At 34.8% G+C, this 72,089-nt stretch overlaps 1 protein-coding gene and 1 long non-coding RNA gene across 5 annotated transcripts, besides 5 other annotated features; one reads left to right on the top strand and one right to left on the bottom strand.

Moving 5' to 3' along the window:
- On the bottom strand, window positions 35,617–38,877 carry LOC124902546 (uncharacterized). Its single transcript, XR_007062372.1, has 2 exons — window positions 38,480–38,877; window positions 35,617–36,311 (listed from the first exon to the last, which is right to left on the bottom strand). It is a non-coding gene; the product is annotated as an uncharacterized LOC124902546 (long non-coding RNA).
- Window positions 38,628–39,367: an enhancer, noted in NCBI's record as "H3K27ac hESC enhancer chr10:58120730-58121469 (GRCh37/hg19 assembly coordinates)". NCBI's record gives its function as "activates a minimal SCP1, AML or CMV promoter by ChIP-STARR-seq in primed H9 embryonic stem cells {active_cell/tissue: H9 hESC(primed)}" and the evidence as "EXISTENCE:reporter gene assay evidence [ECO:0000049][PMID:30033119]".
- Window positions 38,810–39,019: a silencer, noted in NCBI's record as "silent region_2374". NCBI's record gives its function as "represses an Ori minimal core promoter by ATAC-STARR-seq in GM12878 lymphoblastoid cells {active_cell/tissue: GM12878}" and the evidence as "EXISTENCE:reporter gene assay evidence [ECO:0000049][PMID:35858748]".
- Window positions 39,063–43,109, top strand: ZWINT (ZW10 interacting kinetochore protein). Of its 4 annotated transcripts, none has more exons than XR_428692.4 (9): window positions 39,063–39,140; window positions 39,953–40,043; window positions 40,195–40,318; window positions 40,483–40,649; window positions 40,804–40,860; window positions 41,389–41,531; window positions 41,649–41,780; window positions 41,877–41,959; window positions 42,151–43,109. XR_428692.4 is itself a non-coding variant. In NM_001005413.1 (9 exons), exons 1-8 carry the CDS (start codon window positions 39,100–39,102, stop codon window positions 41,916–41,918), a joined length of 693 nt encoding a protein of 230 aa, NP_001005413.1. In that variant the 5' UTR covers window positions 39,063–39,099; the 3' UTR covers window positions 41,919–41,959; window positions 42,151–42,898. The 4 variants fall into 4 exon arrangements, 3 of the variants coding, with proteins under 3 accessions (NP_001005413.1, NP_008988.2, NP_127490.1); NM_001005413.1 differs by having other exon boundaries at window positions 41,389–41,427; window positions 42,151–42,898; NM_007057.4 differs by having other exon boundaries at window positions 39,077–39,140; window positions 41,612–41,780.
- Window positions 39,110–39,279: an enhancer, noted in NCBI's record as "active region_3381". NCBI's record gives its function as "activates an Ori minimal core promoter by ATAC-STARR-seq in GM12878 lymphoblastoid cells {active_cell/tissue: GM12878}" and the evidence as "EXISTENCE:reporter gene assay evidence [ECO:0000049][PMID:35858748]".
- Window positions 39,993–41,192: an enhancer, noted in NCBI's record as "CDK7 strongly-dependent group 2 enhancer chr10:58118905-58120104 (GRCh37/hg19 assembly coordinates)". NCBI's record gives its function as "activates an origin of replication core promoter dependent on BRD2, BRD4, P300/CBP, MED14 and CDK7 cofactors, with strong dependence on CDK7, by STARR-seq in HCT116 cells {active_cell/tissue: HCT116}" and the evidence as "EXISTENCE:reporter gene assay evidence [ECO:0000049][PMID:35650434]".
- Window positions 40,107–40,847: an enhancer, noted in NCBI's record as "H3K4me1 hESC enhancer chr10:58119250-58119990 (GRCh37/hg19 assembly coordinates)". NCBI's record gives its function as "activates a minimal SCP1, AML or CMV promoter by ChIP-STARR-seq in primed H9 embryonic stem cells {active_cell/tissue: H9 hESC(primed)}" and the evidence as "EXISTENCE:reporter gene assay evidence [ECO:0000049][PMID:30033119]".

Genomic DNA, 72,089 nt, shown 5'->3' with positions numbered 1-72,089 from the left:
GGTTGCAACTTCTCTGAGACACAGTTCCCTCCAAGAAAGCAAATGAACTCATGGCCACCCCCATGCTTGAAATTATAGAAAAACTAGAAGAGAACAGTGTGAGGAGAAAGTAAAATTATATTAAATCAATTAAAGAAAACCACTGGATGGCCTAAAAATTAATAGGAAAGCAATACCTAGACATTAAAACTGCACTACTACAGTTTGGATTTAATAACCTGGTAGACGAAATCATATTTGAAAAATCTCCAGTATCTATATGGAGTTTAGAGGTTTAAATATACTTTTTTTATGCATTTCTAAAGTTGATCCCCACATAAGCTTGCTAAATACACACCCAAAAAATACAATTTACTTTTTCTACAGGTGAGGAAATGAAACTATATTTCACATTTTTCATTTAGTTCATTTATTTATATATTTATGTAATAAGCACAAATTTATTTGGCACCTTTTATGTTCCAGGCAATGTGCTGGATGTTAGGTATTTAGCAGTAAGCAAAAGAGCCAAGACATTTGCCTTCACTGGATTTATTTTACATTCTAAAAAGAGACATCGACAAAACAAATGTATGCAGACAAATAAATGTGTAGTCATAATTTGCAAAAAGTGTTATGAATGAAAAAACTAAGTTATATTACTCAGGGTTCTCCATATATATATATATATATATATATATATATACACACACACACACACACACACATACACACACATATATATATACACACAGAGACAATATATATACACACACATATAAACACACACATATATACACAGAAACAATATATGTATATATACACATATATATGTATGTATACACACATATGTGCACATACACACATTCACTGGGAGAGAAAGAGAGAGATTATCAAGAATTGGCTCATGTAGTAATGAAGGCTGAGAAGTCTCACAATCTGCCCTCTATAAGCTGTAGACCCAGGAGAGCAAGCCGGTAGCACAGTTCCTGTCCAAGTACAAGTGAGGATGATGTCTCAACTCATAAACAATCAGGCAGAGAGAATGAATTCTCCCTTATCTCATCTTTTGTTCCATTTAGGCCTGCAACAGATTGGATAAGTAAAGCCCACTCACATTGGAGAAGACAATCTGCTTCATTCAGTCTACTGATTCAAATGTTAATCTCATCCAGAATCACCCTCACAATCACACCCAGAATAATGTTTAACCAAATATTTGGGCATCATGTAGCCCATTCAGGTTGACATATAAAATGAACCATCCTATAGATGCTATAAAAATGGCTAGAAAGGCCCTTTTTTGAAGGTCTTGAGACTGGAAAGATAAAAAGGAACAAGTGAGAAATGAGAAGAGTGTTCCTGGCAGGGGAAACATGTTTGAACCTCCTATTTGCTAGCATAGCTCAGCACTATTAGTGGCATTGCATGGCTGTGTTTGTGCAGGGAGGGTATGTTGGGGAGTCTTTCAGGTCTCCATCACAGATCTCACTTCCTCAGAGCATGATCTTCTAGCTAATCTTTACTGTGAAGCTTTACATAAGACCATAAAGTAGGAGACTGAGAGGGCGAAAAGAGAAACGGTTATGTTTAATACTTTTGAGTACATGCAGAGGCTCTCAAGTACAGGAAACTTACTGTCCAGTCTTAATGCTCTGTACATGGATTTTTTGGGGCCAAATTACCTAAGGTGAAGAGACAGGGGTCACATCAGTAAGATGTTCCATATAAGATGGCTCAATTTTATCTTGCAATGTGACACTCAGTAAGTTATCTTATATCAAGGCAAGAAGGTGATACCTCTGTGGGGTTTCCTGGGATGCAGAATTTCCTCTCTCTCTCTCATTTTATTCAGTTATCTATTTTATTTTTATTTGTTTCTTCAAATTGTATTCTGCATCAAGAAAACCTATTAGACTATTCGTAAAATCACTGAAAACATGTATAAATTCTTTGAAGTTTCAAAGCCTGTCTCATTTATTGCATAACAGTTTTCCTCCCACGAGGAAAGATTAAAGTATTTTGGGTGAAAATGAGAGAAATAGAAAAATGAAGCACTCAAAAAAAATCTGCCATTCTTATGTCATTCAAGTAATCAACATTTCCACAAGTGTTTGATTTCAAAGGAAATTGTCTAAGGAAGCAAAGATAAATTTACTAAATTGATTATGTACTTCTACTAGGCCTCATTTCCAATTGTAGCTAAATGTATGATGGTGAAATTATAAGCACAGCAGCATTTTATATATTACTGAGTGCAATTTTAGGACTTGAAACTCCACTGTGGCAAATCTAAGGAGATTAATTTTATGGTGATAGAAGATGGAACACATGCCTCATATTCACTGCATATGAAGTTAGTTTTGCTTACAGACTCTCAAGCCTGGTGACTGAAAAATGGATATGGATAATTCCAGAATAAGAGCCTAGCCCACAATGTAATGAGAAGTGTTACTGTCATTAACAAGTAGTTCTAACACAAACCTAGAAGTTAAAAGGATCTATGCTTTCATGCTTATCCCTTTCCTTATAAATTTCTGCCTTTCAGTATAGGCTTGAGCCCAGGAGTTTGAGACTAGCCTGGGAAACATGGCAAAACCCTATCTCTACAAAAAATACAAAACTTAGCTGGATGTGGTGGCACACACCTGTAGTCCCAGCTACTCAAGAGGCTGAGACAGGAGGATCCCTTGAGCCAAGGAGGTGGAGGTTGCACTGAGCCAAGATTGTGTCACTGCACCAAAAAAAGAAAAACAAAAACAAAAAGAATCAGCTTTAGCATCACCCATGTTTCACCTCTGAAAACATTCCATGCAAGTATTTGAACAAAGGATCTATGATAGTTAATTTTAGGTGTCAATTCGGAGGGTGTATTTGGATGAGATAAACATTTATTTATTTATTTATTTTTATATTTATTTTTTCAATTTGAACTATTATTTTAGATACACAGGGTACACATGCAGGTTTGTTATATAGGTATATTGCACCCAGATGGTGCATATAGTAAAATAGGTAGTTTTTCAACCCACATCTCCCTCCTTCCTTCATCCCACTGGTAGTTAGGAGTGTCTATTGTTCCCATGTTTATGTCCATAAATGTTCAATGTTTAACTCTCATTTATAAATAAAAACATGTACTGTTTAGTTTTCTTTTCCTGTGTTAATTCTCTTAGGATTATGGCCTCCAGCTCTATTCATTTAATGCAAAGGACATGATTTCATTCTTTTTAAGGCTGAATAGTATTCCATGGTATATATGTACCACATTTTCTTTATCCAGTACACCCATTGATGGGCACTTAGTTTAATTCCACGTCTTTGCTACCACAAATAGGGCAGTGATAAACATATGAGTGTATGTATCTTATTGGTATAATGATTTAGTTTTCTTTGGGTTTATAGCCAGTAATGGGATTGCTAAGTCGAATGGTAGTTCTAGTTTAAGTTCTTTGAGAAATCTTCACACTGCTTTCCCAATGGCTGAACTAACTTATATTTAAACCAACAGTGTATGAGCATGCCATTTTCTCCCCAGCCTCACCAGCATCTGTTGTCTTTTTACTTTTAGTAATAGTCATTCTGACTGGTGTGAGATGGTAGAGATTAACATTTAAATTGGTGATCTTTGAGTAAGCAGACTGGCCTCCATAATTTGGATGGGCCTCATCCAATCAGCTGAAGGCTTAAATAGAACACAAAGACCAGCCTCTCACACTGCCTTCAGGCTTCATCTGCACATCAGCTTTCCTGGATTTCTGCTTGCAAGTTTTCAGATGAAACTGAAACATCAGATCTTCTGGGTCTCAAGCCTGATGGTTCAGGTCACACTTCAGATTTTGGACTTTCCAGCCTCCATAATTATGTGATCTAGTTTCTTATAATGAATCTCTTTATATATATATAGTGTTCTGTTCCTCAGGAGAACACTAATATAGGACCTGATATATATTTTTCTAGAAAATAAACACAAATATTAAAATACGTAACTTTATTACTATAACTGCATTGCTTTTACAATACATTTCCATTCTGTCAAACATAAAAAAACAAAAAACAAAAAACCTTGCCAGTTTGGATTAATCCCATTTATTTGTAAATTTCTGTAGCCAACTCAAGATTTTTCTATAACTCTTTACACTCTAGACAGATTCTAAGTCCCAGGGGCTTTTCACAGTGAAAGAGTGATAGCACAGGAGAGACAACAATGACTCGGACATTTTCCTGAACATCGTCTATTTATTTATCCAAATTTACCATTCAACTATCTTTTGTTAAGATCCATATTTTAAGAAATTTCTTCTCTTGTAATTTGCTTTCTCATTTCTGTGGGATGTATTTTCCGGTAGCTTCCTAAAAACTGAAGCATTAGAAAAAAATATTTGAGAAAACCGGCTAGCCATATGTAGAAAGCTGAAACTGGATCCCTTCCTTACACCTTATACAAAACTTAATTCAAGATGGATTAAAGACTTAAACATTAGACCTAAAACCATAAAAACCCTAGAAGAAAACCTAGGCATTACCATTCAGGACATAGGCATGGGCAAGGACTTCATGTCTAAAACACCAAAAGCAATGGCAACAAAAGCCAAAATTGACAAATGGGATCTAATTAAACTCAAGAGCTTCTGCACAGCAAAAGAAACTACCATCAGAGTGAACAGGCAACCTACAAAATGGGAGAAAATTTTCACAACCTACTTATCTGACAAAGGGCTAATATCCAGAATCTACAATGAACTCAAACAAATTTACAAGAAAAAAACAACCCCATCAAAAAGTGGGCGAAGGACATGAACAGACACTTCTCAAAAGAAGACATTTATGCAGCCAAAAAACACATGAAAAAATGCTCACCATCACTGGCCATCAGAGAAATGCAAATCAAAACCACAATGAGATACCATCTCACACCAGTTAGAATGGCAATCATTAAAAAGTCAGGAAACAACAGGTGCTGGAGAGGATGTGGAGAAATAGGAACACTTTTATACTGTTGGTGGGATTGTAAACTAGTTCAACCATTGTGGAAGTCAGTGTGGCGATTCCTCAGGGATCTAGAACTAGAAATACCATTTGACCCAGCCATCCCATTACTGGGTATATACCCAAAGGACTATAAATCATGCTGCTATAAAAACACATGCACACGTATGTTTATTGCGGCACTATTCACAATAGCAAAGACTTGGAACCAATCCACATGTCCAACAATGATAGACTGGATTAAGAAAATGTGGCACATATACACCATGGAATACTATGCAGCCATAAAAAATGGTGAGTTCATGTCCTTTGTAGGGACATGGATGAAATTGGAAATCATCATTCTCAGTAAACTATCTCAAGAACAAAAAACCAAACACCGCATGTTCTCACTCATAGGTGGGAATTGAACAATGAGAACACATGGACACAGGAAGGGGAACATCGCACTCTGGGGACTGTTCTGGGGTGGGGGAGGGGGGAGGGATAGCATTAGGAGATATACCTAATGCTAAATGACGAGTTAATGAGTGCAGCACACCAGCATGGCACATGTATACATATGTAACTAACCTGCACGTTGTGCACATGAACCCTAAAACTTAAAAGTATAATAATAATAAAAAAAAATATTTGAAACTTTGCAAATTTTTCTACTTTTGCATTTCATGCTAGTTTGGGCATTAAATCACATGTTGAAAGTAATTTACCTCAAGTAAATGTAAATTTCAAAAATAAAATATTTTTCACTTATCAAAATGGAAAAATTTTTAAACTGTGGATATTACTATGGTAGTAATTAGTATACTATAATGGAAATTATAACGTTTCTAAAAAATTATTTTACTACAGTATTTACAGTCATTTTACTTCATTTTGTTTCTTTAAGAAAATATTACAAATGAAAAACCTGAGAATGTTGGCAAAGATGTTTTGTATAAAATATTTTTAATTTAATCTACATAATTTCCAAATTATTTCCAGCCCAAATCTCTCTTTAACATATAAACTGTAACATTTAGAATATTAACTTTACCTCTAATTTTTTTCAAGCTCTCATCCTATATACATTTTAAGCCAACAGTTACCTCCTTCATAGATATATACTAAAGACTAATGAGGTACATTTTAAAAGTTATCTTTTCATTATAATTTTGCCACATTTTGGGCAGTTGGACTTGTCTCTAGAGAAGCTATAGCTATTAGCTTTGTAAAGTAGAAATAATATCCTATTTAGAAAAAGGAAGGATTTTGTGCATTTGGGAATTTTTTTTTTACTAATTAATGACTGACCATGTCACTTAGATTTGGTAAAAACGTACCATCTTTATTTTTCTGAGAAAGAATGGAACACACAGTTGAAAAATAATGTGATTAATATAAACTTGCATAAGTGTTTATTCAGTACATAACTATTCCCCAAAGCTCACAAATAGCGTTACCACATATAAATACAGTATAAAGTGGGAAAAACCACTCACTGAATAAGCAGCAACATGGATAAAGAAAACAGGCATTCTAAATCCTAAGTGATGACTTGTTAGCTGTATTACCATATCTAAGTCACTTGACAGCTCTGCTTCTTGCCTCTGAAATGGAAATTACAAATTTTCATCAGACTAAAGGCAGCTGATTATACTTAATGCTCTTTTCAGGCCTCAGGTAATTCTGGAAGGCATTATTCTCATATTAAGGTGATTCAATCTATCAAAGTGAAGTGATCTGGATGTTTGTGATCTCTCAAAATTTGTGTATTATATACAAACCCCCAAGGTAGTAGAAGGTAGGGCCTTTGGGAGATCATTAGGTCATGAGAGCTGAGCCTCATGAATGGAACTAGTGCCTTTATAAAAGAGAACTAAAGGAGCTCATTCCCAATTTCCAACATGTGAAGACAGGGGCAAAAAGATCACTGCCCAAGAACCAGTAAGCAGGCACTCACCAGATACCTAATGTACTGCATCTTCATCTTGGACTTGTCAACCTCTTGCAATGTGAGAAGTAAGTTGTTTATAAACTACCCAGTTTATAGTGATTTGTTATAGCAACCAAAAACTAAGTGTTATGGTTTTTCAGATTTGTGTCACATTGTTTGAGCTCCACTTACTTTCACTAGTGATACAGAGAACATTCCTTGGATTACAAATCCAGTCATTCAGCAATGGTTAGTTACACAATGAACTTCTGTGTGTAAGTTTTTAGGAAAGAGACATGCTCACATACATTTCTTATTCTCCCTTTTTATTCACTCTGCAATTATTATATTCATTTTTCATGAGAAACATAGCATAGTTTCGTAACTGTTAAATATGCCATTATATATTTTTAAAATTTAAAAATGTTCTATTTCTTTAAATTTTTTTTGTTTAATAACTACCCCACATGCAGAAACACATATTCAAATGCTTTTCCTTCCCTCAATAGAGTAATTTAATGTGTGTATATGTATTTATTTTATAATGAAAAGAGGCACTGATTAATAGAGTGAAGTTATTAATGCAATTTATGGCCTTCATTCTTAAAACACAAAGTATTATTTGCCAAAATTATTGTTTAATGTTAATGTCCCTCCATGATTCATTTTTCTAGACAGGGAAATGAGATAAAATCATTGCAGTATTTATAATAGGAAACAAACTTTCATTCCCAACGAACAAATACAGCATGATACAAAAATGGTTGTAGGAAGAGTAAAAGTGATCTAATCAATTATTAAATAAAGGAATGTGACTTCCAGTACAATGATTAGATAATTTTGGATGGTTCAAAGTTATGGAATCATATTGTATTTCCAACTGATGATAAGATGTGTGTATTAATCTGCTTGGACTGCCATAAAAAATGCCGCAGACTTGGGTGGCTTAAGCAAAAGAAATTTATTTTCCCACTCTTCTGAAGCCTGGATGTCCAAGATCAAGGTGCTGGCAGGGTTGTTTTCTGCTAGGATCACTCTTCTAGGCTTGCAGACTGCCACCTTCTTGCTGTGTCTTCACACGGTCTTTTCTCTGTGTGCATGTATTCCTAGTTTTTCTTATTATCGTAAGGACAGTAGTCTTACTGGATTAGGGACCAATTTAACCTTAATTACCTCCTTAAAGTCCCTATTTCCAAATACACTCATATTGAGATTAAGGACTTTAACATATGAATTTTGGGGGGACATAAGTCAGTCCAAAACAGTATGGACTTAAAAAATTATTATAAAATACTGTATATAATAGCAGTGACTACAACTCTAATTTAGGGTCAGTACTTTTGGACTACCCATATGAATGTCCATCTCAGCCACTTCTTTTTACCTAATAGATTTCAGGTTTGTTGAAAAATGTATATAGGGAGATTGCTTAAGTTATATTTCATTTAGTCCATATTTTGTTTATTTATGTCCTGCCTCCTTCCTAAAAAGGATTGGAGGCTGCTCATTTATTCTCTGTATCTGATGTGAGATAACATTTTTTAATCAGTATAAATTGTTTTTTTATTATTATTATGCTTTAAGTTCTGAGATACATGTGCAGAACGTGCAGTTTTGTTACATAGGTATACATGTGTCATGGTGGTTTGCTGCACCCATCAACCCATCACCTACATTAGGTATTTCTCCTAATGCTATATCTCCCCTAAGCACCCCCCAGGGTGTGATGTCCCTCTCCCTGGGTCCATGTGTTCTCATTGTTCAACTTCCACTTATGAGTGAGAACATGCAGTATTTGGTTTTCCGTTCTTGCGTTAGTTTGCTGAGAATGATGGTTTCCAGCTTCATCCATGTCCATGCAAAGGACATGAACTCATCCTTTTTTATGGCTGCATAGTATTCCATGGTGTATACCACATTTTCTGTATCCAGTCTATCATGGATGGATATTTGGGCTGGTTCCAAGTCTTTGCTATTGAGAATAGTGCCACAATAAACATATGTGTGCATGTATCATTATAGTAGAATGATTTATAATCCTTTGGGTATATACCCAGTAATGGGATTGCTGGGTCAAATGGTATTTCTAGTTCTAGATCCTTGAGGAATAGCCACACTGTCTTCCACAATGGTTGAACTAATTTACACTCCCATCAAACAGTGTAAAAGCATTCCTATTTCTCTATATCCTCTCCAGCATCTGTTGTTTCCTTACTTTTTAATGATCGCCATTCTGACTGGCGTGAGATGGTATTTCACAGTGGTTTTGATTTGCAGTTCTCTAATGACCTGCGATGATGAACATTTTTTCATATGTTTGTTGGTTGCATAAATGTCTTCTTTTTAGAAGTGTCTGTTCATATCCTTTGCCCTAGCCATTTTAATGGATGATGTTAATACATTTCTGCCCAAAATTATGACATTTTGAGTAACATGAAGAGTATAATGTAAATAAATCTGAACTGTTCTTATTGTATAATTTATACACAGATAATAACATTAGTAACTTATATTAAGAACTCACTATGTGCGAGTGTATTGGTTCATTCTCACACTTCTATAAAGACATACCTGAGACAGGGTTATAAATTAAGAAGTTTAATTAACTCACTATTCTGTGGGTTGCACAGGCTTCTGCTTCTGGAAAGACTTCAAGAAACTTAAAATCATGGCAGAAGGCAAAGGGGTAAACAAGGCATGTCTTACATGGCAGCAGGAGAGAGAGAGAGAGTGAAGAAAGCCACATACTTTTATACCATCAGATCTCATGAGAACTCACTCACTATCATGAGACTAGCATGGGGGAAACTGCCTCCATGATCCAATCACTTCCCACCAGGTCCCTCCCTTGACATATGGGGATTACAATTTGAGATGAGATCTCGATGGGGACACAGAGCCAAATTATATCACTTGTATAGCTGTAAGAGGTTTTCCAAACCCTAAAACTTTGCCAAAGTCTATGACCCCCATTTAATTGATCAAGATCCAGTGCTGAATTCTACAGAATTAGCAATTCATAAGCAAGTTAATTTTTAATGGGAAGACATGAGAGAAAGAGGCATAGTCAGATCTTCCTGTTGTTTCTACCAAATTCATTAATTAGATTGATAACCCCAACTTCTCTGGAGTGAATAAGGAGAGGAGGCAAAAAGGAAGCAGGAGTGCTCACATGAAAGAGAAAATCAAGTGTAAATGATAGGCATTTTCTCCCCTAAATCCTGCCTCAGTTGTAAAAATTATTTGCATAAATTTGTGCATGTAAATTACTAAAATTTAATTTGACTAAAATTACAATATGACTATATTATGTGAGTGTGAGTGTGAGTGTGTGTGTGTGTGTGTGTGTGTGTGTGTGTGTGGACAGTGGCGTAATAAAAGAAATTTGGATCCTTATCTGCCATACATGGATACAGAATATTCTTTATATCTGAAAAATAGGTTTAATCATATTTTACATGTATGAAGGGAAATATCAGGAGAAATAGCTGTAAAAGTTCAAAGTAGTTGTTTCAAAGAGCATAACTCAGGAGTGCGATAAAGTGGTGGCCAGAAAAATATCTCACTTCTTTTTTAAACTTTGTAGTATTATTTGATCTAAATAAATGCATACTATTTATTTGATATAATTTTTAAATGCCATGGAATAATAACATTAACAATAAAATTGAGTCATTATCTGTTTTATGGATGCATACATACAGCCAAGAAAATGTCCAAAATAAAAAAAAAAGAATAAAGAAAACAAAACCAAGCAAAACAAACAAAAAAAAAACTGGGTCTGGTAGCAGGCAGAAACTTATTGTCAAGTCAACACAATGATATGGCATGACTGTAGGTTCCTTCTCACAATGAGAAAAGAGAAAATGTTATAGCATAAATATTTTCAAAATACATTTTTAGAGACATAATAGCTCTCAAGTTTTTTAGAGTTGCACTGTCCAGCATGGTAATGATTAGCCACACGCGCTTATTTAAAATTCAGTTTTCAAAAAACTAAATTTAAGTTAAATTTAAAATTCTATCAGTCACACTAGCCACATTTCAAGTGCTCACAAGCCACATATGGCTTCTGGCAATCTTTTTGGATAGCAGAAATAAACATGTTCATCACTGGAGAAAATTCTATCAGAGAACATTACTTACGGCTTTGTTGTTTTATCGGTTGAATATGCATAGACACTATGCCCTGAAACCCACAGTCTTGAAGACAAATGAACAACTCTGCCAAGGCCATGGATGTCTTCACAAAGCTAAGCATTTTGATGTCATTTAGAAGCAAGTTTAATATTATAAGCCTGAATTGAGAGTAGTTTATTCAGATTCTATAGATATTTGTTGAGTACCAAATCTATGGTACCTATGTTGCACAAGATGATCAAAACCCAGAAGTGATGTCAGCAAGATAGCTGAATAGTAATCCAAAAATCTTGTTTCTCCACCAAAACTCCAACTTAAAACAACATATGGTCCAAAAAGTCTTTATAAGAATTCCTGAAATCAGGGTGATGCGAGCTCCAAACCAAAAACAAACACATTGAAATGGGTACAAAGAGCCATTTTGACTGTGTCAGCTTCTCTCCAAGTCTGGCATAACTAGGAGAAAGAGACCAACTTCTGGCTTCTCTCAGAAAGTAAAAGGAAGAGTAGAATGTTCCAGATTTTTGGTGTGCTGTCTGAGGGACTAATTTCTGTCTCATGTGATTCAGAGCACTGATGGGTAACCATCATACCTTAAATGCCTTGGCCCATAGAGAACAAGAGAGCTCAGTGGCTTGTGATAGATAGCATGAGAGAACACAATGAAAACCACACCAAAAAAACACACAAACCACAGACAAAAACCAGCACAACTCACTACTTCAGGATTAAGAGACTAAGTAATGGCTTCTCCCCTGGGAAAGAAAAGAATGGAATATGTATCTAATTCTATAGTTTTTCAGTGAGCTGTGAGAGGGACTGATTTCAGCCTCACTGACTCAGAGCACTGACAGAACAAGCATACCTTAGATACCTAGGGGTATGCTGAGTATAAAACAGCTCAGCAGCTGGAGTTAGTCAAATAACCTGCAATACCAGAGATAGACACCAGAAGGTCCAAGATACTACAATCTCCTGAAAAAGAAACAAGGAAAACTTTCCAATTGCTAATTTGCATTCATAGTCCCAGAGAAGACACATACCCAGAAAAGACTGGAAAGGCTGCTAGAATCTTTAGCCAGGCTGATTGCATAAGTGTTTCCTAGTATGAAACCAGAAAGAATGGAAGAGGTGGCTGTTATTTCAAATGTGTGGGTCCCAACACAAAATTAAAGGCATAGAGTAAAACAGAAAACATGATCTAATCAAAGGAACGAAATGGATCTCCAGAAACTGATCCTAAGAAAAATTGAGGCATATTAACTACCTGACAAAGAATTCAAAGTAACAGTTGTAGAGATGCCCAATGGGCTTAGCAAACAAACAACGAATGAGAATATCAAACAGGAGACAAAACTTTTTTTTAAAAAATCATAACTTTTAAAGCCTAAGAACACAATAACTGAAATAAAAAATTCATAGAGAGGCTCAACCCCAGACTTAGTCAAGCAGAAGAAAAAATCTGCAAGCTAAAAGAAAGGTCATTTGAAATTATCCAGTCACATATGCAAAAATAAATAAATACATACATACATATACACATACATACATACAAAGTGGGACTTCTGGTACACCATTAAGGGGAACAATATATGCAATATGAAAGACTTAGAAGGAGTCCATTAAAATGGTACAAAATATTCCATGAAAATAATAACAAAAAGAGTATGGGGTGAGTGAGCACAATTAAAATCAGATAAAATAGACTTTAAATAAAAACTGTCATAAAACACAAACAATAACATTATATAATCATGAAATGGTCCATTAACCAGGAAAATAAAATAATTTTAAACATATATGCATCAAATATCAGAGGACCCAAATACACATTTTTTAAATAGTGACAGAACTAAAGGGAGAAATAGAAAGCAATGCAAAAATAATAGGCAATTTCTACACCCTACTTTAAAAAACTGATGAACATTTGTCAATTTTGGCTTTTATTGCCATTGCTTTTGTTGTTTTAGACATGAAGTCCTTGCCCATGCCTATGTCCTGAATGGTATTGCCTAGGTTTTCTTCTAGGGTTTCTATGGTTTTAGGTCTAACATTTAAGTCTTTAATCCATCTTGAATTAATTTTTATATAAGGTGTAAGGAAGGGATCCAGTTTCAGCTTTCTACATATGGCTAGCCAGTTTTCCCAGCACCATTTATTAAATAGGGAATCCTTTCCGCATTTCTTGTTTTTGTCAGGTTGTAAAAGATCAGATGGTTGTAGATGTGTGGTATTATTTCTGAGGGCTCTATTCTGTTCCATTGGTCTATATCTCTGTTTTGGTACCAGTACCATGATGTTTTGGTTACTGTAGCCTTGTAGTATAGTTTGAAGTCAGGTAGCATGATGCCTCCAGCTTTGTTTATTTTTGGCTTAGGATTGACTTGGCAATGCGGGCTCTTTAAAGTTCCATGTGAACTTTAAAGTAGTTTTTTCCAATTCTGTGAAGAAAGTCATTGGTAGCTTGATGGGGGTGGCATTGAATCTATAAATTACCTTGGGCAGTATGGCCATTTTCACGACATTGATTCTTCCTATCCATGAGCATGGAATGTTCTTCCATGGGATCTAATTAAACTAAAGGTCTTCTGCACAGCAAAAGAAACTACCATCAGAGTGAACAGGCAACCTACAGAATGGGAAAAAATTTTTGCAATCTACTCATCTGAAAAAGGGCTAATATCCAGAATATACAAAGAACTCAAACAGATTTACAAGAAAAAAACAAACAACCCCATCAAAAAGTGGGCGAAGGATATGAACAGACACTTCTCAAAAGAAGACATTTATGCAGCCAAAAGACACATGAAAAAATGCTCATCATCACTGGCCATCAGAGAAATGCAAATCAAAACCACAGTGAGACACCATCTCACACCAGTTATAATGGCGATCACTAAAAAGTCAGGAAACAACAGGTGCTGGAGAGGATGTGGAAAAACAGGAACACTTTTACACTGTTGGTGGGACTGTAAACTACTTCAACCATTGTAGAAGACAGTGTGGCAATTCCTCAAGGATCTAGAACTAGAAATACCATTTGACCCAGCCATCCCACTACTGGGTATATACCCAAAGGATTATAAATCATGCTGCTATAAAGACACATGCACACGTATGTTTATTGCGGCACTATTCACAATAACAAAGACTTGGAACCAACCCAAATATCCATCAATGATAGACCGGATTAAGAAAATGTGGCTCATATACACCATGGAATACTTTGCAGCCATAAAAAAGGATGAGTTCATGTCCTTTGTAGGGACATGGCTGAAGCTGGAAACCATCATTCTCAGCAAACTATTGCAAGGACAAGAAACCAAACACCACATGTTCTCACTCATAGGTGGGAACTGAACAATGAGAATACATGGACACAGGAAGAGGAACATCATACACCGGGGTGAGGGGAGTAGGGAGGAATAGCATTAGGAGATATACCTAATGTAAATGGCGATTTAATGGGTGCAGCACACCAACATGGCACATGTATACATATGTAACAAACCGGCACGTTGTGAACATGTACCCTAGAACTTAAAGTATAATACAAAATAAAAATAAAAAAATAAACTTGGAATTATAAAAAAACTGATGAACATATAGAGAAAAATTCAACAAGGAAACAGAGGACATGAATAAAATATAGACCAAATTAACCTTATGAACATATAGAGAATATTTTACCCAAAAGCAAGACAGTACACAGTCTTGTCAAGCATACACAGAATGTTTTACAGGATTAATTATTTGATAGGTCATAAAGCAAGTACTAACAAATTTTAAAAGTTTTAAATCATACTAAGTGTATCTTCCAATCAGAATCGAGTGAAACTATAAATCAACAGCAAAAAAAAATACTAAAAAAGCCACATACATGGAAATTAAATAACACACTCTCAAACAACCAATGGGACAAGGAAGAAATCAAAAGTGAAATTAGAAAATATTTTGGGGTAACTAATTAGAAACAGAACATACCAAAATACATGAGATACAGCAAAAGTAGTAAAAAGATAATAAGTTTTCAGTGGTAAATGCCAATACCACAAAAGAATTTTTAAAAACGAACAAGGTTTCTGAGGAATATGAGATTAAGTAAAGTGACCAAACTTACAAATTATTGGCATTCCTAAGAGAAAAAGAGAAAAATTAAACAACCTAGAAAACATATTTGAGGAAATAATTCAAGGAAATTTCCCTAATCTGGCCAGAGAGTTAGACATCCATATACAAGAAATCCAGAGAACCTTTGTCAGATACTCTACAAAAGGAACATAATCAAGGCACATGGTCACTGGACTATCCAAGTTCACTGCCAGTGAAAAATTATTAAAAGGAAGCTAGGGAAACATCTCAGATCACATACAAAGGGAGTCTCATCAGGCTAAAACTGGCCAACTCAGCAGAAACCTTACAGGCCAGGAAAAATTGGGGGCCTATTTTCAGCATTCTTAAAGAAAAGAAATTCCAACCAAAAATTTCATATCCTGCCAAACTAAGCTTCATAGGAGAAGGTGAAATAAAAATATTTTCCAGAAAAGCAAGTGCTAAAGGTTTTCATTGCCACAAGTCCAGTATTACAGGACATCCTTAAGGGAGTTCTAAACATGGAAACAAAATAACAATAACCACTACCACAAAAACAAACCTAGGTACATAGCCTGAAGACCCTGTAAAGCCACCACACAATAGAAACTGCAAAGCAGCAAGCTAACAACTTTATGATAGGATCAAAACCTCACATACCAATATTACCTTATATGTGAACAATCTGAATGCCCCACTTAAAAGCCACAGAGTGGCAAGGTGAATAAAAAAACAAAACCTATCTAATTGCTCTCTTCAAGAGACCCATCTCACAGGTAATGACACACATGGGCTGAAAGTAAAGCGTTGGAGAAAGATTTACCTTGCAAATGAAAAACAAAAAGAGCAGGAGTCACTATTCTCGTATCAGAGAAAACAGACTTTAAATCAGCTACAGTAAAAAAGGACAAAGAACGGCATTACATAACAAAAAAGGTTTCAATTGAATAAGAAGATTTAATTATCATAAATATATATGTACCCAATGTTGGAGAACCCAGATTCATAAAACAAGTACTTCTAGGCCTATGAAAAGAATTAGGTAGCCACATAATAATAATCAGGGACTTCAACACCCTGCTGACAGCATTAGACAGATTATTGAGGCTGAAACTACTAAAAATTTCTAGACTTAAACTTGAAACTTGACAAACTGGACCTAATAGACATGTACAGAATGTTCTGCTCCTCAACCACATTATACAGATTCTTATCATCTGCACATAGAACCTACTCCAAGATCAACCACATGCTTGGCAATAAATCAAGTCTCAGTAAATTAAAAAAATGAAAATCATACAAACCATCTGCTGGAACCACAGTGGAATAAAAATTGTGATCAATACTAAGAGGCTCAAAACCATACAATTACATGGAAATTAAACAACTTGCTCCTCAGTGACTTTTAGGCCAACAAATAACATCAAAGAAGAAATAAAAAATATTTGAAATAAATGAAAGCAGAGACATAACATACCAAAATCTGTGGGATGCAGAGAAGCAGTGTTAAGAGTAATGTTTATAGCACTAATGCCAACCTCAAAAAGTAGAAAGATGTCACATTAACAATCTAACATCAAACCTAGAAGAACTATAAAAACAAGAACAAACTCACCCCTAAGCTAGGGAAAAAAAAAGCAATAATTAAAATCAGAGCAGAAATGATTTCATCCATACAAAGCGTCAATGAAAATCCATACAAAGAGTCAATGAAACCAAAAGTTGTATTTTTCAAAGGATAAACAAGACTGATAGACCTCCAGCTAGATTAACAAAGAAAAAAGAGAAGAGTCAAATAAGAACAATCAGAAATGACAAAGGTGACATTACAACTGATCCTACAGAAATACAAAAGTTTCTCAGAGACTATTATGAACACCTCTATGAACACAAACTAGAAAAACTAGAGAAAATGAATAAATTTTGGAAATGTGCAATCTCCCAAGATTAAATCAGGAAGAAATTGAACCAATGAACAGATCAATATCAAGCCTGGAATTGAAATAGTAATAAAAATTCTACAGGCCAAAAAAAGCACCAGACAAGAAAGATTCACAGCCAAATTCTGTTAGACATACAAAGAAGAGCTGGTACTAATTCTACTGAAACTATTACCCAAAAATCAAGATGGAGGGACTCCTCCCTAACTCATTCTATGAAGCCATCATCACCCTGATACAAAAACCTGGCAAGACACAAACAACAACAACAAAAACTATAGGCCAATATCCCTGATGAACATAGATGTAAAAATCCTTAACAAAATATTAGCCAACCAAATTAAACCGCACATTAAAAAGTTAATTTGCTGTGACTAAGTAGGCTTCATTCTTGGGATGCAAGGTTGGTTTAATGTACACAAATCAATAAATGTGATTTAGCACATGAACAGAATTAAAAATGAAAACACATGATTATATCAATAGATGAGGAAAAACCTCAACATAATAAAAGCCATATATGAAAATCCTACAGTAACATCACCTTCAATGGTGCAAAACATACGGCTCTTCCTATAAGGTTAGGAATAAGACAAGGATGCCTTCTATCACCACTTCTATTTAACATAGTACTGGAAGTCCTAGAAAGAGAAATGTGGCAAGAAAAATAAATAAATAACCCAAATCAGAAAATAAGAATAAAATTATGTCTGTTCACAGATGACATAATCATATATGAAGAAATCCCTAATGATTCCACCAAAAAATTGTTAGAACTAATAAATTCAGCAAAGCTGCAGTATAAAAATAACATACAAAAATGAGTGGTGTTTATTTACACCAACTAAACAATTTGAAAAGAAAATTTATAATAGCATCAAGATTTATAAAATACTTTGGAATAAACTTAACCAAGGAGGTAAAAGACTTGTACACTGAAAACTACAAAAGTTTGCTAAAATAAATTATAGAAGACGCAAGTAAATGGAAAGACACCTCATATTCATAGACTGGAAAACCTAATCTTGTTAATATTTTCATATAACCCAAAGTGTTCTACAGATTGAATACTATCCCAATAAAAATCTCAACAGCATTTTTTTCTTCAGAAATAGAGAAAACAATCCTATAATCATATGCAACCAGAAAAGTCCCTGAAGAGTTAAAAAAAAAAAAAAATCTCGAGAAAGAACTAAGCCGAAGGCCTCAGTTTGTGGCTTCAAAACCTATTACAAAACTAAAGTAACCAAGTCAATGTGAAACTGGCATAAGGACAGAAATTTAGACCAATGAAACAGAATAGAGTTCCTAGAAATAAACACGTCTGTACAATCAAATGATCCCTGACAAAGGTGCCAAAACTACACGATGAGGAAATGATAGCCTCTTTAACAAATGGTGTTGGAAAAGCTAGATATCCACATGTAAAATAAAAGTGGACCTCTATCTTACAAACTACACAAAAGTCAAATGAAAATGGATTAAAGACTTAAGTGTAAGATCTGGAATTTTAAAATTCTTAGAAGAAAACGTAAGGGAAAATCTTTATAACATTGGTTATGTCAACAATTTATTAGATATAACACCAAAAACACAAGTAACTAAAGCAAAATAGACAAGTGGGAATAAATTAAACTTAAAAGGTTTCTGCACTGATAAGAAAACAGTCAACAGAGTGAAAAGCCAATGTATGGAATGCAAATATCTGATATAGGGGTTAATACCAAAATACATGAGGTGCTCCAATAACCCAACATAAAAACAAATGATCCAATTAAAAAATGGTCAAAGAATTTCAATAGACACTTCTCCGAAGAAGAAATACAAATGGCCAATCAGCATATAAAAAGATGCTCAGTACCACTAATCATGGAAATCTAAATAAAACCATAATAATTTATCACCTCATACCTTAACATGTATGGTCATTATAAAAATAAAATACAAAAGGGAAAAAAGTCATAAATAACAAGTGTTGATGAGGATGTGGAGAAATTAGAAGCCCATCAGTGGGAATTCATACCGGTCCAGCTGCTATCGAAAACATTATGGAGTTTCCCCAAAGAAATTAAAAAGTAGAGCTACCATATGATTCAGCCTTCATACTTTCAGATATTTATCCAAAAGAATTGAAATCAGAACCTTGAATGGAATATATCTGCACTTTAATGTTCATTGCAGCATTATTCACAGTAGCCAAGAGTTGAAAAGGATTTAAATGTCCATTGATGGATGAATGGATAAAGAAAATGACACACAGTGGTATATTATCTACTCTTTAAAAACTAAGAGAATCTTTTCATATGTCATCATAGGAATGAACACTGACATATTATACTACGTGAAATGAAATGGTCACAGAAATGCAAATATTTCATGACTCCATTTATGTAAGGTATCTAAAGTCTCAAACTCTTAGAAAAAGAAAGTGGGATTGTAGTTGCCTAGGGTTAGGGGGAGAGGGGAAATGAGAATATGCCGTTCAATGAGTATAGAGCTTTAGTCATGAAAGATGAAAAATATCTACAGACCTGCTATACAACCATGTTCATATAGTTAACAATTATGTACTGTACATGTAAACATTTTAAAAGATAGATTTCATGTTACATATTTTACCACAATTGGCAACGTTTTAAAATGTTCTAAATCCATGAAAACCTAAATATGGCTATATAATATTGTTTACAACTATGTAATAAGAGCCACTGTAAGACAGTATATAGACAGTGGTATGGGAAAGTAGAGAAGCAGCATTTAGATAACGTCCAGTGGCTGTCAGGATCACCAGGAAAGGACTTTCAGAACTGATATCAAAGCAAGGGATGGAAAATGAGTGGTATTTTTCACATAAGTATGCAGGTTTTGATGACATGATATTTCAGTCAAAAGGAAGAGCATATGACAAAGGTTAAGGGCAACTGAAAGCAAGTTTTACTTTAGGGTAGGGGGATATAGGTAGAGGAAAATGGGAAAGTGAGGAGGGGAAAATAAATAGGAAAACATTTTTAAAAGTCATAAACAGTCATTAACATGTAGGAACTAAAAAATTGTTAAGAGAGTTTGGTGTCTCAAGCATTCACTTAATAGACTGTAACTTTTTTATCTGTTTTATTCACACTCTATACCATATTCTCCACATTAGTACAGTGTGTTGCACACACTAGATGTTTAATAAATATGCATGGAAAGACTTAAAGCAATGAAAATATACAACCAGATTTACATTTTAGAAAGCTCTACTTATCTTTAGGGAAGGGATTATAGAAAGCTCTCAAAATATTAACCCTGAACAGTCTTCCAGCTTGCATCTGAAGAGCAACCATGGTGCCATATATACTCATGAAGCATACTATATATCTATGAAGGATAGTGTACATAGCTATGCCTCTAGCAAAATGTTTTAATGTCACATTTATACATTTTCTTTATTGAAAATTTTATTCTGAATTCTGAAATTTGTTTAACACTCTTTATATAAGTTCCTTAGTTAAGTTTGGGTCAAGAGAATAAACATATGCACCCTCAGCATATCCCTAGTGACTTCTTACATAAAAAGGTTAGGTGCTAATGGAACATCAACAAGGCAAAGTATATCAGTTAAATGAAATATCCTTTAGACTGGGAATAGAAGTTCCAATAAAGGCACAGACTGCATTAACAGTTGGATAGGCATTAACTATGACACGTTTGTCCTTGATGTTCAAAGATAACAATCACTGGGTGGGTTTCTCTCAACATGTGAACTTATTTGGAAAACCAAAAGTATGTGACCAGCTGCTCACAGGTGAAAGCTGTGTTGAGCCTTTCATTTTTTGGCAGCTCAATCTTTTTGACTCATGCCCTACATATGCCATTGCTTCAAAAAAATGTACAGAATCTCCTATTGTTTTACACCAATTCAATTGACTTGCTGCTGTTACCTACTACTGCACAGCTGTGTCACAGGGCTTGCATGCTGCCTCAGAAGCTACAACTATAAGCTTAATAGCAAACCACTTTTAAATGGAGCATCAATTATGGCTTTCAGAGAGACTATTTAAGACCCAGAACATACGTGACTGAAAGGGATAACAAATTTTCATCAGAGCCTTTTATTTTATAAATTAGAAAATATAGGTGTATAAAACTTAAACTCATTACCAAAATTATAAATTGGCTAGTAACACAAGTGAGGCTGGTGTCTTTTCCAATATATAACATTGTTATTAAAATAGTCCATTAACAACAGCAATCTTTCTTTCCTTTTCTATTTTCTTCATTCATGACTTCTTTTCTTCTTCTTTCCTTTCTTTCTTCTTTCCTTTTATTTAGGCAACCACTTAACTTGTTAATTCATTTACTTATAATTTACTTTCCAAGCACGTATTATGTTCTAGGTTCACTGCTAATTTTGAATGATATAAAAATATGTTATAATGACAGCTATAAATAAAGTTTCAGAAAGAAGACGGTGTTGATTCACTTTTTTCTGTTCCTCTTCTCTAGGTATAATTACATACTCTGCAAATTATGTAATAGACAACAATAAACGGATTCTGAAAGCTGAAAAGAAGGCAGACAGGCTAGACACTACAGGACTTGAGAAATAATAATGTGATGAGTTCCCTGAGATATCTTTTTATTTTCTCTATATTCCAAGTATTGGAAAGGCCTGCAGCAAGGAACAACCAATAGGCATAGAATAAAAAAAGGGTAAAACTTGCTCTTTTTGACCAAAGGTCTGGCAGAGTAGAAGCCAAGAGACCTAAGGGGATTGTTAAGCATTTTCCACAAAGGAGGATTCTGTTAATGATCAAATTCATCAACAGCAGTGAAACAGTGAATCCTCAGCCATCTCAGCCTTTGCTACATGACTCAAGCCAGGTGGGTGTTATGATCTCCCAGCAGCTGCAGAAGTAAAGCCCTAGTTATTCAATCCGCATTCTGGATCCAGGGCCCTGAGAGTGGCCCCATCTGCTCACAGCTACAACAATAGCAAACCCCTGTGTCTGCTTGGTTTCCACCCAGTAGTATAAAAAGACAAGATTCAGGGGCTTCTAGCTTCACCCCAGAAGACTGCCCAGTGATCCTGCAGATAGCACCAGTTGGGGGGATTCAGCAGGAGGAGCTCCAGCAGCATGAGAAAATAGAGCAGCCAAGAATAACATTGAAAGGGTTCGGGAACTAAACTTTATGAGAATGAAAGCTCACAGAAGTAGAATGGAACTGACACATTAAACTTAAACTAACTTCCTGATAAAACAGAAGACTTAGATAGAAAAAAAGAATTACCTAACAGAATAACCAAAATGTCCAGGATACAATAAAACATCACTCATTATACTAAGAAGCAGGAGAACTAAAATTTAGTGAGAAAAGATAAGGAATGCCAATATGGAGATGAATTGGAGTCATTTGGGGGAGAATTTTAAAACAACTATCATAAAACTGCTTTAGAAATCTCATGGAATTTAGAAGACCTCAGCAAAGATACAAGTCATACAAAATAACTAAATGGAATTATGTAGCTCAAAATTCCATCACCGATAATATATAGACACCAACAAACCTCACTTATGTAAACTGATATATAACAAATACATACGTATAATATACTTTAAATGTTAAAATGTCTAAACATGCACATTAACAGACAAGATTTGACAGAGGTTTAAAAAAACCATAACCAACTATATGCTCTTTTTAAGAAACTCAAAAATAGCAACACATACATTAAAAGAAAAATTATGCAAAAAGAATATATTCTGCATACATTAATAAAAATTGCAGTAGTGCCTACATTAGCATTATAAAGTTAGGCCTTGGAACAAAAAAATTACTAGGAAAAAATATGGGCATTACATTATAATTAAAAATTTAAAAACCCATCAAGAACATATAGCAATATTATATGTGTATGAACCAAACTCCAGGGCTTCAACCTATGTGACAAAAATACAGATAGAACTGAAACGAGAAATAGACAAATCCACAAATATAGTGGGAAGTTTCCCCATTTTATTTTCAACAATTGGTAGAATGACATGACACAAAAGAATATGGATGATAGAATATCATCAACCAATAGTTTCGATTTGGCACTTATAAAACATGCCAGGAAATATTAATAATAAAGATACAAACATAAATCACTGTTATTGAAAACACAGAACATTTATAGAGGAGAAACAATAAACCCAAAGTTATTTCTGAAAAAGAAAGTCTACAAATGAATACAACTCAAGCTGGACTAATTAAGAGAAAAAGACAGAGAGAGGAAAGAAAGGAGAAAGAGAGAGAGAGAGACAGACAAAGAGACTAACAGAAATAAGAGAGGATAAATTACTACAGATCCTCAAGAAATTGAAGGCTGGGTGCGGTGGCTCATGTCTGTAATCCCAGCACTTTGGGAGGCTGAGGCGGGCGGATCACCTGAGGTCAGGACTTCGAGACCAGCCTGACCAACATGGAGAAACCCTATCTCTAATAAAAATACAAAATTAGCCGGGCATGGTGGTGCATGCCTGTAATCCCAACTACTCGGGAGGCTAAGGAAGGAGAATCGCTTGAAGCTGGAGGCAGAGGTTGCAGTGAGCCCAGATGGTGCCATTGTACTCCACCTTGGGCAATAAGTGCTAACACCGTCTCAAAAAATAAATAAGAAAAGAAATGGAGAGATTATAATTTAACACTTGTGAACACTTTATTCTAATAATTTTGACAATTAAAATAAAGAAAATCCTTGAAGGATATGAATTATTAAAACTAAAGAGAAATGAAATATAAATAAATCTGTACAACTTTATCTACAACATGTTGCAGACAAAAGGCAAAGAACATACTTATAATTTGAGCGTTATCTATGTTCATAAATTAGATGATTCAAAACTGTTAAGGTGACCATTCTCGCCACCTTTATAGATTTAATGCAAACTCAAACCAAAACTAAGGAAATCTGTTGTAAAATGTGATGTTAATTATAAACTTTAAATGGAAATGTAAAGGACAAAAAAAGCCAAAACTATTTTGAAAATGAACAAAGCTAGAGGATATAAACTAACCCATTACAAGGATTAATATAAAAATAGAGTAATTAGGACTCTAGTATTAGCATAAGAATAGACACATGCACAAATGAAACACAAAAGAAACTCCAAAAATAGATCTACTTAGATATGGTCAATCTTATTTTTGACTAAAATGTCAAACTAATTCAAAAGTGAAATATAATTATTTCAAAAAATGGTGCTGAAACAATTGTATAGTAATATTTAAAATAAGCCTCAACATCTATCTCATGCTACATCAAAAATTTACTTGATATTGATCATAAATATAAATATTTAAGTGGAAAACATAAACTTTCTGCCAGAAATATTTAAGAAAAATGTTTGTGGCCTTGGCTTAGACAACTATTTCTAAAATGATATGTATAAAAGTAAAAATCATAAAATGTATATTTGATATAATGGACTACAACTACTTTTTAAAAATTTTCTTTTGGTAAGATATCATTAAGAAAATTAAAATATTTGTGACAAAGACAAAATTTTTGCAAAATATACCTCTGACAACGGTCTTGTGTCCAGAATACATAAAAAATACTTATAAGTTTTATAATACTTATAATAGAAAGTCAAACCCCATTTTAAAAAATGGGCAAAAGATCTGATCAGACATTTCACAAAGAGGGGTTTACTTATGTACTTCAGATATCTTTAATAGTCCTTAAATTCTCATGCTAAGACTGTTCCCTAAGGAAGGCCTATATTCAGATAGATGACCTACTAGCTCCTAGGAATACACAAATCATTAATACAATTAAGAAAAAATGCTTAATTTCAATAGAAACCCAGGCAAATATAATTTTAAAAGTATAATACTTGGAAGAATTTTAACAAGTAGAGGATTTTGTAATGCATCTTTGATTTAAAATCTTAACATAGGGAAGAAATATCTTTGTTTGTCTCAATAAAAATTCATACCTAGATATTTAAAATCACCAAAAGAACTGAGAAAAATGTCAGTATATCACTACTTTTGAATGACACAGCACATTGTGACAATGAAATAATGAAAACCAATACTGTAATCACCATGATTTAAAAAATTTAATTACCTGGAAAACAAATTGTTCAAATTATATTGGTTTTGGACATAGGGTATTAATATGATACAGAGAGATATGAATGGGGGAAAAGGCAACAAATGATTTGTTTTTTAATGTATTTTCTTCAACGGAAATACAAAGTTACCTGAGGATTTACGACATTTCCTCATAAACATTTTTAAACAAAAAATTTCAAATGGATTAGTAACCTCTATAGCAACATTACAATATTACAGAATAGATGGATTTGAGTAAAATGGGGAATAATCCCCAGATTGTCCTTGTTCTTTTAGTTACTTTTCCAAACCACTCACTTTGTGCACCTATGAAATACTGGCTGTCCTGGGGTGGATCTTGATAGCTATTGAGTGGCAACCCAAATCAACTTTGTGTTTAAACTGAGCTATGAATAATAGATAACTCTTCTTAAATGGAAAGAGTTTATATAGATAGGGTGAAATGATGTCCCTTGAAAATTAGGATGAGGCAATAGAAACAACCCAAACATGATTGTAAGTGCGACAAATATGTAAAAATAAGTTTGCGACTTTAATCCCTTTAGCTTTCAGGCACTTCTCATGGTGTTTTGGTTTATTACTGACATAAAATGAAAAGAAAGAAGCTGTAGGGCTAAATCGTGATTAGAAAAAAATCCAAAAGGTTTCAAGTGCATTTGCTCCTAGTTGAGAAACCCTTTCTCATGAGGGCATTGCAATTTAGTTCTGATGGTCTGTGTCCAAACTGCATGGATGCTGAGCATTGTTAGAGAAATGACAGACTAAAATAGGGAATTGAACAGTGTGTAAGTCAGAATCTATCCATCTGGAACTAGCAAGCAAAGGCAAGAATTACCTTATGATCTGCAATTTAAATGCTAAACATGAAGATCTCTCCTAAAACAAAATGCAGTATCTTGATCTGAAAATTCCGGCAAGTACAGCAGTAGCTAACATCATCGGTGACTCTCAGAATCATAGTTCATGGAAGAGTAGTACTAGCTTTCTAAGTTAAATTTTAAGCTTCTAGAATGGTATTTCTTAATTATTTTACTGAAACTCTAAATTAGAGTTTTAAGTTTGCTGATGAATCTGACATTGAAAAATGAATAATAGGAAACTGTGAAAGGTAAAGATTGTAAATTATAGTAAAAATGCAATTGAAAGAGATAAGTCTAATCTTGTTGGAAAACTAGTCTAATCCTTGTTGTATACTTTTTAGCATTTATTAAGTTCTTACATGAAAACATATTCCCAAATCATTTCTGTAGTTATTAATGTTCTGGATTTATGTAAATATGACTTCCAAAAGAAACTGATGAAAACAGAAACAAAAATGTTAATAATGTCCACTATGTGTCAAACAAGTTGAGGCATTTTTAAAAATTAACTTTTATGGTTTCTCGTAAGAAATATTCTAGGCTGGGTGCGGTGGCTGACACCTGTAATCCCAGCAGTTTGGGAGGCCAAGGCGGGTGGATTACCTGAGGTCAGGACTTTAAGACCAGCCTGGCCAACATGGCAAAACCCCTTCTCTATTAAAAATACAAAAATTTGCCAAGTGTGATGACAGGTGCCTGTAATCCCAATTACTTGGGAGGCTGAGGCAGGAAAATTGCTTGAACCTGGGAGGCAGAGGTTGTAGTGAGCCGAGATTGCACGATTGCATTCCAGCCTGGATGACAAGAGTGAAACTTCGTCTCAAAAAAAAAAAAAATTCTCATAATTACAATCATGATGCAATAAATAAAATTGAATTACTAAGTAAATTATCCAAGGTTACAAATGTACTAGGTAATTGAACTTCAATCTCTTATTCCAAAGACCCTGCTCTTTGCATTTTGCCATGAATTGTGCTATAATAAATCTGACAATAAGCATCTTCAGGGAACAATGCATTTCCTCTGATTTAAAAAAAAAAAAAAAAAAAAGCCTCTCTTAGCTAAGGTTGGCCTTTGGTCATTCTCTGTCCCAGCCAAATTTCCTACAAAACACATTTAGAAAATATGGTTGAAGATAGAAAATGTTGAAAACACTGATAATTGGAGTGATGTGAGGAAGGGTATTTCAAAGACTATTTGTACTACTCTCGGGTCTAACTCCAACTGGCACATGTAATACAGCAGACTGATGTGACACAGATTTGTCTCAGATTTAGATTTGCCACTTTCCAGCTCTGTGGCTTTAGTAAGTTAGCTTTTGTGAGCTTCTGTTTCCTTTCTATTGATTTGGAATAATAAGCCAATTGGGAGAGTTTCTTTATGGCAACTAAATGAGAAAATATGCATTTTTGAAAGCCTAATATAATGCCTTTGGACTGATACATGTGAATTTTGGTCATGCAATCAATAAGATGCCAGGTTAAAGGGGAAATTGGTCCTTTTCTGAAGTTCAAAATATGCATCTCAATTTTGTACTTGCTGTTGCCTTTTTCAAAGCACTATGATAATTAGTACTTGAAATCTGTAGAACAGAGAGTTTAGTTTACATTTTTATGAAGAAAAAAATCACCTAATTGTTTCATAGCAAAATATCTAGTTTTGTCAATATAATCTTATTGAGAATAAAGTATTTACACTTTGTGCCTACTTCCTTTTAAACAAGGTGAGGTTATTGTGTCAAACTGTTATTTGAGTATGCATTTTTTTCTAGAAGTCGAACTTTTCCATGTGTATATGTGTATCTTAGATATTTACCTGGATAAAGAACTTAACAACCTAACATTCAATCTCACCAATTCCAGACAATTCCTGGGGACACATGGGGTAACGCTGGTTCAGTGTCTTATGCAGTAAGGATGTTAAATAGTCTCTGAAAATTATTGGCAGCCAAGCTTTTAAATACCACATAGAAGTGAAAACGCAAATTAAAAATTTTAAAAACAAAGAAAAAGAACCGTAACTTATATCTTCCAGTCTAATTAAATTTAATCTCTACAAAAGAGTCTCAATAGGCCTTTTAGCAGAAATTGACAAGTCCTTCCTATAATGTATATGAAAACACAAATTACTCAGAATAACCAAGATATTTTTGTCAATGGAAAAGTTGGAAAACTCACATTTCCCAATTTCTTAATGTAATATAAAGGAGCAATAATCAAAACAATGTGGTGCTGCCTAAAGAACAGGAATACTGATCAGTGAAACAAAGTTGAGACTAGAAAACAAAATACATTTATGGCCAATTGATTTTTTTAAATTTTATTTTTATTGATACATAATTGTACATATTTATGGGATTGTGATATTCTGATACATGTGTAATAATCAAATCAGAATACTTAGGATATTCATCACCTATGACATTTGACATTTCTTTGTGTTGGGAACAAATGTCTAGAAGAGAAGATCTGAAATTGCAATAAATTATATGGCCCATTGATTTTTGAAAAACGGGGTCAAGGCAATTAAGTGAGGAAAGAATAGTCTTTCAACAAGTGTGCTGCAGGAATTGAATATCCACATACAGAATGATGAATTTAGGCTTTTACCTTATACCATACACAAATAGTAGCTGAACCTGGCTCAAAGATATTAAATGTCGGAGCTAAAAACTAAAAAAAAAAAAAAAAAAAAAAAAAAATTGAGAAGAAAATACAAAAAAAGCATTCCAGAACTTAAGTTTGGCAAAATGTTAATAGCCTAAAAGACATTGAAAACAATGAAAAAACAAGTCACAGACTGGAAAAAACATTTTGCAAATTATGTATCTGATTAAAAAATACTTCTATTTAGAGTAGAAATACCTCTTACAACTCAATATTAAGAAAGCAACCTCCCTTTTGCAAAATGGGCAAAGTATCTGAATGGACATTTCATTCAAGAGGATAGGCAGATGATAATAAACATATGAAAATATGGCCAATATAATTAGTCAGGGAGGAAATGCACAATAAAACCACAATGAGATACCACCTTAGACCCACTAGAACGTTTACAATGAAAATTACTGAACATACCACGTAAAGATGTGAACAAATTGAAACCCTCATATATAGTAGGTGGGAATGTAAAATGGTAGCACCACTTTAGAAAATACCTTGGCACTTCCTTGAAAAGTCAAAACATATATTTATCTTGTGATTCAGCTATTCCATTTCTAGTTATCTACTCAAGGGAAATGTCAACATGTGTTCACTTTTTTTTTTTTTCTTTTTCAGACAGGCACTTGCTCTGTCACCCAGGCTGGAGGGCAGTGCACTGTTGCAGGAATCAGAAGGACTAGAGAGACTACGGGGTGAATACAGGAGGATCTTTAGTGAGTGCACTCAGACCTAGCATACTAAAAACTGGACTAAGAACAAAGACAAGTCTTGGCTTTTATACACACTTTAAAAAGGGGGTTGGCTAGTTTGAAGCTAGCTTACAGTGCTGTGAAGCGTAGTGGCATGAAAGAAGTGTACAGAAGCAGAACAAAGACAGTTAATCAAATTGTGTCAGGTGCATAACTCAGGATTACATATGACATCTCGCTATGTGGCCTAGATGGCTGTTATCTAGTTTTTACTCAAGTCCCTTGTACAGGCTTATCTCATAACTTTCGCTATGGCGCCTAGGTGGCTGTAGTTCAGGCCTGCTCAGGCTTCCTATGGCCTTCTCTGCCACTTACATAAAATAGAATACTTGAAGTTACTAGTTACAGAGAATAGGAATACATAAACTCATAGATTTACTCATATCATTAGAGAAAGGAAAATTTGTTTTTCTTCTCCTAATGTTAAGGGAGTGCTGGGAGAGTCTCCAAAGCACATTCCTTTGAGCTCTGGCTTCTTAGATAATGTTATCAGGACTTTTGCGTAGGTCTAGCTTTTGCCTGTCACTGCCTTGCAGATGAGTCAGCTTAATACAGAAAACTTATTCTTTCTCTTTTTCATTTTCCTTTCTTTCTTTAATTTCCACCTCACACAATCGGGGTCACTGCAACCTTGAATTTCTGGGCTCAAGCAAACCTCCTGCATCAGCCTCCCAAGTAGCTTGGACTACAGGTGCATGCCAGCAAACACAGCTAAGTGTTGTATTTTTTGTAAAGACAGTGTCTTGCTATGTTGCTCAGGCTTGTCTTGAACTACTGGCCTCAAGTGATCCTCTGGTCTCAGCCTCCCAAAGATCTGGGATTACAGTCATCAGTCACTGCTCCTAGCCCACACAAAAACTTTTAAGGGAAAGTTCATAGCAGCATTATTTATAAATGTCAATAACTAGAACAATACAATTTCTATCAACTGGTGAACAAGTAAACTGTATCTGGTATACCCACATAATGGAATATATTCATCAATAGACAGGAACAAATTATTGATGTATACTACAACATAGATGATCCTCAGAAACACTGTGCGAAGGGAAAGAAGAAAGATGCAAAAACCTAAATATCGTGTACTTCCTGAATGTGCAGAAGAGGCTAGTCTACAGAGACAAAAATTGTAACATTGTTTTTCTGGACCTGGGAGTAGGAACTGAAGTTCACTGCAAAGAGACAAAATGGATCTCTCCAGGGTTAATGAAATGTCTTAAAACTGATTGCAAAATTCTATCAATGTAATAAATCACTGAATTTTATACTTATAATTAATACATTCTAGGCATGTAATTTCTACTTTTATAAAACTGTTTTAAAATGTAGGTAAAACTTATTCCCAAAGCAACACTGAAAACACACAATAAAATCAGAAGAAATATTCATTGGTTTATTAAAGCAAAAGTATTTTGCTCATCAAGAGTCTGAGCCCCTAATGAACACTTTAATTGTTTTATTGTCTGCCATATAAGTTTACTGTGTAGAGGTTTTGATCGAATATACAACTTGCTTTAATGCATTCAAACACCCAAAACAAAGAAATATTCATCAAGTTTGTTTTGTTTGTTTTTTTAGACGGAGTCTTGCTCTGTCGCCCAGGCTGGAGTGCAGTGGTGCGATCTCCGCTCACTGCAAGTTCTGCCCCCTGGGTTCATGCCCTTCTCCTGCCTCAGCCTCCCAGGTAGCTGGGACTACAGGCGCCTGCCACCACGTCTGGCTAATTGTTTTGTATTTTTAGTAGAGATGGGGTTTCACCGTGTTCACCAGAATGGTCTCAATCTCCTGACCTCGTGATCCGCCCACCTCGGCCTCCCAAAGTGCTGGGATTACAGGCGTGAGCCACTGCACCCAGCCCCAGTTTGTTTTTTAAATAAAATTTTTATCATTTTGTAATGCTAGTTATGGAAAAATGTTTTTTAAAAGTTACTATTACCAAAAGTATCTTTTTAAAAAAAATTCAGCAGGTTAAATTATGTAAGTTTTAAGACTGCTTGGAGAATATTTAAGAAATATTGGAAAAACATCCATCAGTTAATGGATGTGATATAAATGTAGAAATATTCCTACATTTAGGAAGGTAGAAGAAATATTTTTGACAATTGTAACACATAGTACATGGAATATTTTACTGTATATATTTAAGGTGTACAACAAGTTTTGCTATACATATACAAAGTGAACTGATTTCTACAGGTGCATTTTTAGGCATCCTTTGAAATCATTATAGCACATGTGCTTTATTTAAGCCATTATTGCTTAAGCCTCTAAGTTAATAAATATCACAATAAAATTACATTTTAGCTACCGGTGAATAAAAGTGACACAGAAAGCAAACAATCAGAGATTCTATTGAGAAAAAAGGCTAGTGTTAAAATTCAAGGAGAAAATTAAGTGAATTTCAAGATATTACTTTTTAGATAATGTTTACAATGTAAGATATTCACATACATGAGAAAATATATGTAGAGACAGGTACAGAGAGGGAAAGACAGGGACCATATGTATATATTAAGATACATACATATTTATATATAATCTTTTTTATTTATTGGGTTTCCATGACCCATTTAGATGATCTTGCCTCAAGGAAGTGATGATCTGGAAATATAGGTTCAATTCCTAAAACAATGCTGAGAGAGATAAACACAGCAAACAGAAGTTTCTATGCAATAGAAATAGATTCCAAAAGTATGATGTCAGTTTTGATGTTTTATTAAGTACTGGAGGTGTTCTGCCTATAGACAAATGCAAAGATAAGTTTTATCTGCTTACTTATATTTGCTTAATGCTCTATAAATCTCACATGAATTTGCCTCCATGCTCACTTCATATATTCTAATAATATAGTTGATATTCTATTTAAGTGTTAATGCAACTACTATTTTCAGAGCCATTTCATATGTGCTAAACAATAAAAGCTGCGTATTGGACAACACAGAAAAAAGTAAGACATAGACTTATACCTTTTAATTGATCTACAGTTATTTTCACTAGAATTTTAGGCCAGATCTCTCCCAATCAGAGCCAAGTAGAGGGGGAAATAGAGTTGGCAAATTTATGCAGTATGATGTTTAAAGTCCTATTTTCCAACGTCACCTTGTAGCATGTCATTTTGACTTGCAATTTGTTGTTTTATCCTTGAACGGTTTGGTCTTCAGTTTAATCAAACACTATTTAAATTTGGATGTTAACAGTGATGTCATTGATACATTTGGAAAATATCTTATTCAAAAGGCAGTATCTTCATAGGAATTTGTGATAAATAGATCAAAGGTATCTAAACTCTCACACATAAAGCCAATCCCTGCCACTTTAATCAAAATGTGCATTTTAGCAAGTGTCATTTATTATCTCTACTGTAACATAAATGTAGAATATGTAGACAGTGTTAAAACATAGACACATCAAGCAGAATGAACTCTTACTAGTCAAGCAAGAAGATTCTTTATGGAATGCATAGGAAAAGCATTTTTCATTAAATTGGAAGTATGCATACAATACAAATTGCAATGGAGAGCGTTAAAACATTGGCTAATGAAAAATTGCTGAAAATTCTCCTAAGAATTTTCTGTATTACGCATCTCAATTTATTTCCTTTAATGCTTCTGTCACTGTAGGTACTTCTCTGTTACTAGAAACTCATCTTTTTTCTACAAATCCACAATATGTCAGTTACTCAACTATATTGATTCCAGCATTCTTTTCTTGTTCATTCTATAGTCAGCATACGGAATGCCATTGACCTCCACAGTTTCAATTGCCTACATATTTATGTTGATCAAATATATATTTCCAGTTCTCACATTTTTCCAAGCCCTAAACCTCCTTATCCATTCAAGACACATTCAAATGTCTTTTAAAAATATATACATGAATAGCTAAAATGCCTCTAATAGGTAGGTCAACAAAATCAAGTTGAAAATCTTCCTCTGTCATTTGTCAAATAGAATTATCTTCCAGGAATCACTATTTAAATAAATTGTATCACAGTTCATCCAGTTGCACCATCAGAAACTGAAGTAACATATTTTATACATCGTTTAGTAACTCCAACATATCCAACAAATGATAAAACCTATGAAGTATTTCACCTAAATATATCGAGCTATTTGTATCTTTAGTGCCAAGTTACTTATAGAATCCAAAAATGTTTTCACCTTTTACTAAGCCTACTGGAATAATCACATTTTTCAACCTTTTATTTTTCCACCCATAATTGAGGCTTAACTTTGCAATACTAAAATCTGACTTGCCATCTAATTATGAAGAAACTTTCAATAGATTTCTACTATGTTTATATAAAACCAATATGCTTAAAATGACCTACTGCAGCCTTGCATGAATTGTCCCTTATGTGCATAGAACAAATTATTAGTATCAACTATTAACAAAAAATAGCATTTATCCTCAATAAGCTTATTAGAAAAGAAGAGATATCACTCAAATAATTCTACAAGCAGATGTAAAATGCAACTGTGACTAGATAAAAAGTCTGTAGAGCTTTGTGAGCCTATAGTAAGGAGGCCTGATATAGGCATATAGGTGAAGGAAGGTTTGATCATGTCTGAAAAATCTGAACAATAATCTAGATCATGTCTGAAAAATTTGAGCAGAAATCTAAAGATGTTAGGAGTTAATTAAGTCAAAGAAAAAGACTGCAACATTAGCATACAACATCACATTCAATGCATGTAGGAGGCTATTTAGATCGTTTACAAACAAAAAAACTATATATTTTGCATTGTACTATTCATTTATAATTGTTCAGGCTAATTTTATGACCCATAATATGGACTTGACTATTGGGTATACACTGGGAAAGCATGACTATTCTGCTGTTAGGTTCAGTGTTCTATAAATTATTGTAAGTGGCTTATTGAAATCTCAACAATGACTATGGATTTATCTATTTCTCCTTGCAGTTCAGTTTTTGATTCATGTATTTTGATGATCTCATATTAGGTGTCCAAAAACATTTATGATTAAGTTCACATGATTAATTGACCCCTTTATCATGATAATATCACTTTCTTATTTCTGGTGACAGCCTTTTGCCCAAATATATATATGTATATCTATATATCTATATATATATAGATATATATATATAGATATACATATATATGTGTGTGTGTGTGTGTGTGTGTGTGTGTGTGTGTGTGTGTGTGTATATATATGCCCTAAAATAGCCACTTCAGCTTTCATCTGATTAATATTAGCATGGTATTTTTCCATCCTTTTATTTCTTTATATTTAGTGTACTTAACGTAATTTTGCTGTGGTATCCAATCTAATAATCTCTCCCTTTTAATGGTATATTTAAGGTATTTACATTTAACGGTGATAACACATATGCTTAGGCTTATACCTATCATTTTGCTATTTGTTTTTTATTCTCTTCATTTTTTTCTTTGTTCGTCTTCACTTTTTCTGCCTTCTTTTGGATTAGTTGTTTATATTTTATCTCCTTTATTGATTTGTTACCTACAATTCTTTGTTTTAGAAGTTTATAATAGTTTTCTATTGCTATGTAACAAATTATCACAATTTAGAATCTTAAAAAAACACATTTATTATCTCACAGTTTCTACAAGTCAAGATTTTAAGACAGTTTCACTGGGTCAAGGTTTTGCATTCTGCTCAAGGTCTCACAAGTTTTCAATCACGATGTTAACTGAGTAGCGTTATTTTTTATTTGATTATTTGTAGAAACTTAATCCCCTCAGGGCTGTTTGACTGAGGGCCCCATCTATTCATTGGCTATCAGCTCAGGTCTATTTACAGGTCCTAAAGGCCACTCAGAGTTCCTTGCCATGTGATAACTACCACAGGCAACTTACAACATGGTTGTATGCTTCTTCCAGGCCAGAAGGAGAATCCCTCTTTTTTTTGTGCAGTCTGCTAAGCTTCTGCTATACATGGAAATGGAGGCATGAGAGTGGCATGCTATCCCCTCTGCCTAACAAGCAACCTAATCAATAGAATGACATCCCATCACCTTTATTGTATTCTATTGGTCACAATTTCTATCTGCACTAGAAAGAAAGAAATCACACAAGGAAATGACTCACTGGTAGCCCTTCTAAAGTGTGTTGGCACTATTGCTTCAGAGAGTCTAGAACACAGTTTTAACTCATCAGTTCACCTTCAACTGATAACAAAACTTCAGAGAAACTATACAAGCATATAAATTTACTTTTATTTCTTCTCTCCCACACTTTGTGCTACATTTTACTTTTACATATGTTATAAAACCCACATCACAATTTTTTTTCCTTTAAAGATAGGGTCTCACTTTGTTACCCAGGCTGAAGTGCAATGGCATGACCAACTCATCACAGCTTTGAACTGGGCTCAAGTGATCTTCCCACCTCAGACTCCTAAGTAGCCAGGACCACATTTCACTCCTTTGTATACATTCAGATTTGAAGCTAATGCCATTTTCATTCTGCCTGAAGAACTTCTTGTTTCATGTGGGATCTTATGCTGAAAATTTCCTTCCATTTTTGTGTGTTTAAGAATGTCTTTAGTTAGCCTTCTTTTTTATTTTTATTTATTTTTTGAGACAGTCTTGCTCTGTCACCCAGGCTGGAGTGCAGTGGCACGATCTTGGCTCACTGCAACCTCCACCTCCCAGGCTCATGCCATTCTCCCGCCTCAGCCTCCCGAGTAGCTGGGACTACAGGTGCCCGCCACCACGCCTGGCTAATTTTTGTATTTCTAGTGGAGACGGGGGATTTCACTGTGTTAGCCAGGATGGTCTTGATCTCCTGACCTCGTGATCTGCCCACCTCGGCCTTCCAAAGTGCTGGGATTATAGGTGTGAGCCACTGCATCCAGCCTAGTTAGTCTTCATTTTTGAAAGCTGTTTGCTGGAAACAGAAATCAAGGTTGACTTTTTTTTATTCTTACAGTACTTGAAAGATGTTACTCTACTGTCTTGCTTGCATTGTTCCAAGAAGAAATTTCCCGTAATCCTTATCTTTGTTTCTATGTAACATGTGCCCCAACACCCCTTATTACTTTAGAATTTTTTATCAATGGTTTTGAGTTATGCAATTATGGTATAACTTGATGTCATTTTCTTAATATTTCTTGTGTTTGAGATTTGTGAAGCTTCTTGAATATATGAATTTATATTTTTCATCACATTTCAAATTTTTTGGTCTTTATTACTTGTTTTCTTGTCCTCTCCCCTTGCCTCTCTGAGACTCCACTTTCAAGTATATTATTAGGCTGTTAGAAGTTGTCTCACAGCTCACCATTGATTTGTTCATGTTACTTTATTTTCATTTTTTAATGTTGTGATTGATTTTGGGTAGTTTCTCTAGAGCTGTGTTTCACTTTCATTCTGCAATGTGTAACATACTATATTAATACCATCTAATTCCATCTATCACATTGTAGTGTTCACCTCTACAAGTTTGATTTAGGTCTTTATTACAAGCTTTGTGTCTTTGATTAACTTTTTTAACAGCTTTTATGACAGCAGTAAAGTGTAAATTTAGCGGTTTTCTGTATAGAATTGTACAACCTTCACCATAACCGAAGTGTAGAACATTTTATTTATCCCTTTAAAAGAAACACTATATCCATTTGCAGTCCCTCCCCATACTCTCTCAACCTCTCATTCCCACCAATCCCCAGCCCTGGACAAGCACTATATAAATTTACTTTCTGTTGCTATAGATTTGTCAAATCTAGACATTTCACATAAATGAAATAATATATTATGTGGTCTTTTGTAATTAGCTTCTTTCACTTAGTATATTTTCAAGGTTCATATTTTAGCATGTAGTAACCATTATTTAGCATGTAATAAAGTTCTCTTTACTACTGATTAATACTTCATTGAATGAAAGTATGCATTTTCACTCACCAGCTAATGGGCCTTTGGGTTGTTTTTACCTTTCAGCTTTTGTGAATAATGCTGCTATAGAGGTTTGTGTACTTTTGTGTCCCCATGTTTTTATTTGTCTTGGATATATAACTAGGAATGAAATTGTGACTCATATGGTAACCCTACGTTCAAAGCCTATGCACCAGTTTACATTTCCATCAACATGAGAATTCCACTTTCTTTACATCCTTAGCACCACTTACCTTTTTCATTATAGTTCTGATATCTTTTTGAAGATATGGGATATAGTTACAATAACTGTTTTAATGTCCTTGCCTGTTGATTCTAACATTACTTCAGTTCTGATCAGCAATTGATTTTTCTCCTCATTATGTGTTTTTTTTTTTCTTTTTGCAAGCTTGGTAATTTTTCTTTGTATGACATATGTAAATTGCACCTTTGGTGAACATTTTTCTATTTCTATAAATACTGCTGAAGTTTGGTCTTGTCATCTGTCATGGTTTGTTAAGTTTGATCCATTTGGGTCTTACTTTTAAGAGTTAGATGGCACTACAGCACTGATCAGCTAGGACTAATTACTGCCTACTAAATAATTAGTAAACAACTATCAAATCAAGACTTTTTTGTGTGTACTCTGTCCAGTGTCCTACGGACTATGAAGTTTTCCAGCCTGGTTAGTGGAAATAGAGACTATTTCTGACCCTCTGTAATGTCCATATATATATATTTATATATATATATATATGTATTTTTTTTTTTTTGTGAGACGGAGTCTCGCACTGTCACCAGGGCTGTAGTGCTGTGGCGCAATTTCGGCTAACTGCAACCTCAGCCTCCCTGGTTCAAGCAATTCTCCTGCCTCAGCCTCCCGAATAGCTGGGATTACAAGCGCCCACCACCACGCCCAACTAATTTTTTTTGTACTTTTAGTAGAGACGGGGGTTTCACCATGTTGGCCAGGCTGGTCTCAAACTCCTGACCTCGTAATTCACCTGCCTCAGACTCACAAAGTGCTGGGATTACAGACGTGAGCCACCGCGACCGGCCATGTCCTGGTATCTTTAAAAATCTTTTAGCTAGTTTCTTGAGACACATACTGCTCAGTACTCAGCTGAATGAATACCAAGTTCTCTCTCAGCAGTTATCTTTCTCCTGTACTCTGCAAAGAACATTACCTACCTTGGTCTCCCCAGAATATCTGTTCTATTTTGCCAACGCAGGCAATCGGCTGGGCTCTGCTTGAGTTCACTCTCCTGCATCGCATCTATAAAATACTAATATCTTTGAAAGCAGCTCGCTTTTTGAGCGCAGATCATTTGCTTCCTGTATCTCCCGGATCACTATTCTTTACTGATTCCCAGCGTCTTAGAAACAGCCCCACTGTTTTTCGGGGTTTTGTTTTTTTTTTTCTACAGCAGTAGTGAATATTTTAAATAAAGTGTCAATGCTGTAAGTTTCCCTTAAAACGCAAACTCAAGGAAATGCTTTCCCTTTTTCGAGTAGAGAAAGAACTTCCACAGGCGCGCGGTCGAGCTCAAGCCCACTTATAGTCTCTGGCACCGCGTAAGGACTAGCGCGCAGGCGCAGAGCCCGTGCGCGCCTAGCCATAACCGCGCTTGCGCCAAGCAGCGAGGCCCGCCAACGAGCGAATCCGCGCCTGCCAATTAGAGCGCACAATGGTCCTTGATGCCCGCCCACTAACCTCTGCAGCCAATCGCCTGCCCCGGCGCGAAGTCGACTGTGACTTCAAAGTAATCTTAGGGATTGTGGGAAGGCAGCTGAACTCGGCGCCTGGAAAGATGGAGGCAGCGGAGACAGAGGCGGAAGCTGCAGCCCTAGAGTAAGTGTTTGCGGCTAAGTGGCAGCTGGGGCCGGGCCTGGGAGGACCTTGTGGGCCCCTATGTGTAATGATTGGTGCCCTCGACCCTGTACAGCTGTTGAGGTTCGACCCTGCCGTGAAGTGATCCTCACCGCAGTCCCGTCTTAGGTTCCTGAGGTGTCTGTTGCCTGCTCCAGGAGTACAGCCTTTGGGGGACCGTTCGCCGCTCCCCACATCCACATAATCCACAGGATGTGCTCTAGGAGACGGTTTCACTTCTGTCTTCTTGTCCCAACACGACACATTCCCAGTCACTTCTCATCCCCATCCCTGCCCCTTCGTAGATTGCTCCAGTCCCTAATAATGAAAAACCCTAGAGTAGACCGAGGCATCCAGCCCTCTGCCCTGAGTCCTTTCTCAGCTATTCCAAGACTCTGCCCCAAGGCTGGTGCTCAGCGCCAGGAGGGATCCCAAGGCCCAGCATTCTTCCCCTTCCTTGCATATCTCCCTGGCTTCCTTCACATCTTGACTCAAATGATTTCTCTTCAGTGAGACACTCCCTATTTAAAATTTCAGCTCTTTTCTCAAACTCCTTATCCACTAGCCCTGCTGATTTTCCTTTTGGCACGTATTACCACCGTGTGCCCTCCATGCACGCCATTCCTGGTTGCAGGCTGTGGACCCTTCAGGCCCTTGTGTAAACTCTGGTCAAGGCAAGACTCTCAATACTATATATACTGATATACACATCCACATTTGTTTGTGTACACACACGAACTGTAGAACTAGCACCACAAGAAACTGCAATTTCCTGTGTTTCCTTGCCCCTCCAGGGTCCTGGCTGAGGTGGCAGGCATCTTGGAACCTGTAGGCCTGCAGGAGGAGGCAGAACTGCCAGCCAAGATCCTGGTTGAGTTTGTGGTGGTATGTACAAGATGAGAGCGAGCCTTTCAGAAGCCAGGGTCTGGTCCTGGCTCCTCTTACTGAGATACAGGGCAGCACTGGCAGAGAGCAGACTTAAGGAAACCTGTAAGGAGGTAAGGATGTTCCCTGTCTCTGCCCTCCCTCTGAGCAGGACTCTCAGAAGAAAGACAAGCTGCTCTGCAGCCAGCTTCAGGTAGCGGATTTCCTGCAGAACATCCTGGCTCAGGAGGACACTGCTAAGGGTCTCGACCCCTTGGCTTCTGAAGACACGAGCCGTGAGTAGGCAGGGGATTGTAGTAGCAGCTGACCTGAGTGGGGAAGGAAGGAGGATTTCAGTTAGGTCTCCCATTTGGCTGATGGGAAGGAGGCCCAGTGTTGCAGGGAGGCAGGCTAGCAGGCCACCCTCACTCATGTACTCATTCCTGGTGGCTCATCTCAGGACAGAAGGCAATTGCAGCTAAGGAACAATGGAAAGAGCTGAAGGCCACCTACAGGGAGCACGTAGAGGCCATCAAAATTGGCCTCACCAAGGCCCTGACTCAGATGGAGGAAGCCCAGAGGAAACGGACACAACTCCGGGAAGCCTTTGAGCAGCTCCAGGCCAAGGTACACCCAGGGGTCTTGAGTACAGGGAGGGAAGGGCAGTTAGAAAGGAAGAGGGAAAGAGTGAGCAAGCTGAGTTGTGCCAGCTTGCAATCTCCCAAAATTCTAGCCAGAAAAAATAGACTTCTCTTGGTCTTTCTCCCTTGCTTATCTGTAGAAACAAATGGCCATGGAGAAACGCAGAGCAGTCCAGAACCAGTGGCAGCTACAACAGGTAGGTTCGTCCCCCTAGGAGAATATCCCTTCCCACCACCATGCCATTGTATCGGCTGTGTCCCCTGTCTAGAAAACCGTTTTGCTTCCTCCTTTGAGGCACTATAATATAAATACCAACATGGGCTTGAATCTCAGTGTCACCACTTACCACTGCATGATCTTGGGCAGGTCACCTAACTTTCTGTTTCTTTATTTAAAATGAAGGCAATAATACCACCTACTCTAGAGAGTTATTAAGATGATTAAATGATCATTACAGCAAGGACTTTAAAATAGTACCTGGCACATAGCAAGTTAAATAAGTGTTATCACCTTTGTGCCCCTTCCCCGCAAGAATGCCTCACCCTAGAACAGCTCATTCTGATCTTTCCTTTTCTCTAGGCCCCTACTCCACCCTGAAGTGAATAGAGTCCCTCTTTTCATCATTGAGCCTGAGCCCTGAGCTGGGTGTAGGCTGGAGGGGTTGGAGGGAGTTTCTAAGACTTCAACATCTGATGCATAATGTCTGCATGCTCACTCCTGGCAGGAGAAGCATCTGCAGCATCTGGCGGAGGTTTCTGCAGAGGTGAGGGAGCGTAAGACAGGGACTCAGCAGGAGCTTGACAGGGTGTTTCAGAAACTTGGAAACCTGAAGCAGCAGGCAGAACAGGAGCGGGACAAGCTGCAGAGGTAAGTTCGGGAGCATGGGCTGCAGATTCAAAATGGTCCAGCTGAGATTCCTTTCCTTCACACTTACCTCCTCTTTGTAGGTATCAGACCTTCCTCCAGCTTCTGTATACCCTGCAGGGTAAGCTGTTGTTCCCTGAGGCTGAGGCTGAGGCAGAGAATCTTCCAGATGATAAACCCCAGCAGCCGACTCGACCCCAGGAGCAGAGTACAGGAGACACCATGGGGAGAGACCCTGGTGTGTCCTTCAAGGTAAATGAGAGATGGAACAGGTGGGCATGGGCTGGCAGGTGGAGACAGAAGCTGGGAGATTGGCCTTACCCACTGTCTATACTGTATTTCTCCAAGGCTGTTGGTCTACAACCTGCTGGAGATGTAAATTTGCCATGACTTCCTGGAGGACAGCAGCATGGAGAAAGATCCTAGAAAAGGTCAGACCCAACTCAGGCCTTGGTGTCCCTGGACTGCAAGTGTGGAAGGAGGGAAAGCCTGGTTTACCTCTCTCTGCATCTGAGCTCTGCTACCCATGGAGCAGATGGATGGTGGGAACAGGAAAGAGCTTATGTTACACCTCATTCCCATGCTTAGCCCACCCAGAGCTAACCCCTGTCTTCTTCCCCAGGCCTCTGACTTCCCTCACCTCCCAACCATCATTACAGGAAAGACTGTGAACTCCTGAGTTCAGCTTGATTTCTGACTACATCCCAGCAAGCTCTGGCATCTGTGGATTAAAATCCCTGGATCTCTCTCAGTTGTGTATTTGTTCATCTTCATATGCTGGCAGGAACAACTATTAATACAGATACTCAGAAGCCAATAACATGACAGGAGCTGGGACTGGTTTGAACACAGGGTGTGCAGATGGGGAGGGGGTACTGGCCTTGGGCCTCCTATGATGCAGACATGGTGAATTTAATTCAAGGAGGAGGAGAATGTTTTAGGCAGGTGGTTATATGTGGGAAGATAATTTTATTCATGGATCCAAATGTTTGTTGAGTCCTTTCTTTGTGCTAAGGTTCTTGCGGTGAACCAGAATTATAACAGTGAGCTCATCTGACTGTTTTAGGATGTACAGCCTAGTGTTAACATTCTTGGTATCTTTTTGTGCCTTATCTAAAACATTTCTCGATCACTGGTTTCAGATGTTCATTTATTATATTCTTTTCAAAGATTCAGAGATTGGCTTTTGTCATCCACTATTGTATGTTTTGTTTCATTGACCTCTAGTGATACCTTGATCTTTCCCACTTTCTGTTTTCGGATTGGAGAAGATGTACCTTTTTTGTCAACTCTTACTTTTATCAGATGATCAACTCACGTATTTGGATCTTTATTTGTTTTCTCAAATAAATATTTAAGGTTATACATTTCTTCTGACTTCCTTTATTTTCACAATCATTCAATTCATAGCATTTCCTATATTCTGTTATAATTATTTCATTGATTCATAAATTTCTTTGAAAAATAATTTGGTCTTCTATTGATTGTGAGAAGATAATCTAAGTTTAATTTGGTCAGAGAATATCATCTGTTTAATAAACTTTGAAATTTGGTGAGTGAATTATCTTTTTTACTGATAAAGAGTGATGTCATCTTTTTTAATGTTTCACATAGGTTTGGAAAGAATGCATTTTAGATTGTGTGTAGTATTTTCTATTAGATTATGTTTGCAATTTTTGTTTCAATTTATATCTTATATACTTAATTTTTTGTTGTCTGTCACCTGAGAGGTGTGTTCAAATCTCCAACTATGATAGTGGATTTGTGCATTTGTCTTTATAGTTCCATTTTCTTACATACTTTGCAGTTACTTTATTAAGGTATATGTAAATTTACATTTATATTTTTCTTCTGAACTGAACTCTTTGTGTGGTAGCCTGCTTCATCTATAGGCTAATGTGTTTAACCTTGAAAACTACTAGTTTTAATATTAATATAACTGTCAATTCTTTTGGTTACCCTTTGCTTGACATCCTTTCTCTTGAATTTCCATTCTTTTTTAGTTTCAACCTTTCTTTATATTTACCACTTGTATACAGCATTTAAAGGGTTATTTATAAAAAAAAAAAAAACTCTTGTCACATTTGTCTTTATGATTTTCTAGTTGTGTCAATTTTTTATTTGCTTTCTCTTGGCTTTTTATTTATCCCTTTCATGCCTTTTATTTTTTATTGTTTCTTCATGCTTTTTGTTGTTTGTTTGTTTAGAAGGTCTAATTTAGACCGGCTAGTTTAGCTTTCATAGTTAGCAATGTCTCAAGTTATTTAAAGAATTAAAGACTCTTCATCCTTTTCTTAATAAATGAAGCCTAAACAGCTGTAACCATTGATAGATCATCCCACTCTAAACTATTAAGGTATTTTTGTCCAGTTTATTACTTCTAGCCTGTTTGTGTTCTCATAAATTAATTTTTTAAATTATTTTATACAGTCAATGCTTTATTACTAATTTATTTACTATTTTTGCCCACATTATTTTTACATTTCAGAGCTTTCATGTGGAATACTTTTTCCATCTGAAATAAATGTCTCAGAATTTCCCTTAGAGTTTGCAGACTGTATAATGTTTTAAATTTTACTATGAAAATATTTTTATTTCATCCTTATTCTTGAGAAATGTTTTTATTATGTAGAGAATGCTTGGTAGGCAGTTTGACTTAACACATTGAAGATTAACTCAACTGATTCTCTGGTCATCTGGTTTTGATCCTTGATGATGAGAAGTCAACTGTCAGTTTAAAAGCCCTTCCTATGCATTTTTTTACCCAGTTAGTGCTTTTAACACCTGTATTTAGTGCTCTATAGTTTTACTATATTGTGAATAGTTTGGGACTCTGGTTTACTTATTTATTCATTCATTCTGCTTGCAAATAGTTGAGCTTTCTAAATTGCCACTCTTTCAACAATTCTGGAATATTTTCAGTTTATCTGTTTAAAAAACACCTCTTTTGTATTAGCTTATTCTAAAATGCCAATTAGACATCAATCAAATTTTCTAACTTTTTTCTTCATGTCATGCAAACTTTCTTTTGTAGTTACCATTGCTCTTTCTGAGATTGCATTCTAGATGCTTTTTCTATTTTAACTTTATATAGCCAAGCTATTGTTTTTTCATCAGTTTCTTAATTTTTGATCTTTGATTTTCATTTCAATAAGTTGTATTAGATCTCAATTTACTACTGCTTTTGAATATTTTCTTCTGGCTTACATTTTGAGCTTTTTAAATTTTTTTTTTTAATTCTTGATGTATTTGACTACATAGTAGGTATACATACGAGCTTATTTTTTATTATCTTAATATATGGACACTTCATTATCTTTTTTGGAAAGGTTCATAATATATAACTTTATTGGCCTATCTCTCATACTCCCTGTTTAATATAGTTCATGTAGTTTTACTTTGAGCTGCCTATTTTTCCTAAATTTTACCGTTACGGCCTGATACAAAATTGAGAGAATTTGTGTTAACTTCTGTCAATAGCTTGTGGGCATTACCTGTATAACTCTTAGAAATGTTAAAATGAGTGTTTTTAATGTTTTTTATATTTGTGTGCTATCCCATTTTTCATTCCTGTTGTTTATTTTCTTTCTTATTAGTATTTCCCAAAGGCCTTTTTTCTACTTTATATGTCTTTCAAAAACACAGGTATTGGCATTATTTTCTTTAATGTTGCTTTTAATACATTCTTTTAATTATTTTTTGTCTTTATTCCCTTCTGCTCTAATTTTTAATATTTGTAGGATTTTTAAAAATTAATATTTGATAATACATATGTTCTTTTTTATAGTCCAACAAACGCATTTACATATTTACATTTTTATTTGACCACCACTCTGAGAATAATTCATATATTTTAATACATAGGCTATTGATTATTTCTAAATAGATTATAATTTTAGTATTGATTTTATTTTAAATCAAGGAGGTTTCCTTTGTTGCCCTTGCCTCTCAAATGTATTTGTAATAGTGTTTAGTTCCTCAATGGATTTAAGATAATTTTGTTATTTTTAATGCACCAAATTTTGTAATCTTACTGTTACTTCTTTTATTCCATTTGCTTCAAATGGTATCACACCTCTGAATATTGTTCCTTAAAATTTATTAGTTACATATAGGCTTATGTATATGTGTAGTCATTATATATGTTCTTATAGGGAAGAGATTTTATCATTTTTGTTCATCACTAAACCCACAAGTTCAAGAAAAATACTGATAGAGGGTAGATCCACAAACATTGGTGGAAATGTAAATGGTTGCCAAAAATGAAAAAGGAACACAATGCATACAGGAGGTATTCCAAATTTTTAAGTGTGTCTTGGAAGTTTGTATGAGATTTCACAGAGGTAACACCCCAAAAAAATTTTACTTCTATATTATGACTTCTTTTGCATCTACTTTTTCCAAAATGTTATTTTTTTCTAACAGAGTTCTAAACATTGAAAATCATTTAACACATTGCATTCAGTATTTCTGATCATTTTTATCTAACCAGTTGCTAGGATCAGTTTCTAAAAAACAGCATGAGAGAGAAAACTTGTTCAAAGTACCCTCCTAAAATTATTAAGGTCTTCTAAATTTATGTGACTTATTCTATCAGGTAAATATTCTTATTATCCCAGATAGTGTTGGCAAAGCTAATACTGCACATTCTGTCTGTACAGTTTCGAAATTTATAAAACTAAGGTTTCATTTCTAATACTCTCCCCTGCCATAACAAGATGGGCATTTTCCGCTGCTCTTTAACTCTTATAGTGCTAAACTTGTACTTTTTGCAGCAGTGGTGATCAGTGAGGGTTTTGAATATCTCTAAAAATAAATGGCTTTCTTCCCTGTGCTACCAGTACATCATACAATACTAGGCGTATATATTTTATTGAAGTATTGTTTTTATGAGCTTGTTTTTCCAAAAGGGAATAAAATATCTACAAAGCGTTAGTGATAACATCTGAGAAGTTTCTGCTAACTCTGAAAATGCCGTAACTATTTACACACAATGTTAATTTTCTCCTATTTTAGAGCCTGAGGTTAATACACCTCATTCTTGTCTTACAGAATTTCTATAACTTGAATGTTTATGTCTCTTCTTTGAGCCTCTTTCTCTCTTTTATGTATAAGTTCTGAGATATGAATAGAATGTGAAATTAAATAATTTTATTTCATTATGATTCCCAGTCCAGTTTTTCAATGACCCTTTTTATAGATAGAACATTGGGCTCTGAGGAACTTCCTGTTTGGGTTTGTAATTCATTAATTAACAAACATGCCCCACTGATAAAATTTGCTCTTGAAACCCTGACTATCCTAGATTGTTTTGAGGCCAATTTAAAACTGTCATAAATTCGTTATGTCCTCAAATTTATAACTTAACAAAATTATGAAAAAGCAAAAAACCTTAATCTTCATAGACCTCTGTAATATACAGAGACTGGATTTTGGATGCCATGTTTGTATGCATTTCTAAATTTTAAATTGTCAGACGGACTTTAGGAAACACACTACCCAAGGTGTGTATAATTCATTTCATCATGCATTATGTAGTAATTATACCCAAATGTAGAAGTTGATTGTTTAAGTGGGTAGATTACTATATGCCTAAAATCATGTTTTATGATTGATAAAACCAGAGGAAATTCAGGATCATGCTTTCAGAAAGTGATAGGACTATTAGAAAGATAAGGTTATCACTAAAATGTTTAAAATAAACCATAAAAAATATAATTTAGTGCAAACATATTTGTTCTGTTTGTATGTACTATAAAAAATAACATGAAGTGAAATAATTTGTTTTCTGGAAAAATGAATTATTGTTTAAAATATTCTGTAGATTCTCCAGGTTATCCAATATATGAAATTTTATTGTAAAACCGGGTCTAATCTTAATAACCAAACAGTAAATGTCGATTTTATTAGTCTAGTTAAAAAGCAGTGATATTAAATATTCATCCTTATCATATAACTAATCATTGAACAATAATTCATTTTTTATATAGGCATTTGAGGAAAATTACTTCTCTTTGGGGATAGAAGTGTATCCACAGTCTCCATTTGTATGAGGGTTGGATAAAAGTAATTTGAAATAATTTATTTACTGAAATATAGCATTATCTCTGGTGGTTTCATTCTGTTACTTCATAAAGATAATAGACTGTGAGGGAAGATACATGGATTTCTAGCTTGAAAATTCTAATGTTAATAATCACAAAGTGTAACTTTGTTTCAGTATGTTTTCAACAGGGAAATAAGAGGAAAAGGAAAGAAATGATAAATTCACTAGAGAAATTCAATCGTAAAAATATAGAGCATGTCTGTGTATGTGGTAATGTTACAGGCGGGTCTTTGTTCTTCAAGCTCCCAAGATGGTGGCAGGCCGCTCCCAAGATGGTGGCGGGGTGCTTTTTGTTCTCTGACCTGGGGTTCTTGGCCTCACGGATTCCAAGGAATGGAACCTTGGGGCATGTGGTGAGTGTTATAACTCTATTAGAAGCCGTGGGTCACGGAAGAGAACCGTGGAACCCAGCAACTAGTATTCAGGTTGATTAGGACGAACCCGGGCATTTAGCTGTGTAGGAACAATGGCGAGCCTTTAGCCCGATAGGGAGCCGCAATGGATGCCTCGCTGGATCAGGAGGGCAGCGGACACCCTGCCGTATCCAGAGGAGTATAAGTTAGCGGCAGGTCTGTGACAGTGGCATTCAGCAGTGGTGGAACAGTGTGCGAAAGCTCAGCTCCAGCCAGAACAAACACGGACCAGAAGAGGGTGCAGTTGCAAGATTTAATAGAGTGAAAACAGAGCTCCTATACAATGAGAGGGGACCCCAAGGGGGCTGCCCACTCCCAGCTCGAATGCCTGGGGTTTATATCCCAATCATTGTTCCTCCCCCTGTGCTCTCAGGTGATAGATGATTTGATTATTTCTTTATCTCCTGTTTTTAGCCTAATTGGTATTTCAGTGAGCTCTCTTTACTACCTGATTGGTTGGGTGTGAGCTGAGTTACAAGCCCCGTATTTAAAGGGCGGTGCGGTCACCTTCCCCAGCTAGGCTTAAGAATTCTTAGTCCGCCTAGGAAATCCAGCTAGTCCTGTCTCTCAGTATGTCTTTATACATATATACATACATAACATAGCCAGGGAGAATGGAAATAAGATGGAAAAAGTGACTACTTGAAGGATATTATGGTATTTTTCAGATTCAGACCCTGCCATTAACCACTTGCTCTCCTAATTCCTACACACAGGGACATAACATCTTTGCATCCACAAATGAACATACACCAGTACCTTCAACATTAAATATACTTATTTACGAAATGCTCATTGTATAGTATTAGGGAATATTTTACAAAAAGCTGCCCCTTAAGCTTAGCTTCAAATAGATGAAATTATCCAGAGGCAGATTTCATCAAACATTTATTGAATGTCAGCTCTGTGCTGAACATAAGTTCTAAGAATCTTTTAAAAAGAAAAAACTCGGGAGGGCGCGGTGGCTTACGCCTGTAATCCCAGCACTTTGGGAGGCCGAGGCGGGCAGATCACGAGGTCAGGAGATCGAGACCACAGTGAAACCCCGTCTCTACTAAAAATACAAAAAATTAGCCAGGGGAGGTGGCGGATGCCTGTAGTCCCAGCTACTCGAGAGGCTGAGGCAGGAGAATGGTGTGAACCCGGGAGGCAGAGCTTGCAGTGAGCCGAGATCACGCCACTGCACTCCAGCCTGGGCGACAGAGTAAGACTCCATCTCACGAAAACAAACAAACAAAAAAAAACAAAGAAAAAACTCAATAGTCCTACCTTCTTTGAGTTTAAATTTGGAGTCAGGAAAGAAAAAAAATTATGAAAAATAATTCTATTAAAACAATGTTTATTATATTATTTTCAAAGACTAAGAAGCAGGATGTTTTGACAGCACCAAGGATAATCTGTAATACTAAGCAGGGGAAACATAAGTGAAATAAAGGAAGTGAGAGACTGATAGAATCAGGAATGCAAGTGGCCAAGCAGTTTGGAGCAGAGGATAGAAAGGAGGAAATGGGAATAGTGAGTTCACAAGGGCTTTTTATCTTTACCCTGATGGCTATAGGGATTCAAAGTCTTCACCCTGAAGCCATGGAAACCTGTTGAAGTTTTCCTTCCTACTTTGTCAAATAATCTTCAGGTGCAATTTAGTATATTGAAATAGAGCTATCAAAGAAGTCACACCATCGATGAGCACATTTATGAGTTCTGGGCAGAATTCACATTTAGAAAGCAGTGCAAATGCTTCCATCCTCTCGAAGTAAACACATTTCCCTGAGTAACCATTGCTTATTATTGGGACTTGCTATAATGACAGCAGCTAAAGAGCTGAAATCCATTTAGGCAATTAGATACACTAAAGCAACATTGGAGTGGCACCAGAATGGAGCTTCTATTTCTAAATGCTTAAATGCCTCTACTTAAAAATAAGTCACTACTTAAAAATACAATTACCATAATTATGAATAGCTGTACATTCTAGCCACCAAAATAATTCCCAAAGTAGTTAAATGGCACTAGTATTCCTGGATGGTCACAGTTAGCAATCAAAATAAAAACACACCTACTGGAAAGTGATGAACCACCCATCCCACAGCTCAGTGTTTTTCGGTATATTAATCACTAAAGACTCATGACTTCCTAAGAACATTGGGAAGCATTTTCAGCAATGCAGAATCACTTGTGCCTGAGTAACAGCTTCCTTATCAACGTTTCAGAGACCAAGAATTTAAAATATGGAGAAAAAAAACTCATCCATAGTGAATTTGTATTAAATGTTTGTATTAATAAAGAATAATACAAAATATTTGTATTAAAGAATAGTAATCTATTTCACATTAATTAGCAAAATCATACTTTTTCAACAAGACTCTTAATAACATGAATTTTAACAATTATGTTCAACAGTATTCAGAGATTCTTGGAATTTAAAGAGAAAAAGTGCTGTACATCAGGTGCCTATGTCATCCTTGGCACTAGCAGCAGGGTGCGCTAATTCTTTTGAGGAAGTAATAAAAATTGTATTTGATTTATAAAAAGTTTCATTGGTATAAGAAGAGGTTTTCTATTTTACCCACTTCACTCCTGTGTCTACCCTCATCTCAAGAATTTTCAGGAACTAACTAGCTAAATCTAACTCTTGGTGTGGTGGCAGCTGTGGTGGTGTTGATATGAAAGAGTAGAAGTAGTAAAAGAAATGTTATCACAACAAAAAGGAAGGGCTAATAAAAATTCAGATAATTCTAACAATCATCATTACGTACTGTATATATTTGTATAGGACAGACTGAAACCATGGGGTTCCATGCCCCTCCAGGCATACCTTTTGTTTTATATTTAAATAATGAAATGATTTGGGCCTTTGCATTGCATTTTATGTATCTCTAGAAAACTTAGTTTCCAATAAGAAAGGTATTAAGAAAAACATCTTTATTAAAGTACTTTACGATAAAATAATACTTTCTGTTAAAAATATTAATTTTTATCTTGTAAACGTAGTATAAAGCTGATGACCTGGTTTGGTTTATCTAGCTAGGCATCTTGAAGTGTCAAATGCATTAAAAATATATATGCATTTACACATATTCTAAACTGTTGTCAGGCATCCTTCTCTTCATAATTTAATTTATTTTGCTTTTTTTTAAGGAGTCATTTATTTCAATTATAAAGACACCTGGAAGCTACAGGAAACTCATCTAACTTAGTTGCAGTTCTGATTGCTATCAGCCGTTTGCTATTTTTTTACCTGAGTTTCCTGTTTATTTGTAAAGAATCTAAATGACAGCCTTGTTCATTTTTAAATTTTGTATTAGGAGCAGCATTCACATTTCGTGCTGTCTTTGAATTCAAGAGATGTTTGTCTCTTGGGTGTTTGTCTTAGTTGAATAATATTAAAGTTTTGTGAGGAGAACAGTGTCCTTGTTTTATTTGATCTCAGTTGAAGTCTATATAACATTTGTTATGTGGTTATATGAAATTATATGAAGGTCACTGTAATAATCGAAATGTGTTATCTTGGAAGATAGTACCACTGAGCTTTTAGTTCTTAAAATTTGATGTGCAATAGAGCCACTTGGAAGTGGTTTTTTAAACGCAGGTTTCAGTCATCTCTAGGAGATTGCAATTCTCAATTCCTGGTTTAGATTTTCAAAAGTTAACAAATACCTCAGGTGATTCTGATGTAGTGGATTTAGGGACCATTTTCTGAGAAACTTTATACTATTTCTCATTAAGGCTTTAGCATATTAACAAGTCACAAGATGATACTTAAAATTATGCAACAACAGACATGTACGTTCTGAAGAGGACTGGACATCTAGAAAGGAGTTTAAAGTACTGTTATACTAGGAAGAACCGGGTGTAATATAGTGATGGGAGCACTGTGTTCTGGCCTAACTCTGAAGTCAAAAAAGATGTGCACCCTGAGGCAGAAAGATGATGCCGAAAAGATAGTAATGGTAGAATGAAAACAAACTTCTGCTTTAGAGTGTTTTGGCAAAGTAATATTTTTATTAAACTCATACATGCTCACGCTCACACACACAGGCCTGAAAAGCAGATAATGTTAGATAAAGTGAGTATAAAATCTTGTTTTGTTCTCACAAGAAATAAACTCAGAAAATAGAAATCCTTATCTATGAAGAGATAAATTGCCCAATTTACTGGCTGTTCACCAAACACAAAGCTCAGTGACAGTCCCTATCCTCCTTTGGGATTAGATGAAGCCATATGACTGGATTATAGCTAAAAGAGTGTGGGAAGAAATGATATATACCACTTTCAAGTACAGCTCGTGAAATCCTCCCACACCCCGTCTTCCATTCTTTTTCTGTCTACTGACTAAATGGACAGGACACTGAGGAGCATGAGGAAGGTAGAGTCACAAAATGGAGAGAGCCTGGATCCTTGTCACTTGGAAGAAAATGGTTTAAGTAAGGATAACTGTGTTGGATTACTCTGAGCGAGGCGTGGGAAACAAAAAAAAACAACATTATGATTATATGAAGTCACTGAAATATTGAGGTTGTGATATCAGAGAGTTTAAACGTTCTGAACACTATCCTGATTTCCCTAAGCCAATATTTCAGGAAAATCTCTTCAACTATTGTTGATAATAATTAAACATGTGTTGGGCTAGGAAAAGCTACTCTTTGAAAGATCTTTATCTTCAGTATAAAAAAAAATTGTAGGCACACAAAATTTTAAACTGAAATTTCCACTTTAAGAGGGATTTTTGTCAAAGGAAGGGATGGTAGTTGTATTAAATTCTCCATTTCCCACATCAAAGATGCAAAAGTGTGTTACCATATAGTGCTTTACTCACTATTCCTTCAATCTCAAATATTCTGTGCTTAAACCCCAAGACATATCTGATTTGAGAAATTGATTGCTGAGCTATTTATGGTTTAAAATATATGGTATGTCAAAATATTCTTATGTTCTTAGGAAGACTAAACAGTTTGAATCATTTTGAAGGATACCCAATGTTTATAAACTCTCTTAACATGAGTCTTACCATGACTAATGAATTCTTTGATCCCTGACCAGATAAAAGTTTTGTTTGGTAGGTTTATAATATGCTCAGCTTCAACCAGTATGTAAATCAGTGAAACTTCTAATTGTCACTGTGAGTTTAGAATATTTTGTTCTTGTAGTTTCTTTGGGAAATGTGTTTACTCAGTTGCTGCATTTTTCCTGCTATGAGTCATTTAATTATACACATTTATATCAGCATTTGTGCCACCCCTTTTTTCCTCTCATATCACTTGCATGACTATCTCTTACCTGTTTGTCAGTTTCCTGCACCTTGAAGAACCTATGAGAAGGTGAGTGAACCACCATCATAAATGGTTCTAAAATTTGTTTAAAAAAAAACTTGTAGTATTTTGATTCAATGTTGTTGTTTTGGGTCCTCCTCTTGAAGCTTTCATGTATGAAATGTAAAGTTTATATTAAAGACTCTACAGTGATTTACTTTTACCTGCTTTCAAATTTCAAATTTCTGTATAGGATGGTGAGGTTTAGGGATGGTTTTCCTTATTTTTTTCCCTAAACTCATTGTTCTTGAATACTCTGTTTACCTATAGACAATATTTTCTAATATTATCTTTTAGAAAAATTGAACAAAGGAATCTCAAACAAGTGTTATTTTTATATTAAAAGTATGATAAATAATAAAAGTGAAAATGTTGATTTTCAATAGTATGATGTTTCAGTGTAATCTGAATATTTCAAGATAATTGAGTTGCCATAGCAATAACTGTTAGCAGTGCATTGCAAAAAAACCTTTTGATAAGAAATGTTTTGATTGTATCTCTTCCTAATTGATACTGTACATATCCATTATTTTCCTTAGTTGTTTTTATAACAATTTAATGGGATAGATATGTATCAGCAATCAGAAGATGTTTTATAGATAGGGAAACTATCACAACTTTATAATGTTTATCTTAAAAATACAAAATAAATTTTATCACTTTGACAAATCCTTAAAAAAAATGTATTTATCAATTGTCTTCAGCATATCTCAGGACAGAGTGTCAAGATTTCCACTGCACCTGAGCATACAATCTGTTTAGCACTCACCAAATTTTATTGTAAGTATTATTTACATTTCTAATTTAGTGATAAAACTTTGTCTTCTTTTTCTATTTATTATTACTGCCAAATACAGCAGCTATTGCATAATAGGTATCCAAAAGTTATTTCTTTGCAATGTATGATGATGTTTGTTCTTCTTATACTTTTTAACCTATATGTCAGTGGCATGGACTGAATTCATCAGGCACTCTGTCAGGTTACATTCAAAACTGGAAATGTATAAGGATAGATGGATGGGGCTTTCGCAGTGATCTCCAAATGAGTAAGGGTGTCTCATTCCCAACAACGGTGTGACATTCTAAAAGATATAGATGCATTTTTTATTGCAGAAATATATTTGGTATATATTTATATATTTGAACAAAATATTACCAAAACTTACATTTTAACTATTTTTAAGTGCACAGTTCAGTGGCATTATGTGCATTCACATTGTTATAGAGCAATCATCACCATCCAGCCCCAGAACTATGATCATCTTCACAAATTGAAACTTCATACACATTAAACTTAGCACGTCATTCCTTTCTCCTCTAGGCACTGGCAACTACCATCCAATTTCTAGGAATTTGACTGTTCTAGGTATCTTATAAAAGTAGAATCATACAATGCTTGGTTTTTTGTGCCTACATTATTTCATTTAGCATTATGTCCTCAAGGTTCATCCATGTTGTAGCATGTCACAGAATTTCCTTATTTTTTAAGGTTAAAAATAATACATTGTGTGTATATATCATATTTTGTTTAGCCTTTCATCCACCTTTTGGTGCTGCTGTGCCTATGGTATACAAATATCTGTGTGAGTCCCTGCTTTGAATTATTTTGAGTATATGCTCCAAAGTGAAATTGCTGGATCATATGGAAATTCTAAATTTAATACTATTGTCTACAGTGGAGGTACCATTTTAGATTCCCACCAGAAGTGTACAAGAATTGCAATAAATCCACATTCTCATTAACACTTGTTATTTTTTGTTATTTTGATAATAATAAGCCTAATGGGTGTGAAGTGATACCTCGTTGTGGTTTCGATTTGCATTTCCTTTTCCATAAGTGATGTTCATTTCTTGAAAAAAATATCTGTTCAAGTCCTTTGCTCATATTTTCATTGAGTTTGTTTTTGTTTTTCAGTTGTAGGATTTCTATATATATTCTGAATATTAATATTTTATTAAACATGACAGTAAATACTTTCTCCCCTTCTGTGGGTTATCTATTGACTTCATTAATTACATCATTAATAAACAAAATTTTTAAATTTTGAAGAAGCTTAATATGTCTACATTTTTCTTTTGTTGCCTTACTTTTAGTGTAATACCGAATAAACTCTTTGCAAAATCAAATGCAATAAAGTTTCCCTCTATGTATTCTTCCAAAAGTATCCTGTTTTATTTCTTAAATTTAGGTCTTTGATCCATTTTTGAGTTAATTTTTGCATATGGCATAAGGTAAGAGTTAATTATTTTGCATGTAAATATTCACTTCTCCTAGTACCATCTGTTGAAAAGACAAATCCTTTCCTCATTGAATGGTTTTAATGCTCTTGTCTAAAATAATTTGGCCATATATGCAAAGGTTTTTTGTTTTTCTCCCCCTGTGGTCTGTATTTTTCTTTTCATTGATTAAGATGTCTGCCTTTAATAGCACGCTCTTCTGATTGTAGCTTCTTTTCTTTTCTTTTCTTTTTTTTTTTTTTTTTTTTTTTTGGCGATGAGGTCTTACTCTGTCACCCAGGCTGGAATGCAGTTGCAAGATCTTGGCTCACTCCAACCTGAACATCCTGGGCTCAAGCAGTCCTCTTGCCTCAGTCTCCCAAGTAGCTAGACTACTGGCACATGCACATGCATCCACACTCAGCTATTTTTAAAATTATTTTATAGAGACAAGATCTCACTATGTTGCCCAGGCTGGTCATGAACTCTTAGCCTCAAGTAATCCTCCACCTTTTTTAATGTCTGTAACTCCCAGAGGGCTGGGGTTACAGACATTAGCCAATATACTTGACCCTGATTACTGTAACTTTGTAGTAATTTTTAAAATAAGGAAGTATGAGTCCTTTGATTTTTTTTCTTCTTTTTCAAGACTATTTTGTCTATTTGGGGTACACTGAGATTTCATACAAATTTTAGGATGAATTTGTATGTTTTTATTTTATGTAATGCAATTGTCATTTTGGTAGGGATTGCATTGAATATGTAGATTACTTAGGATAGTGTTGACATCCTAAAAATATTATTTTCTAGTCCGTAAACATGGGATGTCTTTCCACTTGTATCTTTAATTTCTTTTGGCAGGTTTTTGTAGTTTTCAATGTACCAGTCTTTTGCCTTTTTGGTTAAGCTTATTCCTAAGTATTTTATTCTTTTTGATGCCATTGTAAATTGAATTCTTTTCTTAATTTCCTTTTTAAATTATGCATTGTTAGTGTATAGAAATAACACTGTTTTGGGAGTTTGATTTTTGTATCCTGCAACTTTGCTGAATCCATTTTGTTAGTTCTAATTTTTTTCCCTTGTGGAATTTCTTGGGTTTTCTACATATGAGATCATGCCACCTGGGATCAAAGATAATTATCTTTCTTCTTTTTCAATTTGAAAGGGTTGTATTTATTTTTCTTGCCTAATTGCTCTGGCTAGGTCTTTCAATATTTTATTTAATAGAAGCAGTGGCATCCTTGCCTTGTCTGTGATGTTAGAGGAAAAGCTATTCGTCTTTCAGCACTGAGGATGATGTTAACTAAATGCTTTTGATATATGGCCTTTATTGTGTGAGGTAGTCTTCTTCAATTTTTAGTTTGTTGAGTGTTTTTGTCATGAAAGTGTATTGTACTGAATTCTGTCAATAGATAAGAAATAATTCTGTCTTTCTTCATCAATTGAGATAACCATGTGGGTTTCTTTCATTCTGTTAATGTGGTGTTTCATTGATTGATTTTATTTGTTGACCTGTCCTGTACCCTAGGAGTAAATTTCATTAAATAATTGTGAATAATCCTCTTAATATGCTCTTGAATTTGATTTGCTAGTATTTTGTTGAGGATTTTTGTATCAATATTCATAAGGAATATTGGTCTGTAATTTTGTATTTTGTTTCTTTTAATGTCTTTGTCTGCCTTTGATATCATGGTATTGCTAGCCTCATAAAGTAAGTTAGAGAGTGTTCCCACATCTTTAATTTTTTTTGGTGGAGTTTGAGAATGGTTGTTGTTAATTCTTTAAATGTTTGGTAAAATTCACTAGTGAAGCCATCTGATCCTGGGATGTTTTTTGTTGGGAAATTTTGCTTATTGATTCAATTAACCTACTAGTTATATATCTATTCAGGTTTTCTAGGTTTTTTTAATTCAGTCTTACAGGTTGTTTGTGTTATAATGTTTAAGTGAGGGAGGTAAGGGCCCAGACTTTCTTAGTCAAACATCTTGTTAACATCACTCTCTCTTGAATTACTTTTACCTTTGTGTTATTAACACAACTGCTACCTCTTTGTGTTCTCTAATTAGCTTTCTTCAGGTAAATTCATTCACTTGTGTTCCCTTTCCTTAGCATCCTGTGACCACATTCTATTACATTGTGTGATTAACCAGAGCTACTCAATTGTAGAAGTGTGTCTCAAGACCCAGTACTCTGCTTAGCTGCATCACAGGAAGAAAGTTGTCATCCAAGAAAACATCCATTAGCAAGTAAGCATTCAGTAGAGTTATATAGTCCTATTATACTCTACTTCTTTATACTGTCTTTTTTATTTTCTTTTTGTCTTACAAAGTCAGTAGTTTTAAAAATAATCTATACTTTCATTTTTTAATAAATAAGTTAATAGGTGTTTCAAACCTACTACATGGTGCTGTCCCATGTAATCTGGTGAGTACAAACAGCATTTTATACATTTTTCCATGAATGGTGCATAACATGACCTGTCAAAAGCCATGTGTACGACTTGAAAAATAATATTTGAATGTTAACATTGAGGGTAGTCTTGGCTTATGTCTTCCTTAAACACTTTCCCTGGCTGCCACCACTAGGAACAAAAATCAAACACATGCACACACACACACACACAAACACACACACATATTCTCATCAAGTGCCTTTTGTTTACCACTACATTTTTCTTCTGTTAAAATCTAAGGTTTATATGTTTTTCTTACAATCGAGGACCCCTAAGGATGCAAAGGAAATTTTGAAATATAAATGCCTTGAGAGCTATCCTATATAAATTCATGACAGTAGAACACAACAGTTTGTACAGTAAGAGCTGACATTACTTGTTTTCCAGCCAAGGGATCTCTTCCATGTTTTCAACTTTGAGTGAGTATGTATGATTGCACCATTAAAATTAATGATTAATATATGCACAACTCTTTCCATGAATAAAGTCAGCATTTTATACTGAAGTCAGCACATTTTAGGGCAGAGAGTGGCAAATTGGCTTTTGAGAAACATGGGCTTATAGATAACCAACACTAATATATTTGGGACTCAGTCGAAACTATAAAATGAGAGTGTTGAAATAAATTATTTCTAAAGGCCCTTATATATCTAACTCTTTATGATTCTATAATCAGAAAGTTATTAAATTTTGAATCTAGGTATCATAGTATAAACAGAACAAGAAATAACTTAGAAGCATATCCACCTGAAACATTTTGAATTAGGTTACCAGAAATCCTCTACAGAAATAGCAAAGGATGCATGAGGATAAATTATTAGAACTTAAGACAACAGAATTAGACTCTTAAACAAATGTGTATACCCAAGTCTTTCAGAAAATGGTATAGGTTGTCTGCAAACTTTACCCTGAAGGTAAAATAGATCACATCTCTGGGCGTTTTCCTGGAGGGAATTGCTGGCAGGAAGGATCTTTGGAGTGTAACATTACAAGATACAGCTCAAATATCCTTTGATTCAGTCCTAGAAGAACATGGTACAAGTTTTTAATAAAAAGAGATATGAGAACCTTAAAGAAAAAACCCACCTTTGCTAAAATGTAATAAAACAGGGAAGGAAAAGAGCAGTGAAGAGCAACTTCAACCTCAACAGGGAAGGAGTGTCTTCCCTATTTCAGTGATCATGACATGAGAAGTAAAGAATAAAATATACCTGAAATGATTTCAAAAAGCAAACAAAATTCTATAAATACTCAGTTTACTTAAGATAAAAAGATAATACTATTGACTAATGACCTAAAAACTTTCTTTTTGTTAATATCCTCTCTTACTGGCTTATAATTTACACATAACTGAAAATCATTATTGTTTATAAATGTCTAATGCGCATTGCTATTTATATAACATTTCCATATGCTATTCAAAGATACAATGCCATTATCTTTCATTTCTTCAAAAATTTCTCTATTTCACATTTTCATACATATGCTAATTTATGTTACTTTCTCTGCTCATGAGTGTTAATAATAATGGAGAAAAAACAGAGCTGAAGAATAATGAAAACATTGAAGAGTCTATTTAAATTTGAATAAAATAATTCAAAAATAGATGAAAGTTTATGAATTTTGTAAAATGTATTTTACATAAGATTACAAATGTGAATTAAAAACTAGGAATTTTTCGCCAGCATTCTCAGTCTTCAATCCAGGATGTAACTTCACATTTTTTTCTACATAATATAAGAGATGAATTCATTGAAAAATCAATGATTAGTTTGTTTTGAGACATACAAGATATAGAGATGTAATTTTATGACATAAAAAAACGAAGGGGTGGGGACAGAACTGTCAAGGAACAGAGGTTTTTTTGTTTTGTTTTGTTTTGTTTTGTTGAGACAGAATTTTTTGCCTAGTTGCCCAGGCTAGAGTGCAATGGCGCAATCTTGGCTCACTGCAACCTCCACCTCCCTGGTTCAAGTGAGATTTTCCTGCCTCAGCCTCCCAAGTAGCTGGGATTATAGACATGTGCCACCACACCCAACTAATTTTTTGTATTTTTAGTAGAGACAGGGTTTTTCCATGTTGGTCAGGCTGGTCTTGAACTCCTGACCTCAGGTGATCTGCCCGCCTTGACTTCCCAAAGTGCTGGGATAACAGGCGTGAAACACTGTGCTCGGCCACAGTTTTTTTAATGTCATTGAAGTTAAGCTACTATAAATTCAAATTAGAGTGTTATAACTTTAGGATGTTAAATTTAATTCATATGGTAAATAAAATACTTACAGACTATACAAAAAAGGAAAGGAGAAGCAAACAAAAGCATTTGGGACAAAAATCAACTAATGGAAAAAAGAACTGTAATGCAGGAAACGAGGGACAAAAATTATGTCATGTAGAAAACAAATAGCAAGATGACACGAGTAAGTTTCTATTATTAGTAATTGCTATACGTGTAAATGGACTTAACTTTCCAGTCTAAAATAGAGATTGACAGAATTGATTAAAAAAAAACAAAAAATCATGATCCAACTTTATGTTGTCTACAAAAGACCTCCTTTTGATTCAAAGACACAAGTAAGTTTAAAGTCAAGTGATGGGAAAATATATTCCATGTAAGTAGTAACTAAAAGTGTAGGGTGCCTATATTAATATCAGAAAAATTAGTCTTTCAATCAAAACAGTATACAAGAGAAAAAGGACATTATATATTATTAAGTACAGCAAGAATAATACAGCAAGATGATATAATAATTATAAACATTTATGCACCTAATAGCAGATTATGAAAATATATGAAACAAAAACAGACAAAACTGAAAACAGTAGATGGTTTTACAATAATAGTTGGGGACTTCAATATCCTGCTTTCAGTAGTGGATAGAACAACCAGACAGAAGATAAGTAAGGAAATCCTGTACTGAAACAGCATAATAAATAAACTAGATCTAGTAGACATATACAGAGTCCTGTACCCAACAGCCACAGAATACGTATTCTTCTTGATTGCACATGGAACATTTTACAGGATAGACAATAAATTGGCCTACAAATTAAATCTCAATAGATTTTCAAAGATATTTATATCATACAAAGTTACCTCTCTGAGCACAACAAGGTGAAGTTAGAAATCAGAGACAGAAAGCAAACTAGAAAATTCACAAATAATGTGGAAATGAAAGCACACTCTTAACCAATGAGTCAAAGAATAAATCAAAAGGGAAGTCAGAAAATACTTAGAGACAAAGGGAAATTAAAACACAACATAAAAAAACAAGGGATGAAGCAAAAGCAGTGCTAAGGAATAAATTTAGAGCTATAAATGCTTACTGTAAAAAACAAGAAAGATTATAAATCAACAACCTAACTTTAAAACTTAGGAAACTAGAAAAAGAAGAACAAACTAAAATCAAATGCTAGCAGGAGGAAGGAAATAAAAATTAGAGAAGTTATAAACAAAATGGAGACTAATGAAAAAATGGAGAAAATTAATAAGGTAAAGTGGGTTATTTGAAGTCACTATATAAAAAAGACACCTGCATGCATATGTTTATAGTAACACAGTTCACAATTGCAAATATATGGAGTCCCCTTAAGTGCTGAACCGATGAGTGGATGAAAGAAATGTGATATGTATATATACACCATGGAATACTACTTAGCCACAGAAATTAACAAAATAATATATTTTGCAGCAACTTGGAAGGAACCAGAGGCCATTATTCTAAGTGAAGTAACTCAGAAATTGAAAACCAAATATCACATGTTCTCACTTATAAGTGGGAGCTAAGCTATGGTAATGCAAAGGCATACAGAGTGATATAATGGACACTGGAGACTCAGAATGGGGGTAGATAGCAGTCGGTAAGAGATGAAAAACTGTCTTTTGTGTACAAGGTACACTACCCGGGTGATGGGTGCACTAAAATCCTGGACTTCACCACTATACAATTCATTCATGTAATTGAAAACCACTTGTACACCTAACGCTATTGAAATTAAACATTTTTTAAAGTGGATTATTTGATTTTTTTTTTCTTTTTAAACAGAATCTCAACCAGGCTGGTGTGCGATGGTATGATCATGGCTCACTGCAGCCTTGACCTCCTGAGCTCAAGTCATCCTACCTTCTCAGCCCCCTAAGTGGTAGAAATACAGACCACATGCCACCATTTCTTGCTAATTTTATTCTATTTTTTGTAGAGATGGGATCTCATGTTGCCCAGGCTGATCTCAAACTCTTAGTCTCAAGTGATCCTTCCACCTCGGCCTCCCAAAGTGCTGGGATATCAAACATGAGCCACTGCATCTGGCCTTAGTTGTTTGGAAAGTAAGCAAAACTGACAAAACTTTAGCTAAATTGACAGGAAAAAAAAGACTGAAATTAGAAAAATCAGAATTTAAAGTGAGAACATTATTTTCAATTCTACAGTAACCAAAAAATCATAACATAGTTCAATGAACAACTATACACCAATAAATTGGATACCCTAGATGAAGTGGAAAAATTTCTAAAAACACTAAACTGAATCATGAAATACAGAAAATCTGAATATATCTGTAATTATGTCAGTAATCAAAAATCTCCCAACAAAGATAATTATTGGAGGTGATGGCTTCAGTGATTAATTCTAGCAAACATTTAAAAGTAAAATAACACTAATCCTTCTCAAACTCTTCCAAAAAATTATAGATCTGGGAATACTTTCTAACTCAATCTCTGAGGCCAGCATTGCTCTGATATTAAACCCAGACACCAAGACACTTTAAGAAAGCAGAACAACAGACCAATGTCCCTTATCAACATTAATACAGAATTTCTAAACAAAACATTAACAAACTGAATTCAGCAGTGTATTAAAAGAATTATATACCATAACTAACTGGAAATTATTTTTGGAATGCAAGGATGGTTCAACATATTAAAATCAATGCAATAAATTCCATTAGCAGAATGAGGGGAAAAAATAATACCAGCATGATCATGTTTAGTGATGGAGAAAAAGCATTGAACATAATCCAACACTCTTTCTTGATAAAATTACTCAACAAACAAGGACTATAAGAAAATTATCTCAACATAATGCAGGCCATATATAAAAACCCATAGTGAACATTATATTTAATGTTGAATGACTGAAAGTTGCTCCTCTAAGATCAGGAATAAGGCAAGGAATCCTGCTCTTAATAGGTCTACTCAACAAAGAATTAAAAGACCTAGCCAGAGCAATTAGGCAAGAAAAAAATAAATGTCATCCAAATTTGAAAGTAAAATGTTAAATTATCTCTGTTTGCAGCTTGTATGATGTGATATGTACAAAGCCCTGAAGATTGTAGAAAATTATTTAGAGCTTATAAACAAAATTGCAATATAGCAGAATACAAAATAAACACAAAATTAGTTGCATTTATACACACCAACACTGAAAAATCTAAAAAGAAAATTAAGAAAAAATTGTAATTTACAATAGCATAAGATTAAAATACTTCAGAATTGGCTTAACAAAGGAAGTAAAATAATCATAAAATAAAAACTACAAAATATTGCTGAAACAAATGAAAGAAGACATCAATATATGGGAAATCATTCCATGTTCATGAATCGGAAAAGCTAATATTTTTAAGATGTCAGTATTATCAGAACTAATCTACATACTCAATTCAATCCTTTTCAAAATGACAAAGCCTTTCTTTTTACAGAAATAGAAAAATCTATCCTAAAATTTGTATGAAATCTCAATGGACTTCAAATAGAAAAAGGAGCCTTGAAAAAGAAAAAAGTCAAAGGACTCACACTTCCTTTGTTAAAAAATTACCACAAAGCTACAGTAATCAAAAGAGTGTGGTACTGGCATAGAGACAGATGTCTTAACCAATAGAAGAGACTAGAGACTATGGAAAAATAAAACATTGTATATATGTTTAATAATTTCCAACAAGTGTGTCAAGACCATTCAATGACGGAAAAGACAATCTTTTTAAAAAATATTACTAGGATAACTAGATATCTATATGCAATAGAATGAAGCTGGACCTTTACCTTGCATCATATACAAAAATTAACTCAAAATAAATCAAAGTCCTACATGCTAAAGCTACGACTATAAAACTCTTAGAAGAAAACATAAGGAAAAAGCTTCATGACTTGAGATTTGACAACTTTTTTTTTCAGAAGAAAAGGACAGCAAAAGCAAAGACAACAAAAGAAAAACATAAACAAGTTGAAATTTATTTTAAAAATCAATCTTAACAACCATCCATACACAAAATTACCTTCAGAAGAGCTAAGGAAACCAGGTAAGAGATCACAGAAACTGCTTGTAACACAACAATAAGAAAACATTATTTTGATTGAGGTTACATAGAAAAAACACTTTTACATTATTTACATCACCCATCTCTCAACCTCAGGTGGCACTGTGTGGAGAGAGATACCATTCCTTTGGAAGCAAATAGAAAAGTGAGCACAGGACTTTGCCTTGGACACAAACATCAGGTCCATCACAGTAAAACCTAGAAATGAGTAGACTTCTAGAACCCAGGCTCCAGGCTAGTACCCATAGACTGAGCCTCTAGGACTGCCCTGGCACCAGGCTTCAAGGCTGCACCACTGTCAACTGACTTCAGAATCCCTATGCTCTAGACAGCACTCAGTGGCAAATGGGACTCAGTGGACCCTGGGCTTCTTGTGTGCCCCAGTGCCAAGTTGGTCAGAGCAGGTCCTGGGCTTTAGATCTGTGCCACATGGTCTGCCTAGAATCTCTGGAAGGGCTAAGTGTTGAAGGGTTTTCTGAGACAAAACCAATCTGTGAAGATGAGAGTAAATACATACTCCTTCAAATGTGGAGACATTGATTCATGACCACAAGGATCAAGAACAATCAGGGAAACATAAAATCACCAAAGGAACAAAATAAAGTACCAATGACTGACTGTAAAGAAATTCAGATATATGGTATATCTGACAAAAAATTTAAAAAACGTACTTTAAGGGAGCTCAGAGAACTTCAAGAAGAAAAAAGATTCAATGAAATGAGGAAAACAACAAGTAACTAGAATAAGAAATTTAACGGAGAGATTGAAAAAAATAAAAATAGATAAAATAGAAATCCTGGAGCTGAAAGATGCAATGAATAAAAAGAAAAATAAAATAGAAAACATCAAGAGCAAAATTGGTTAAGCAGAAGAGTCTGTGAACTCACAGATAAGTTATTTGAAAATATACAGCCATAGAAGAAAGAAAAAAGAGTGAAAAGTAATGAAGAAATTACAAGATTTATGGGAAAACATCAAAAGAGAATTATTTTTAGTCATAGGAGTTTGAAACAGAAGAGAAATATAACAGAGTAGAAATCTTATTTGAAGAAACAGAAGCAGGAAACTTTCCAAACCTGGAGGAAGATGAAAGTATCCATGCAGATAAAAGTTAAAGGTCTCCAATCAGATTTAATCTGAATAAGACAATTTCAAGACATAGTATATAAAAGTGTCAAAAATCAAAGACAAATAGGGGACTCTGAAAGCAGCAATAGAAAAGAAGCAAATAGCAAAAAGAATTTCCAATATAGCTAGTAGCAAGATTCTCAGCAAAAACCTTACAGTCCAGGAAAGCATAGTGTGATGTACTCAAAGTTTTGAAGAGGAAAACAACTGACAACCAAAAGCCCAAAAGTACTATTTAGAACAAAACCGTCCTTCAGAAATGAATGAGAAATAATGACTTTCCCAGACAAAGAAAAGCTGAGGACTTTGTCACCACCAGACCTGTCTTACAAGAAATGCTAAGGAGAGTTCTTCAAGATGAAAGAAAAGGATACTAATGAGTAACATTAAATCATCTGCTAGTATAAAATTACTGATAAAAGTAAGCACATAGATTCAGAATAATATAATACTATAATGGTGGTTTGTAAAACACATGTCTTTAGTATAAAAGGGCATACAATAACATTGTTTTCTCTTTGCATTATTCACATTTATGCTGCTAGATGAGTTTCAGAACCTTATTACTTTAACTATCTCCATGGTCCTACTTCTGTACAATTGAAGCTCAAATTTGATTGTCATATTTATCAGTCTTGCCTTCCAGTCTACTCAGACTACCTACCATATACACTGTAATAATCACTGACCATAACACTACTTTTATTATTGTCTATGACAAGAGAAAGCACTGATTGATATGCCTCCTGATATGGTTTGGCTGTGTCCCCAACCAAATCTCACCTGGAATTGTAAAAATCCCCACTTGTCAAGGGCAGGGCCAGCTGGAGATAATTGAATCATGAGGAGTGGGGGCAGTTTCCCTCATACTGTTCTCCTGGTAGTGGGTAAGTCTCATGTGATCTAATGGTTTTATAAATGGGAGTTCCCCTGCACAAGTTCTCTTGCCTGCTGGCATGTAAGATATGACATTGCTCCTCTTTTTGCCTTCTGCCATGATTATAAGGCCTCACCAGCCATGTGGAACTGTGTGTCAATTAAACCTTTTTCCTTTATAAATTACCCAGTCTTTGGTATGTCTTTGTTAGCAGTGTGAGAACAGAGTAATACACCTCCAAACTCTATTTAAATTATAGAATGTGCAAATTAGCCACCTCTTGTATGTAATAAGATTTTTTAACTTTTAAAGTGCATGAAGCTCATAAAGTGTATAAAAGAACAGCAGTATCCTCAGGGCTCATAGAAAATTGTACTCTGGGTTACCACTCCAGACCTTCTGAATCAGAGCATTTGGGGTTAAAGGCCATGAATCTGTGTTTTAGTAAGTTCTCCAGATGATAGTTATGTAAAATAAAATGTGTAAACCAGCAGCTTATTTTTTTCTGTAGCAAAATAACATGAGACTTTTCTGGATTATTTCAAGTAGTAAAGAAAAAATTCGCAGGTAGTTTATAGTATTGAATTACTTGTATAGATGAATAATTAATTTTTAATAGAACAGATTGAAAATAATTGTGAAAATTGAATAGCACATGTACGTAACACATAACACATAACACTCTATAACTCATTATTTTCACCATGATGGTATTTTATTTTAAGATAACCATTTTTATATTTTAATATATTTTAAATCAGTACAATTCTTATAACCAATGCAACTGGAACATTTATATATTGATTTAATTGATAGCTGTTTTCTTTCCAGAATATCTTAAATAGAATACTGTATCTTTGCATAAGCATGCAAAACATCATTCCTTTTTTTTATACTTCTGCCTCTGCTGTGTATGGAATATAGTAAAACATTGTTTTTATTGGTCTTAGTTCTGTCTTGAACTTACTGTGATACCTTAAACAAGTAACTGAAATTATGCAAGCTTCAGGCTCTTTCATAAACTAAGTAGTCAAAACTACACTTTCTTCATCTATAAATTAGGGAGACCAATTGTCTCTCTAACTCTAACGTTCTATAATTTTATGAAACACTATTTGAAACAAAACCAATTTATGGTGATGGATCAAGGAATTATGGGTTGGAGGACTGAGTGGGGTAAGAATCTCCTGAAGAAACAGTTTTGGACAATAAGTAACTGCATGGCCTAGACAGATAGAATAAAATGAAAGGGAAAGCCATTATAGATCTAAGAAAAATATCTAGGCTCTATTCCTTCTAGCAACAATGGAAATAATTTGGTAATTGTGTCAGCTTTCAGAAAAGAATTTGCCAAGGAGAAAATAATTTCTATGCAGCCTATGAGTTACCCAAAAGAGAAAACCTCGATAACCAAGGAGTTAGAAAGGATGCTTCTGTAAGGATAAATGTCAGAGAGTTGTGGCTACTTCCAGATTTCAGAGTCTGCTGAAGTGTCACAGATAAACTGGGATAATTAATATGGAGGGCAAGTACATCTACAATTTCTATATATATTTCTTGGAAATAAGGATTAAAGCAACAATGCTGTGTTTAATTATATTTCTTAATATGCTTTAGAGCAAAATTTGCTTACTCCATATAAGCAAATAATATATATATATATATATATATATATATCAGAGTTAGGAACAAGATAAATTTGTGCCAAAAAAATTGAGTGGGATGCCAACAGTTTTTTCTACAGCCTATTGCTTGCATTCTTCAAATCCATCTGTATCTCACATTATGTTTCTTATGTCTTTTCACTGACTTTGCAAGATCACAGCCAGTCACAGTTTTAAATACATATTTACATCAAGGGAGTTTGTGGTATAAAATATAGTGAGCACTGCATTTTTTTCCCGATTACTTAAAAGAAGTTTTATTTTGAAATAATAATTGTAAATATACATGCAATTTCAAGAAATAATACAGAGATCCCATATACTCTTCATCCCACAAGTTTTCCCAACTGCAATTAACTTTATGTCTATAATTAGTAATCATTTTCTCCCTTTAAACCACAAAGTTTAGATTTCCCTCAACCTCTGTCAACATATCTGGTGATTTAGATTTCTGGCTTAGCAGGATAAAATAGGTATTTAACCCTGAGGTATTTTAACACCAAATTACTCTGTTCTTTTCAGCTCCTTTGTATAGCTATACTTTACTGGTTCTTTACTTTCAACACTTTCTACTCTGGCTGTAGGAAGAGGAAATAAAGTTATTTTAAAATGTTACCAAATAGACCTTTTGTCTTGCAAAACATGCACTGAGTTAAAAGGCTGGCCTAAGCCTCTTAATTTTTTCTTTTAGGACTACTTTGATTGATTTATATTTACCTTTGGCCTGAAATCCTGTAAGCGCTAGAGATACTGTTAAAGCTAATGCAGGCTCTTCCACCATACTGGCTATGGTCTGAATGCTTAGTCCCTCCAAATTTATGTTAAAACTTAATCCCCAATGCAAAAGTATTAAGTGGTAGGGCCTGTATAAGATGATTAGGTCATGAGGGTGCTGCCCTCATGAATGGGATTAGTACCTTACAGAAGGCTCAAGGGAGCCTGTTTGGCACTGTTGCCCTTCTACTATGTGAAGGCACAACAACAAAGTCCTATCGTGAAGTGGAGAGCAAGCCCTCACCAAATGCCAAATCTGCTAGCACCTTGATGTTGGATTTCTAAGCCTCCCTAATTCTGAGAAATAAATTTCTATTATTTATAAATTACCCAGTTTAAGATAATTTATCATAGCAGCACAGACATCCTAAAACAGAAAATAGTTCTGAGTAGTGGGGTGCTGCTATGACACATGTCTGGAAATGTGGAAGTTGCTTTGGAACTGGGTAATGGGCAGAGGATGGAAAAGCTTGGAGATGCATGCTAGATAAAGCCTATATTACCATGAATGAAGTGTTAAGAATTATTCTGGTGAAGAAGACTCAGAAAAGGAGAGCTATAGAGACAACTTCAATCTTCTTAGAGATTACCTAAGTGTTTGTAAAAAGAATGTTTGTAGAAATATGGATGGTAAAGGCCATTCAGATGAAGCCTCAGATCAGAATAAGGAATGTTACTGGAAACAGGAGGAAAGATCATTCTTGCTGTAAAGCAATGAAGAACTTTGAAGAATTGTGTTTATGTCCTAGTGTTTCATGGAAAGAATAACTTCCGGGTCATAAAATAAAATATTTGGCAGAAATGTCTATGCAAAGTCTTGAGGGTGTGGCTTGACTTCTCTTAACTGCTTATAGTAAACGTGAGAAGAGAGAATGAGTAAAGGCAGAATATATAATTAAAACGGAAGTAGAATTTAAAGATTAGGAAAATTCTCAGCCTGGCTATGTAATATGGAATGGAAAATCATGTTCAGGCGAGAACACCAAGGATGTGGCTAAGCAATCATTTGATAAGGGGATGAATATGGATAGGCAGAATCCAAGTGCTATTCTTCAATATAATGCAAAAATGACTCCCAAGGCATTTTGGAGATTATCAGTGCTGCCCCTTCTATCACAGGCCCAGAATGCCAAGATCTGGGGGACAGAACTATGTCAAAAGAGGAGCCTTGGGTGCTAGAGGGACCACGGTACTACTGTCCAGTGCTGCCTCAAGTCTCCGCTCCCCATATTCTGGTGCAGCACTCCTTTGCTGCCCCAGCCCCAGGTGTGACTCAGATGGACCCAGGCACTTTGATCTTGAAATTCCCAGCCTCCAGAAATGTGAGGAATAAATGTCTATTATTTATAAATTATTATTATGTTTACGGTTATAAATGTCTATTATTTATAAATCATATTACTATTATAAATAACAGTAATATAAATATTTATAAATTATGTTTATATTTAATTATTTAATTTATTAATGGTTATTTATAAATTACCCAGCCTAAGATATTTTATTATAGCAGCACAAATGACCACCCTAAGACAATACTTTATCCCAGTTTAATGTAAATGTATCTTAGAAATTTATTTTTACAACATATGATGGGTTAATACTAGGTGACTTATCATTGTCCAGGCAATGATCATTCTGTTAGCATGTTGTTGAAAGATGCCATATCCCCCACCTAAAACTCTGATTTTTAGGGCCACATGTGACACAAACTGTCTTAGTTTAGGTACCAACAAAGGAGACACTGATACATGAATTTGAGTTTCAGTAGTTTATTTTGGAGGCAATCTCGAATAACACTAAAAAATTGAGGAGTTTGGACAGGGTTTAAAAAAACACATGACCATGCCACTTCCATGGATAACTGATTCTAAAACCCTTTTGAGACTCAGTGGAAACAGTGTATAACAGAATTCTTCTACCTGAAGCATAAGGAAACTGGATCATCTTTGGTTGCTTTCAAGGGCATCATCATTTTAGCAACTTGAAACTGCTTTGCACATGTGCCAAGAAAACTTCCTTGGGCTGAAAGAGCCATTGCTCATCATAGAACTGCAGGTCCTTGCATTAGGAAATAATTGATATGTATAGACAAGGTATGAGTACATATGGGCATATGGTTATTTTTAGTACTATCACACCACTCTTTAGACAAATCAATAAAAACTCACTGGGATGAAAAGTCATTTATTTTAAATAAAACTGACAAGGAGGTTATACTTTATTTTACATCCTAATGCATTCCAGTGCATTAACCAGCGCTATACTTTTGAGGTAGATTGAGATTTCTAGCATCACAAAAGTAAACAATAATGCTGAATTCACCAAGAACAAGTAGCTGAGTATAGATTTTCACCAAAATTTGTTTGAAACCAATGGCTAGAGTACCTCAGATGCGACCCAGGCTATTGTTCATTATGTGGTATTAAATTATGCAATTATCAGTCTCTTTTGTGAAAACTCTAAACTTCACAAATAACTAGGTAAAATAATTACTTTCTGTTCAGTGTTCAGTTTCATAGATGGAAAACCTTCAGACATTTAATCTCAGCAGATGACTGGCAATATAAGGAAATGGATCCTGGTTAAAAAAAAAAAAAAGATTTAGTCTCTACAACTCAGAGTTTAGTCCACTTTTCCTCTTAAGTTGCAGATTTTCCTAGGGGAAAAAAACCTACAAGAAATACTGAAGGCAAGTGAATATGAAAGGATATGTGTATTTGCAATCAACTTTCTAAGTGATAGACAAAATACTCTTATTTGAACAATTTTCCCTCATGTGTTTTCTAATTTGAGGAGCTAAATACCTAGGGATTTTCTCCTTATAAAATAATAACATCATTATCATCATCACCATCATCTCAGAAAAATGCTTAATTAAGTGATGACAAGCACTAAAGAGATCGTTTGGCCCATATGTAATTGAGTCTGCAGCTTAAGAACCAGACTTTTACCTTACTTGAATTTCATATATATTTGTTTCACATTTTAAAATTTGGTTGTGGTATTTCTTAACTTCATCCCTACTTAAGAAATATGTTTATAGTGTTTATAGTTTGGGCCAGTGATTCATATCACCAAGTTACTTTTGTTTCGATTTACTTAAATACATTAAAGATGCCAACAATAAATTCATTTACTCTTAGAGCAAAGTCAATGCTTAATGTTTTGTTCCATGTTTTGTTCTTACCACTTGGAATACAATGATGAAACTAAATCCAGTGAATTATGAGACTGAGCAATCAGAAAATAGGGAATATAATGTCATACAAATCTATGAAGAAAAAAAAAAGGTAAAGGTAAAAGAAGAAA

The sequence above is a fragment of the Homo sapiens genome, chromosome 10, assembly GCF_000001405.40.
Source record: "Homo sapiens chromosome 10, GRCh38.p14 Primary Assembly".
NCBI classification, from domain to species: domain Eukaryota; kingdom Metazoa; phylum Chordata; class Mammalia; order Primates; family Hominidae; genus Homo; species Homo sapiens.
Note: the sequence above shows the minus strand (reverse complement) of the source record. Positions and strands in the feature narration are given on the sequence as shown.

What these genes read in the sequence shown, in the direction of transcription:
- ZWINT (NM_007057.4), top strand. Translation starts at nt 39,100, where the DNA reads ATGGAGGCAGCGGAGACAGAGGCGGAAGCTGCAGCCCTAGA. An exon ending in TTGAGCAGCTCCAGGCCAAG is followed by an intron (nt 40,650 to 40,803) that starts GTACACCCAGGG and finishes GCTTATCTGTAG; the next exon opens with AAACAAATGGCCATGGAGAA. An exon ending in ACCAGTGGCAGCTACAACAG is followed by an intron (nt 40,861 to 41,388) that starts GTAGGTTCGTCC and finishes CACTCCTGGCAG; the next exon opens with GAGAAGCATCTGCAGCATCT.